Genomic DNA, 72,089 nt, shown 5'->3' with positions numbered 1-72,089 from the left:
AAGAAGTCTTCTGGCTTCACGGATTTCCTTCTCTTTTTTCTTGACATTATACAATATTATACATATTTTTAGGCATTTCCGAATTTCTAAACTTTTTCTGTGTTGTCTGCTGGCCTTTGCATGTTGTCTGAGGCTTCTGCAAAACTCCCTCAAAATTCCATTTAATTTCTTATGCTGACCAGTGATATATCAGATCCAAGATGGGGAAAGTCTTGATGTGGAAGGGATAACTGTGTTACTTAGTCTGGGCTGGAGGATGGAGTTCTTTGTAAGGAGACTGGTGGGGTCTGGGAGGAATCAACCTCTCTCTTTTTCTAGAAGGGAGGAAGGAATTCCTCTTCATCCAAATGCTGTGGGCATTCTGGTTATTCAGGTTACAAAGTTGGCATAGAGGAACTGGCCAAAGGATAAGCCATGCCCCTGGTGGTCTTTATAAAGCAGGCTATGTGGTTATCCCTTCCACATCAAGACTTTCTCCATCAAGATTTCAATATATCATGGGTCAGCATAAGAATTTAAATGGGAATTTGGGGGGAGTTTTGTGGAAGGCACAGGTGACACTGGAAGGTCAGACAGATGACACAGAGTCTATACCCAAATATCTAACCTAAATTCTACAATAAGATGCTATAAACACCCCACAAAAGAAAAAGAAAAAAAAATCAGACTTCTTTTCAGGGTGTATAGGTTCCCAAAGTGGGTGATACTGCCCCCTGGGGGTGTTAGAAAGATCCGGGGGGGGGTCAGTATTTTTTTTTTTTTTGAAATAACACATATTTAAAAAAACATTAAAGAGTTAAGGACAGTAAATTTGGGGAGGGGGGCACTGAGTAATTTTTTTTTAAATAGGGGGCATTAGGCCAAACAAGCTTAGGAACCTCTATCTGGAACAAAGGGAAGACCAAAAATTTCATGAGGATTTTCCAGATCTTGAAGGTACCATGTTCCTAATCCTCAAGATGTAGAAGGGATAATTATACTTTAAAGGATCAGTAAAGAGGGGAGTCACCCCTGGGAATTGAGAAGGCCAGCAACTGAATTCCTCACAAACAAAATTTTCAAATAGGAAATTTTAGATCAACCCTCTTTTGTCACATTTCTTTAGACTCTGGTTATGATAATTTTTGATATTTTTCAAGGTCATCATTAATTTTCTTTTCTTATTTCTCTTGAGGGAAAGGTAGGTGGGTGTCACATCTACCACACTACAACAGAATTAGACCTCTAGGAGATGTCAAAGTAGTTGAAGTCCTTCACTGATTTCCCAAGTCAGCTTTCTTGGCTAGATAGGCTACAAGGAACTGTTAAACACTATCAGCAGTAAACCAGTTTCCTTATACCTAAGATCTGCAGGGTTTTTCCAGATCTGCCACACTAGATGAGGCCTTCTCAGCATAGGGCAAGGGAAAGGCAGGGGTGTGCTACTAAATGTTTAACCACCTAGTTTTCTGGGTGGAAAAATAAAAGTCTGGGTTCTTAATCTGCATTATTAACACTTTCTTAAGTTTAGGCAATCCAAGCCATGAATCAGCCCCTGATTTGTAGCAATTGCCAATTCTGGGGTATAAATGCTCATGCTGAAAATTTAGCAACTGGCTAATTAGAACTTTCTCCAGTGCATTCCTGGGTAAAGGTAGAACCTCTTCTCTCTAATCGAGTCATTCAGGTAGCAAAGCTTTTTCCTTCAAGCACCTCTTCCAAGCAAAAGGCAGTACAAATTCTAGGGTATTTCTGGGACCCAACACAAGTAAGATAATAAGGTTCAAAGAATATGGACCAGTAGTAAAGTGAGTTCTCTAAAGATTAGCCAGGAAAGTCTATTCTAACTGCACCATTACATGCAAAGCACGGAAGCCCTTAAAATGAGGAAATCAAATTATACCTATGCCATGCCAGCAAACTGGAAGGAGAATTTTAGCAGCTGGTTCTAACTGAAATTGATTATATTTGTCTTAAGTATAACAAGAGCTGGTCCTGAGAGAGTATGGGGCCCCAGATTCCTCTGGCTACTCAAAGGTGTTAATATGGCTTTGAGAACCAATTAATATCTTGGAATTTGTAGTTAGCAGGAACAGACATTGCCCTTTCGGTCGTAAGAAGCCATTTTAGTACTATCGAGATCTTGGAGCCAGAAGGCAGAATTCAGGCACATCCCAGAGTTCTTAAAGAGACCTAGAGGCTTAGGAAAAGAGATTGAGAGGAAAAGACCTTTTAGCTTAGCAGCAGTATTGGCGATGGAGTTTACTTCCCCAGCCCTATGAAAGTCTTAAAGGCGAGCACTGGAAAGAATGGAACCATTGGGATGATAGGGAAAGGAGAAAGAAAAAGTCGGACTGAGACCAGGCAGAGAAAAGAGAGATCAAGCAGGGCCATTGGCCCTACATGCATCTTGAAGTTGAAGACTCCAACTTAAACCATCATATTTACCCTCAAATACGTTTATTCTTTTCCTAACTTCCTCTCCCAATGCCTGTTAATTAACAGACACTATAACATACTCTCTTAATTTCTTTATCCAAATCATTTCTGGTAACCTCAATTTTGCCTTAACTATAAAGAGGCTAGAGATGAACAGGGGGCAGCTAGGTAGTGCAGTAGATAGAGCACTGGGCCTGGAGTCAGGAAGACCCAAGTTCAAATATGACTTTAGACACTTACTAGCTGTGTGACCTTGGGCAAGTCACTTGAGACCCTGTTTGCCTCGGTTTCCTCGTCTGTTAAATGAGCCGGAGAAGGAAACAGCAAACTACTTCAGTATCTTTGCCAAGGAAATCCCCAAAAGGGTCACAAAGAGTTGAATAGGACTGAGATGACTGACCACAAATTTAAATTCAGGCATAGAGCCAAACCTTTGCTTAAGTGTTAGGAATTTTCTTAACTGGAGGTTTTACTTCCAGCTTTTCATTATATAAACTCCAATTGGTTATTGTGCTTCGTTCTTGAAGAGGACCAGAATGATATCACTGGGCTAGAGTCAAGTTACAGTGTGTCTGTGGCTGATCATTCCTGTATGAGCTCAGAATGCTCTACTATAAGTCAGACACAAATAGTCTATGTGAACATTTGGGGGAGATTCTCTAAATTTACATATATCATGTTTCTTTGGAGCTACTGCAATTTGCTTTGTTTAAAGAACATAGTGCCTTCTTTGATAAGCGCATGCCATGCTGGGCAGTCCTGTGCCAGAGAGTTCCATGTCATGCAATGAATGCCAAAGTTCCTCAGAGAGACCTTGAGAGTGTCCTTGTATCACTTCTCCTGACTTCCATGTGAGTATTTGCTTTACGTGAGTTCTCTGTAACAGGTATACTCTTCGTGTATGAAAATGGAGTTTCATGGCTTGTTGTGGGAGTTGTCTTCAATGAATTCACAAACTCAGATCACTTTCAATTCAAACAAAGGCATTTATTGATTTATTGCCCTTCCAGTGGTCCGAGTTTCAAGAGAAACCAGCAACTTTAGTAAGACAAGACAGGCAATTTTATGGTTTAATGATGCTGATTACATAACAGAAATTATGAATATTAAAAAGGCAAGAGGGGTTTGTCAAGGGATTAGGTAATAGGGGAAGGGTCTCAACCTCAGTGGAACTGTGCATGTGATTACCCGTAATGCATACAGAAAAACCCAAAAAGGGGACATTAAAATATGATAATGATGTTATAATAACCCTCTATGTCATAAGTTTACTCTAGGTCAGTTCTTTACTATTACTACGCAGCTGCCTACTTAGGGAAAGAACTTCTCTTGTTTTGAGGTCCACATTCTGCTTGGGCATCCTGGTGGCACTGCTTTCTGATTGGCTAGCTGTTGTGGTCCTGTCTGAGGTCAGATGGATGTGGTTGTGGTTGGGTCCATGGACACACCTGCTATTTCTGTAGGAAATATGAGGAATGGATCTGGGGACAGTGCCTCACAAGGTAGTGGATAGAATTCCATCCTAAGGACATACCTGCTGTCCTAGAGGGCATGAGTTTATGGACATGCCTGCTGTTTCAGTGAGAAATATGAGTTCATGGACATACCTGCTGTTCTAGTGAGGCCCATGAAGTTAGGATATTGGAGGTGGGGGCAGCTTTATCAGGATTCCCTCACTTGGATAGTATATCAGCAGCATGCTAGGAAACTGAATCGCTTCCATTTGAATTGTCTTAGGAAGATTCTGAAGATCACCTGGCAAGTTATGGTACTTGACACTGAGGTTCTTTCTCAAGCTGAACTGCCACGCATTCAAACTCTACTGAAAAGAGCACAACCCTGATGGGCTGGCCATATTATCGTTCAAATGCCCAATGTAAACTCCAGTATAAACTCCATTGTTGCTGGTGCTGCTTGCCCTTTGTTCTCAAAGAGGATTGTAGCATCAGGGAGGTGATGCCATGACATGCAAGTGAATTGGATTTAAGTGAGGTGGAGCTGTGCAAGGTCACAAACCTCACTTTCTCCTCCCCAGCCATCTGGGTTTAGTGGCAAGATATAGAATGACTGGAGATGGCCCAGGATGCAGTGAGAGACCTTGGCCTTTTTTAAGCTAAGGTCTTTTTACAGGTCTTATTTTGACTGAGGCAGTGCCCATTCAGTGATTAATTATGCTAGGTAAGCGTAAAACTCCATAAATCAGCATAAGAGAGAACCATGTGAACCTGAGGGGCCATTATACTGACTCTAGGCTGAAAAAGGAGCTAATTGTATAATAGGATTTAGTTGATTAACTCCCCAGAGATAATAGGGATAAGGAAGAAAGCATAGTGGTGCTTATGAACTATCAGTTATCAATGGTCACTCTCCCTTTCCTCAGCAACATCCACAGAGTAAACAATAGAGATTATAGGGAACCACCTGAGCTTATTGAGTTATATGATCATACCTGAACTTTAGAAAAACCTCTACATCAGATGTATAGAAGATGGATTGGAGTGAGAATAGGCATGAAGCATGGGAGACTAATTGGGATGCTGTCATGATATTCCAGGCCAGAGGTGATGAGTGACTTAGCTAGGATAAGGGAAAAGGAAGGAATGGGAGAGATAGAAAGGACTTGAATTTTGTTAAGGATGAAACTACAAGATTTGGCACCTGATTAGATATGTGGGTAAGAGAAAGTGAAGTCAGGGCTGATATCAAAATAACTAGAAAGATGTGGTAACTAGATGGATGGTGGTAACTTCAACAGCAATAGAGAAGTTCGGAAAAGGAGTGGGTTTAGTGAGAAAGAAAATGTTGAACTATGAGGTGTTTCTGGAATATCTAGCTTAAGGTGTCACATAACTAGTTGTTATTGTGGGATGACAACCGAAGTGAGAGACTATGCTGGATAATGGATCCGGGAGTTACCTGTATAAAGATAATAATTAAATCCATGTGATCTTAGATCAAGGGTGGAGAACCTGAAGCCTCAAAGCCAGATTTAATCTTCTAGGTCCTTGGGTACAGTCTTTTGACTGAAGTCAAGTTTTACAGAACAAATCCTTTAATTACGGGGATTTGTTCTGTGAAGTTTGAATTCAGTCAAAGGGCCACGCTTGAGGACCTAGAGGGCCACATGTGGCTTTGAAGTTGCAGGTTCCCCACCCCTGGCTTAGACAGTCACCAAGTGAGACCACGAAAAAAGAAAAAGAACAAGGCTAAGAATAGTCATTTCGTATACATAGAGGTAGGGAGATAGAGTGTGGATGATCAATCAGCAAAAAGCAAAGAGCAGTCAAACAGGTAGGAAAAACCTAGAGCATTATGAAAAATCCAGAGAATAAAGAATAACTCTGGAGGAGGAGGTGATTGACTGTGTCCAGTGCTGCAGAGAGAACACAAAGGTTGAAGACCAGAGAAAAGACTAGTTTGGCAATTAAGAAATCATTAATAACTTTGGACAGAGCAGTATTAATTGAGTGACGAGATTAACAGGCAAATTACAAAGGGTTGAGCTAGGTGGCATGGTAGAAAAGTGCTGGGCCTGGAGTCAGGAAGACATGGGCTCAAATTCAGCTTTGACACTTACCAGCTGTGTGACCTTAGGCAAGTCACTTAATCATGTTTGCCACAGTTTCCTCAACTTCAAAATGAGCTGGAGAAGGAAATGTCAAACTGCTCAAATATTTTTGCCAAGAAAATCCCAAATGGGATCACATAGAGTTGGACATGACTGAAAACTGAATGACAGCTACACCAAAGGGTTGAGAAATGAGCGAAAGGAAAGCAACAAGCTTTTTCTGGGAGTCTGACTGAGAGAAGGAGGAGTAAAGTTAAATACTGTTTTGTTTTTGTTTTAAGATGGGAGAAACTAGTAAGTTTTGTAGGCAGCAGAAAAGAAATTAGTAATCAATCAACACATACTTATTAAATGCCTGCTCCCTGCTAGGCACTGGGGATACAAAAAAAGGGGGGGCAAAAAAAGTCCCTGCCCTCAAGGAACTTACATGGGAGAGGAAATAAAGAAATAAATATATACAAACAAGTTATATACAGGAAAAATAGGAAATCATTATTGGGGAAAGATTTTCTACAGAAGATATGATTTTTGTAGGAAACCAGGAAAGCCAGTAAGCAGAGGTGAGGAGGTAAAGCAGTCCAGGCATGGGGAACAGCCAGAGAAAATGGAGCCCAGAGATGGGATGTCTTTATAGAACTGCAAGGAGGTCAGTGTGGCCAGATTGTAGTAGTAAAGTGAAAACTGGATAAAGATCATGGCTGTGGTCATGCTGCTAGAGAAGATAAGAAAGAGTGTCTTCAAGGCTATAGAGAGAGGGCTATCTTTAGTGACAAAAACCCTCTTCTTGATGCATAAGTAAAGGATGAGAGAATGGGTGATAGTATTAAGGGACTGTGAAATATAGAGAAAGGAAAAAAGAGTAAGCTCACAGCAAATAGCCCCAATTTTCTAAATAAAATGAAGGCCTTCAGTCATGAGGGTCAAGGGCACCATATTGTATGAGATTTGATGAGAATAGAAGTTTCCAGCCTTTCTGCATTTTATTCCCTTTCCATCATTCTGTGCTCCAACAAAACTGGTCTTCTATCTACTTCTCACACACAACACTCCATCTTACATGTCTATGCCTTTGAACTGGCTAGTCCCCATGCCCGCAATGCACTATCTCAACACCTCTGGGAAATGAGACAGAAAATTCAATTAGGGAAGTGTGAAGAGAGTGCCTTCCTGTCGTGAGGACCCAGCTAAGATTAGAAAGTATAAATTTGTAGTGAATCCAGTCAGTGCAGTTGTGTGATTCCTTCAGAGTAGCAACAAGTAGGAGTTGAAGAGGCAGATGGTGGGAATAGCCCACTAGTAGTAGTTCCGGTCTTATGAGGCATGAGAGGTAATAAAACATAGGAGTAAGGGATTCAAGATTAGGAAAAAGTACAGAGTTTAGCTGCTTAACTGCAAGGTTGGGACTGGCGAAAAACATCAAGTGAAGCCAAAGCAGCGACCATGGTGTAAAGACATACTGAGGAGCAGAGAGACCCTCAACAGATAAGATCTAACATTAAGCCAGTTTGTTATTTATGGAATGGGAAGTTGAGGTGAGGGTGAAGAATGGGTTAAGGAATACAGCTTAAGAAGAGATGAAATGCTCGGAGGTTATGATCAGACAAAGGCATTCTTTTACTTTTTTTTATTACTTTTACTCTTTGCATAGATCAAGTAAAAGGAACAAATGATACACAGTATGCAATCTACCATACAACTGGATTTAGGCTCTTCTAGAACCAGGCTGTTCTCAACTAGTCCAAACCTAGGAGTTCCAGAAAAAAAACACATTTCCTTTTTAAATTATTCAAATTTCACTCTTATTTGCACATTAATATTTGTTACAGTGACATAAGTTTTTCCAACTTATTTTGGGATTTTTTTTCTTTTTAGTTAACTTTTACTTCCGCTTTTGGAACAATTTATTCTAAAGGTATTCTTATTTATTTATTCTTTTGTTTTCAAAATTCACTTTTATAAGATGTTGAGTTCTGAATTTTTCCCCTCCCCCCTCTCCAAGGTAGCATATGATCTTATATAGGCTATACATGTACAATCATATTAAACATATTTTCACATTTAAAGGCATTCTTTTTTTTTGCTCTATAGTGTTTTTTTCATTTCCTCCCAAATTTATTAATTTATTTATTTTCAGTTTTCAACATTCACTTCTATAAGTTTTAAATATTCTCCCCCTTCCTCCCCAAGATGGCGTGCAATCTTGTATGGGCTGTACACATACATTCCTATTAAATACATTTTCACATTAGTCATGTTGCATAGAAGAATTACAGCAAGATTCTCATGGGAGAAACTATGAGAAAAATAAAAACAAAGGAGAAAATGGTCTGCTTCATTCTGTGTTCCAAATCCATAGTTCTTTCTCTGTATGTGGATAGCATTTTGCATCATGAAACCTTTGGAAATGTTTCAGGTCCTTTCATCGCTGAGAAGGACTAAGTCTATCAAAGTCAGTCATCACACACTGTGGCTGTTTCTGTGAACAATGTTCTCCTGGTTCTGCTCACTTCACTCAGCATCAGTTCATAGAAGTCTTTCCAGGTTTTTCTGAAGTCCACCTGTTCCTCATTTCTTATAGCACAGTAATATTCTATTACATTCATATACCACAATTTGTTCAGCCATTCACCAGCTGATGGGCATCCCCTTGATTTCCAGTTCTTGGCTACCACAAAAAGAGATGCTATATATTTTTTGTACATGTGGGACCTTTTTCGATTTTTATGATCGCTTTGAGATACAGCCCTAAAAGTGGTATTGCTGGGTCAAAAGGTATGCACATTTTTCCTTTTTTCCCTTTTCTTTTTTCCCAACAATTTATTAATTTATTTTCAGTTTTCAGCATTCACTTTCTTAAGTTTTAAATTTTCTCCCCCTCTATCCCTCCAGAGGCATTCTTGATGATGAAAGTGGAACACTTTTTTTTAGTGATAGCAAAATCAAGGGTTATAATATTAGCTAGCATTTATAGTACTTTACTTGTTATCTTGGATGATTTTCATGACAACCTTGTCAGAGGGGTACTTTATTCTCACCATTTTATAGATGAGGAAAGCGAATCTTAGAGACAGTATGTGACTTTCCGAGGATCACAGAGCTAAGTGTCTGAAACAGGGCTTGAACTTGGGTCTTCCTAACCCAAAGTCCAATATTCTATCCATTTTCTGAATATCTAGCTAGAGAACAGGGAAAAAGCAGTTCAGGAGAATTGAGGAGAATGTGAAATTGGAAAGTTAGTCTATTTAAGGAGATATGTGTTGTTCACATCCCTTTGTACTAAGGCAGAAGTTTGGATGAAGATGAAAGCTGGGTAATGTGCCAATTAATGAACCTACTAGGAAAGAGAATAACCTGGAATCTAGTATGTAACAGCCAATTGAATCTGGATTAGATGATTAATTAAAGAGTGAACCTCAAAAGAAGAGGGATTTCTGAGAGTGGTACAGGACGTGTTTGGATGTGGTAAATGGGGAAGTAATGTTTCTGACTATCCCTTTAGTAATAATGTGTTAGGGTGGGACGTATGAGAGAAGGAATAGTCAGTAAAATGAGGAAGATCAGAAATGCAATGTCATCTGAGGGAGTCAGATCTCTTTCAGGGTCAGAAGAGCAACAGATGACATCTAAAATTAAGGAAGCTTGTTATTTATGGAATGGGAATTCCAGGGGGCACAATGGAAAGGGTAAGAAGATATGGTACTCGTAGGTTGAGGTAGAGGGGGGTGGGGTATAAGAAAACAGGAAGTGGAGACTGGAGAGAGGGGGAGTTTATGCATAGGCAGCCACAGATTCATGTCATTGGAACTGGCTGATTTAAAGAAAATGGGAGTTTGCTAGCCAAAGGGTACAAGCATAGGCAGAGTATCAGTAGATGGCAACTGCTCCACTGAAGATGTCAGGTGAGTGGTATGTTCCCTGCCTCAGTTCTGCCTCAGTATGGTGATCTTAATGGCTCAGCCTCAACTTCCTGATTTACTTAGTTCCTAATATGTATACAATGCACACACACACACACACACACACACACACACACACACACACACACACACACACACCACTTGGGGAGATAAATGTCATTTTCAAGACTTTGAGAGGCACCTTGCAAGAATGAGTGAATTTCTTACCTTTTGAGAAAGAACCTGTGAAGATGGTATTCTGAAGAAAATTCTTGAGTGGAATTGAGAGATTTTAACTGCCACCCTAAAGTAAACTCAGACAACTGTTACTTTATGAACATAGATGAACAGTTAATTGGCATTTCTGAGGAGAATTTAGTAAATAGTGTTAGAGGAATTGGGTTAACTACATTTTTTTATTTCTTAAAAAATATTTTATTATGAACTAGCAAATCATCAACAAACATGAACCTTTCTATATTCAAAGAGTATCAGAAAAAAAGAGGATTGTATATGAAGCTGTCAATCTATTACTTAGAAAAGTAGAGCAGTAGCCTTGAACTCAGAAGCTCAAATCCAGCCTCAGATGCTTACTAGCTATATGATCCTGGCCATTTAACCCTAATTGCCTCCCAAAAAAGGACATGCATTAAATTTAACATATTACTACCAACTTGCTCTTATTTTTCTGCATCACCTTTTGAACTTCCTTATGTTCTATTTTGTGTACTTTAATTGTTTCAATGATACTCTTGTTTGCATTAATATATTTTACCCTCCAACTTCACCAAATCAAAGTCCTGCCTTGTTAAAACAAGAATGTATAGTCAAGCAAAATAGATTAGTATTGTACTGGTGACATCTGAAAATCTATATCTCACTTTGCTTTTCTAATCCTAAGCCATCAAGAGATAGAGTGACGGGCATGCTTTATTTATCATTTGTCCTCAAGACTCATGATCTAACATTGTATCAGTTGGTATTCTTAAGTCGTTAAAGCTTGTTTTCCTTTATAATGCTATGGTCATAACTCTTTGGGATCTGCTCATTTTGTTCTGCATCAGTACATATAAACCTTCCTAGGTGTCTCAGAATCTGTTACTTTAATCTTTTGTTTCAGTAAAATAATATCCCATTACATTCCCTAATCAACAGGCACCCATTTAGTTTCCAGGTTTTTGCTACCACAAAAAGTGCTGCTATACACGTACATATGTATGTATCCTTTCTTTGATCTCTTTAGAGTATGCACCTATGGTATCAATGTGTTCATATGTTAATGAAATGCAAAAATGTGTCTATTCCCTGCCACAAAAAGTGCTGCTATACACGTTTTTGTACATATGTATGTATCCTTTCTTTGATCTCTTTAGAGTATGCACCTATGGTATCAATGTGTTCATATGTTAATGAAATGCAAAAATGTGTCTATTCCCTGTCATCCCTTTATGAATTATTAAACAGTTCTCTCTGATGAAATTAGAAGGGCAGCTCTAGTCATTGACTGGCTGAAGATTGGTTATGCCCCAGAGGCCCTTAAAAATCAAGTTTTCCATTAGTAAAAGGAGGTTAAGGAAGGAAGCAGTTTTGTAGAGTGTTACCCTATGACCATTACCAGAGGGCATAAAGCAGGAAGATTTCCCTCTTTTTTTTTTTCTCTCCCTTCCCTCTCACCATTAACCACAACATCTTGCAGCAAATATTTTAGAGTCACTGAATCCAGTTCTGGAGTAGGAGAATAAAAGAGTCAAGAGAGACAGTCAGTGGAAATGACCCTTGGCAGAAGAGAAAAGAGCCATGAAAGAAGAGAATTGGTGTTGGTAGGAGGGAATTGAGTTGTGGAGAAAAGCAGACCCAGAGAACCCAACTGAGATACCTTCCCTTGGAAAGACAATGTGTTCCCAGGTTTAAGAAACAACGTTTTGTTACTGTTAATATCTAAATATATTTATTTTGAACTTACTGGGTCTTCTTGTCCATTAAAGGTAAAGGATAGTGAGTTACAGTTTTAGGAGTACAGGCCCAGAAGGTATTCAAGGTACTCACCCCAGTGGGGACTCAACTTGCAGTCTGCAAGTGCCAAGGAGGGCAACCCTAGACGAAGTGCTACACTTGCATACAATTCTTATTTATATATGTGATGTCTTCCTGATTGGTATTTCTTTGTATCTCTAGCACTTGGCACATAGTAATCACTTAATAAATTGTAATTAATTGGTGCCTAAATCACAAGTCAAACCACAGCACTCATCTGCTCAAAAAGTTGCAGTGGCTTCTTATGGACTCTAAGATAAAATACACATTCTTCTATTTGGCATTTAAAGAATTTCCCAACTTGATAGCATCCTATCTTTCTAAGCTGGTTACATTTTACTCTTTCTCACTCATTTTATACTCCAGACAAACTATCCCTCATATTGTTCTCTGTATCCGACATTTAATCTCCCATCTCTGTATCTTTATAAAAACTGTTCCTGGGGGCGGAGCCAAGATGGCGGAGTAGAAAGACGCACATACACATAGCTCTGAACCCACAACCCATAGAATGGCTACAGGGAAGTAACTCACGGCGAATTCCGCACCCAGAGGCCATGGAACATTGGAGTGAGGGAGATTTCTGTTCCAGAGAGACCTGCAAACCTCTCGCAGCGGGGGGTCCTTCGCGCTGCGGACTGGGCGCCGGGACTGGGAGCTGAGTGCAGCCCTGCCGCGGCCGCGCCACCGAGAGGAAAAGATCCGAGCAGGCTTCACAGACAGGATCGCCAGCGGCCACGCGGGTCCCTCCACCCACAGAGGGATCTGCAAACCTCTCGCAAAAGGTCCGTCGCGCTGCAGACGCAAAGCCCAGCCCAGACCTGCTGCGGCCACGGCTGCGGCACCGAGAGAAACAGATCCGAGCAGGCTTCAGGGACGGGATCTCCAGCGGCCACACAAGTCCCTCCACCCACAGGTGACAGGGGTGGGTGAGAGAGTCTCTTTGGCGGGTCGAGAGGGGAGTGGGGTGCCCCCATAATTCAGGCCCCCCCCTGGGAGGTAGAAGCTGAGAGGCAGCTGCAGACAGGGGCTCCCCAAGCGGGCGGGAGCCTGAATCCATTGCGGAAGGTCTGTGCATAAACCCCCTGAGGGAACCGAGCCTGAGAGGTGGCCCTGCCCCTACCTCAGCACCAGAACATAATCTCATACTGAATAGCAGCCCTGCCCCCGCCAAAAGCCCTGAGGCTGGAAGCAGCATTTGAATCTCAGACCACAAACACAGGCTGGGAGGATCAGGAGGTGAGGTGGGTGTGAGGAAAATATTCAGAGGTCAAGTCACTGGCTGGGAAAATGCCCAGAAAAGGGAAAAGAAATAAGACTATAGAAGGTTACTTTCTTGGCGAACAGGCATTTCCTCCCTTCCTTTCTGATGAGGAAGAACAATGCTTACCATCAGGCAAAGACACAGAAATCAAGGCTTCTGTGTCCCAGCCCACCCAATGGGCTCAGGCCATGGAAGAGCTCAAAAAGAATTTTGAAAATCAAGTTAGAGAGGTGGAGGAAAAGCTGGGAAGAGAAATGAGAGACATGAAGTCAAAGCATGAACAGCAGATCAGCTCCCTGCTAAGGGAGACCCAAAAAAATGTTGAAGAAATTAACACCTTGAAAACTAGCCTAACTCAATTGGCAAAAGAGGTTCAAAAAGACAATGAGGAGAAGAATGCTTTCAAAAGCAGAATTAGCCAAATGGAAAAGGAGATTCAAAAGCTCACTGAAGAAAATAGTTCTTTCAAAATTAGAATGGCACAGATGGAGGCTAATGACTTTATGCAAAACCAAGAAATCACAGAACAAAGAGAGAAGAATGGAAAAATGGAAGATAATGTGAAATATCTCATTGGAAAAACAACAGACCTGGAAAATAGATCCAGGAGAGACAATTTAAAAATTATGGGACTACCTGAAAGCCATGATCAAAAGAAGAGCCTAGACATCATCTTTCATGAAATTATCAAGGAAAACTGCCCTGAGATTCTAGAACCAGAGGGCAAAATAAATATTCAAGGAATCCACAGAACACCGCCTGAAAGAGATCCAAAAAGAGAAACTCCTAGGAACATTGTGGCCAAATTCCAGAGTTCCCAGGTCAAGGAGAAAATACTGCAGGCAGCTAGAAAGAAACAATTCAAGTATTGTGGAAATACAATCAGGATAACACAAGATCTAGCAGCCTCTACATTAAGGGATCGAAGGGCATGGAACAGTATATTCCAGAAGTCAAAGGAACTAGGACTAAAACCAAGAATCACCTACCCAGCAAAACTGACTATAATACTTCAGGGGAAAAAATGGTCTTTCAATGAAATAGAGGATTTTCAAGTATTCTTGATGAAAAGACCAGAGCTGAAAAGAAAATTTGACTTTCAAACACAAGAATGAAGAGAACCATAAAAAGGTGAACAGCAAAGTGAAGTCATAAGGGACTTACTAAAGCTGAACTGTTTACATTCCTACATGGAAAGACAATATTTGTAACTCTTGAAACATTTCAGTATCTGGGTACTGGGTGGGATTACACATGCACACACGCTCACATACATAGAGACAGAGTGCACAGAGTGAATTGAATAGGATGGGATCATATCTTTAAAACAAAATGAAATCAAGCAGTGAGAGAGAAATATATTGGGAAGAGAAAGGGAGAAATTGAATGGGGCAAATTATCTCTCATAAAAGAGGCAATCAAAAGACTCATTAGTGGAGGGATAAAGAGGGGAGGTGAGAGAAAAACATGAAGTCTACTCTCATCACATTCCACTAAAGAAAAGAATAAAGTGCACACTCATTTTGGTAGGAAAACCTATCTCACAATACAGGAAAGTGGGGGATAAGGGGACAAGCAGGGTGGGGGGGATGATAGAAGGGAGGGCATGAGGAGGAGAGTGCAATTCGAGGTCGACACTCATGGGGAGGGATAGGATCAAAAGAGAATAGAAGTAATGGGGGACAGGATAGGATGGAGGGAAATATAGCTAGTCCTATACAACACAACTATTATGGAAGTCATTTGCAAAACTACACAGATATGGCCTATATTGAATTGCTTGCCTTCCAAAGGGAAGGGGTGGGGAGGGAGGGAGGAAGAGAAGTTGGAACTCAAAGTGTTAGGATCAACTGTCGAGTAATGTTCTTGCCACTAGGAAATAAGAAAAACAGGTAAAGGGGTATAGAAAGCTATCTGCCCCTACAGGACAAAAGAGAAGATGGAGACAAGGGCAGAGAGGGATGATAGAAGAGAGAGTAGATTGGTCATAGGGGCAATTAGAATGCTTGGTGTTTGGGGGGGGAGGGGATAAAAGGGGAGAAAATTTGTAACCCAAAATTTTGTGAAAATGAATGTTAAAAGTTAAATAAATAAATTTAATAATAATAAAAAAAAAAACTGTTCCTGATGACTACTATGTTCTTCCATATCGCCTCTGCTTTTTGTAAACTTTTGCTAACCTCATAGATCAAATCAAGTTCATTTCCTTCAAGATACATTTCCTGATTCCCAGAATTAGTAGTGCCCCCTCTCACCAATTACTGTATCACTGTGTGTATGTATATATATATGTGTGTGTGTGTGTGTGTGTGTGTGCGTGTGTGTGTATGAGAATAAGAAAATATTTTCTTATTCATAAAAATACATTTTCCTAGTAGAATGTAAATTCCTTGAAAGCAAGAACTGTATTGTTTATCTTTGCATCCCCAGGTGTTAAGCTGACTCCCTGGTACACAGTAGGTTCTAAATAAATGCATGTTGATTGATTATCTTCCCCCACTCATTCATTTGCACAAGAGACCCACAGGACCTTGCTGATGTAGGGGCAGAGGACACTGAGAAAATTGTACTGAATCAGAACACAGAACTTTACAATTTATTGGGAGGCAAACCCCTAAATGATCTGAAGGGGAATATAGCTTGGAATTTATGAAAGGGTATTTTCTAACCTTAAGTAAGACAGAGGGTTTGAGATCCAGTCAGCAGTAGGGAAGAGTTCAAGTGTTTCAGATCTTTGGGGCACTAATTAGCCACTTTTCCTAGACTGGTATTGTTGTGTTTGTCCTTCATTCTCAAAGAGGACCATGACATCAGAGAAAGGATGACATGACTTGCAGTTGACTTTGATTTGAGTGAGGGAGGGCTGTGCAAGGTCACCAGCCTCACTTTCTCCTCCCCCTAGACTGGTAACCGAGTATTTGAAGGCCATAACTTACTTTCTTTTCTTTTTGGAGCAGTTCAGGCTAAGTGACTTGCCCTGGGTCCCACAGTTAGTAAATATCTGAGAAAAGATTTGAACTCAGATCCTTCTGACTCCAGGGCCAGTGTTCTAGTGGCTGAAGGCCATAACTTTCCAAAAAAAAGCTTTTGAGTTATAAGAGAAAACCCAGATGGCAGAACAGACTCTTCCAGTGGAGAAGTGGTTTCATTTCACCAAAGTCCATTAGAGAGCAGCAGAGATGCAAAACCCAGAGGGAAGCAGACCTAGCATAAAAAAACAGTGGCATCCCCAGGAGGCCCAGGCAACCTTACGACATCAAAAATATGAGTTACCTCTCCAAGCACATTCTCCAGCTACACATATTGGCAATATATGTACCTCCTATACATGATCACTATGCATATCCAGTCCTCCCACTGAAGGTTTAAGTGTGTTTGTGCCCTGGGACCATAGCAGCAAATGCTGCATTGCTACTTTTCTTATTATACTATGCTTTTCCTTTGAATTTGTTGTGTCCACAGTCTGACTAATAAAAGCAAATGCACTGATGGGAGCTCATGAGCTATTGAGTGGAAGCAGACCAACTTGAATCTGGGATAACTTTTCTGGAGGCCCATGTTTGAAGGGGAATGCCCCAGGTACTACATTCACATCAGGTCATCCCCTAATCAGCGAAAAATCAACCACATTTATTTATCTTTCCTTCCTCTAATATTAACTGGAGGCTCTCTTTTCTGATGTCATTCGTTATTCAGTGCTTTCTCCTCAAAGAGTCTAGCTCTCTCCTACGGTAAAATCTTTACATCTACTACTTAGTTCTAAGCATTCGGTGACTTATCTTTTATCCCTTTACTTCTCCAACATGTTCTTCAACTATTCAGCCCAGCATATGTCAAGACCCCCTGCTTCATCCTCATATCTTTCTATTCTTTGTCTTTACCTTGGACCACTTTTACCATATTGTTAAAGGACGTTTCATTCTCCCTGATAACCTTGAGAGCGGAGAGAAATTGCTCAAGTCCTTTTATCTTCTTGTGTAGGAAAAAACCCAACCAACCTCTGTTTTGAACATAGTTATCTAACCATTTTAGTAAGAAGGCGAACACCATGCAGTCTGTACAGGTAACTGCAAAATTCACCGTATCCTCTATATTTGTTGAAAGTCATTCTTATTGGTAGCTCTTGTGGCCAACTCCCATGGTAAATTTTCTGTTTGTCTCTATAGGTGCTCAATTATTAAGTTCAGTCCATGGTGGAAAAGACCCAGAGGTTTTAATTTAGCTAGAGTTCAATTAGAGCCAACAGTATAAGGTAGCAAGTGAAGAAAGCTAATTTGATCTTAGGCTACATTAAGAATAGTACAATGCTCCAAGTAAGAGAGGTGATAATTCTGCTAGACTTTGCCCTAAGGAGACCACTCAAGACCTCTCAGTTCTAAATGCTGTATTTTACGGACACCGATAAACTGAAGAGTTTTGTAAGAAGAGTTAAAGGAAACCAGGTTGGCAAAAGACTTCAAAAATAATTCTGTCATTTAAAAATCAGTTGAAAAAATTGGAGACAATTATTGTTTGGAGAAAAAAGAAGTAGGGGTGAGGGATATGACAGTTGTCTTCTAGAATATGATAAGCTGTCCTGTAGAAAGAAGACTGAGGTTCTTTTTCTACTTTTCTCCATAGAGCTGCACCATGTTACTCAGGGATGGATTTAGCTTCATTTTAGACAAAAAATTCCTCATGATTAGAACAATCATTTTAACAGTTTCAGTAGAGTGAACGAACCATCTTGGGAAGTAGTGAATTTCTTTCCGTTGGAGGCAATTGATGATATAGTGAATACAAGGTGGGCTTGAAGTCAGAAAGACCTGAGTTCAAATTGAGCCTTAGATATGTACTAGCTGTGTGACCCTGAGCAAGTCACTTAACCTCTGTCTGCCTCAGTTTACTCAACTGTGAAAATGGGGATAATAATGATACCTGTTAATATATTAATATACTTATATATACTATATACCACATATAATACATATAATACCAATTATAACAAAATAAATACAATTATAATATATTATATATTGTCATATATTATATGATACATTATATATTATTATAAATATGTAAAATATAAATTATATATTATGCATATGATATGTTGATCATAATTAACATATTAAACATATTAAAATATATTATCATCACATAATATGTTATTAAATATACTACAAATCATATTTATATTATTGTAGATATAATACATTATTAAGATAATATATTTGGTGATTACATTATGATTTTGCCATAATAATATGATATCATTATTAGTATGAATATTAATAATAGTACCTATAGAGAAGGAAATTACAAATTACACTCTAGTACCTTTGCCAAGAAAACCCCAAATGGGATCATAGAGTCAGATATGACTGAAAAGACTGAACCTATCTCACAAGGTTGTAGTGAGGATCACATGAGACACATATAACGTGCTTATTACAAGGCATGTGGTAAGTGCTTATTTCCTCCTCCTTGTAAAGGACTTGCCAACAGAGGCTGGGTAATCATTTACTGAGGGTATCGTGAGAAGAATTCTTTGAGAAGAACTATAACTGAATTTTTCTTGCTCGGCACAACCATCCTAAACCTTGCCCAAAGCAAGTAATGCTAAATCGATTCAGGGAGGAGGCCAGAATACTGCCTCCTTGAGTGGAGGACAGAAAACAGAGACTTTCAGACTTTAGTGCAAGATTGATGCTGGCAAGGTCACTAAGAAGCACTGGGGAGCAGGTAGTTTCCATTTAAACTAGTTCTTCTTACTAACTAGGTCCTAAATCTTCATTTCCATGTTTAATTTCATTTAATTTTGACTGATTTCTCTACTGCTGAAATATTCCAAGTGCAACCATTGATTTTAAAATCTGACACCCTTTAAATTTGATGCCTTGGAGCAGAGTCATGGTCACCCTACCTTAGTTAGAATTCTGCCTTTAAGGTTGAGATTCTGGGGATTCTGAAATTGTGTCCCAATTAACATTAACATTTTTCTTTTGGAGTTTGTATAAGCCTGAGAATATGTAAAATAAGAAGTGGCTGTCTGTATTAGGGAAGGCTGGTGTCATATAGATTTGCATGATAAGGGAAAGTAAGATTTAGAAAGTCATTCTTTGTGGGAGGACAAATGTAGGTGGGGTATAGGATGCCTAGATTCTATAATAAGGACAGGATCACTAGAGAGTAGTTGGTTAATAGAAGAAATAGGATGGTCTCTCAGAGAGGTCAGCTGGAGACATAAATTCTGTGGTCTATTAATCTCACTTCATTTTCGCAACATCCCAATGAAGAAATAATGATTCTTCATTATTACATAAATAGATGGGGCAACTAAGTGGAAGAGACTTGGGTCACACCTGTGAACACATAGATTAGAAACAAAATCCACAATTGTTGTTCTCCAACCTAGTGCATAAAAGAAACAGCTAACATATCTGCCCTTTGACCGCAGTAAGAGGATGTCTGATGGCAGACTAGAATGGGTGACTTCCAAAATTTTTTCTCCAGGGCTTGAAATTGAAACTTATACAACTGTCCACTACATTTCTGCTTATTCATAAATAAGAACAATCTAATTCCTATTAATTGTCTAATTGACTCAAATTATTAAATATAACAATCCCTAATTGACTAAGATTGGACTCCATAGACCAGGAAGATGGCAGATGAGTTATTTTCCAGGTCTTTATCAACACCACCCCCACAAGAAAAGAAGATAAGTACTAGAGAAAGAGTAACTAAAGTTGAATGTATAAAAAGACAAAAACATAGCATAAAGTAAAAAAAAAAAAACTAACTAAATAACATTAAAAAGTTCCTTTAGCACTTCCATTCAGAATTCTCATTCCCAGACACATTTTACACATCAGGAACAATGAGCATATGCAGCATCATAGGCTTGAGATTGAGGGTCCAGCTCTGGGAATCCCTGCCCAGGACTCCTGTGGAAATGATTCAATCTAAATCTTCCCTTACTCCAAAAGAAGTGGCAAATACCTGCTCCATCCAGCCACATGAAGGAAGCAGAAAACAACTTGAGAAAAGTGACAGAAGACATTGGCAGTGAAGAGCTCTGTACAGAGCCACTGAATAGAAAGGAATGACTCTCCAACCTGTAGGGAAAGGGATCGGGAATTTCAGTTGGGGATAATATTTACCTCCCACAGTTTGTCCTGGAAAGGGATGTGAGCTAGGTCTCCTAATTCCTAATATGAGGAGATTGAGGATATGTAGCCTGCCAACCTGAGGTATCTTGAAGTAGTGAAAAGGGGAGAAGTCAAAGAATGTGGAGGGAATACAAGGGAATACAAAGAATACAAGGGAAAGTCTGAAAGGCCAAAATTTCAAGAGAGAAATCCTGGAAAAAGAAATTTAGTTTACAAGTAAATAAAGCAACAGAGAATCATAAAGACAGAATAAAGAATGAATAAAACCCCAAAAAGACTCCAGAATATTACATTATGAAGGAAAATAAACCAAAATTATCTAAGGAAAAACAAAATGTTATAGACTCCCAGAGATCATAAAACGATAGCAAGAAACTGAAGATTCATTTAAAAGAAAAATAGAACTTTTAAACAAAGAAATCTGGGAGGAAATTAAGTTGGAAATCAGACCTTTCCAAGCAGATGTTGAAAAAATACCCAGATACATCATGGAGAATCTCTCCCAAGAAGCAAAGGTTCTGAGACAAAGAACAGGTTGAAATGCAGAAATGTTGACATAGAAAAACTTTGGCAAAAGAGTAACAAAAGACAACAACATCAGTAGAACACAAAAATACTATACAACCCCATATCACTAACCTTGAAGGCAGTATGTACTGAAGTAACATAAGGATTATCGATGCATGATAAATTTTAAAACCTGAATACAATACTGAAGGAAATAATGTAAGAAAAACTATCCAAAACTTTTAAGTAGAGACAACAAAGCTTCATTTGAGAGGGTTTATAGATCACTACCTTAAAACAAAACAAAAAACAACCAAGCATAAACAAACTCCAAGATATATAGAGATTAAATTCTACAAATTTAAAAAGCAAATTCTACCATCAGCAAGGTCAAAGACCTTGTATCAGGAAGGAATACCAATGAGAATAGCCCAATATTATTCCACAAAAGAGATTGGAGTATTAAGCTAAAAAAATCAGAAATGGCACCTCAAATTTACATATCCTGCAAAGCTGAGTCTAATCAATATTCTTGTGCACCATCACACACACACAAACACACACATACACACACACATACACACACACAAACACACATACACACACACACACACATACCCAATCACACACAGCCCTGAGGTTATTTGATTTTTAAACACCCAAAAACAGGAACACACAAAAGATTCATAAAAATAATTACAAAAAATTTCTTTTCTCTTCCTATCAGGACTTCATCCCTCTCTCCACCCAGGTGTGACATTGCGTAACCAAGGCAAACAGCTGGAGTTGACCATTAAGTTCTTTTAACTGTAGGGAAACTGAAACGCCTCAAAGTTGGTAGTCTGCCTAGTTTATGAAGGACAAAAGGCATAGCAGGAAGGGAAGAGATTAGCTAATAAATGGGGTCGAAAATCAGTTTCTCTCTGAAGAGACTGTGATAACGAACAGTGGTAAGTAAACCTTGGTTTGAAAGGTCAATTCTGTGAGACTCTCTTCTCATAGGTGGAGTATGATTACTCAATGCAGCATGAATAAGAGGGCATGAGAGAGGAGAGAGATTCAGGGCTCTTTGAATTTCCATATTTTCTGTGATTTCTGTTTTTCTATTGACTTGGATAAATGAGTTTCTTTGTTATTTGTAATGTATGTTCATTCTGGAGCTGGCATTTGGTAGGAAAAGCATCTAGCTTTGAATATATAAAGGGTGGAGCCCTCCTTTGTTGTTAAGAAACAGTAATCAGGAGTTTAGCTTGAACTTAAAGATTAAATCTCCTAGACAAATACTGTTTAAGGGAACAGACGGATAATTCTAGCCTGGCGCCTCCTCTATCTGAGGAGAGCAGAGTAGCCCCAGCCTTCCGTAAGGAATCAATCTCCCTTGGAGAAGGATGGGGGGTGGGAGATGTGTAGACAATAAAAACATTTATCCTTGTCTCCCTGCAAACTATTTTGGACCAACAGATTCTGCATGAACAACAACAAACAGCCACACACTCCATATCCTCCTTACGTAGTGTTGCTGATTAGGATAATATTCCTTACTGGCCCTAGGGCTTACAGGGCATCTCCTGCTTCTTGGTTCATGCCCAGTTAGCAGCTCAGGTTCAGACTCACTTTCATTGACTCATCTTGAGGAACTGATCCAATTATCTCCGCGGAATAGTTAGAGAATAATTACTGTCAATCATTAGACATTAGAAAATAATTAGTGTCAGTGATCAACAAAAGACTTTCATAAAAGAGATCTGTGTGGGTGGTGGCACTCAGGAAAGGCTTTAGGAAGGAGGTAAGATTTGAACTAGTCATGTAAAAATGGAATGTAGAGAGAAATGAAGAAGGCATTTCAGGTAGCGTAATGGTCTGAGTCAATGCGAGCCCCTTGAGCCATTGAAGAGTTTTAAGCAGATATTGTGTCAACTCAGTTCAGTTCAGCAACATTCATTCAATTAAATATTTATTAAATGACTACTAGATGTAAGGACCTGGAAGTAGGAATATATACATGTGTGTATTTATATTTATACACACATATATACATATACACATGTGTATGTCAATGTACATGTACATGCATATATACATATAGGTGCCTATGTACATACATATATCCTTGCTCTTGGGGAGCTTACAACCTCAGTGTTACCTCAGTGTCACCCCACCGCTGAGGGCCTCAGTTTCCTCATCTATAAAATGAAGAAGTTGGACTACATGGTTCCCTCTAGCTCTGACAGTCTATCATATGATTTCATAACCTAATGAAGGGAAAGATATGTCTACAAATAACTATAATACAGAAAAGAGTGAGATAAATGCAGAGGAGAGGCTAGGAGTAAGAGGCAATGAGTTATTTAAGGAGTAAAATTTGATCACTTTCACCTGCGGGTATCAGGCAGTGGAAAGTCCATTATAAGTATGGAGAATGGATGTAACCAGAAGCAGGGAATCTGCAGCCTCAAGGCCATATATGGCCCTTTAGGTCCTCAAATGTGGCCAACTTCACAAAACAAATCCCTTTAATAAAAGGACTTGTTCTATAAAACTTAGATTCAGTAAAAAGACCACATCCAAGGACCATGTGGCAGTGAGGTCCCCACCCCTGAATAAACAGAGGCATGGGAAAGCAAATGACAAAAATGGAAGCCAGAGTTGGAAAGTGGAGCCACTTTGGGGCTTCCTCTTGGAAGAGCTCAGCTGTGGACACACTGAGTTCAAGGTGAATGAAGAGATATCATGTGGTTAGGGGTTGAAAAAGAGCTGGAATTCTGAGGGACTTTGCCACATAGGAAGCCCTCCATAAAGTGATATGTAGATTTGGGAGTTATCCACACAGAGGCAACAATCAAAGCTTTGGGAGGTGGCTCAGTTTACTTGAAGTAGGACACAGAGTACAGTACAATGTTCGCCCTTTGTTGCCGAAGAAGACCATGCCATCAGAGAAATAATGACATGACTTGCACTTGACTTTGTTTCTGAGTGAGGGAGGGCTGTGCAGGTCTTCGGCCTTGCTCCTCCTCCAGAGCCATCTGAATCCAGTGACCAGATATTTATCAAGATGACTGGAGATGACCCAGGATGAGGCAATTGGGGTTAAGTGACTTGCCCAAGGACCAAGCATGCCTCCCTAGAGAACGAGTCCCTAGACATATTTAGGATCCCTGGTTCTTTGATTATAACTAATCCCTCCCTTAATTTATTCTTTCTCTTATTCCTCCCTCTCCCCTCTTCCTTTTTTTTCTCTCTTCTTTTTACACTCTTAAGAATTCTTTTTGCTCATGACTAAGGTAAAAATGTATATAGTAAGAATGTATGTGTATAACCCACGTAAGATTGCACACCCTCCTGGAGAGGGAGGGGGGAGGGAGAGAGGGAGGGAAAGGGAGAAAATCTAAGATTTATGGAAGTGATTGTAGAGAACTGAAAACAAATAAATTAATTTTTAAATATCAAAAATTAATTTAAAAGTTTTAAAAATTTTGAAAAATTAATTTTAAAAAATTTTTAAAAAGAATTCTTGTTGCTTTGAAATAATTATAGATTTAGAATTATCATAGAGTCAGGAATATACTAGCTGTGTGACACTTTTCACTACTTGCCTCATTTCCTCATTTGTAAAATGAACTGGCAAAGGAAATGACAAACCATGCCAGTATCTTTGCCAAGAAAACCCCAAGTGGAGTTATGAAGAGTTGGACATGACGGAAAAACAACTGAAAAGAGGTAGAGCAGGTATGGAGCTAGTGCCAGGACATTGTCTCCACAGAGAAGACAAAATATTTTTGCCTTTGAGTTACCCTGGGTCATGCAGCACTTACTTGCCCAAAAGATGAAGAGAAGAGAGGTACATGTGCTGAAAGGCACTTCCAACCCTGAAAGAGTTCTGATAAAGGGTGGGGTTCAAGAGCTGGAGAGGCAACACGGGAGACCTGTGAGAGGGTAAATGGGAGCTAGAGCAGGAAGGGAGGGTTGGGGGGATATTTCTACTTGTCTTTGTACAAGTAACCTCTTCCCTGCTCTTCCCCCCATTAGAATATAAACCTCTTGAGGGCAGGGACTATTTCATTTATGTTTTTGTATCACCTAGCACTGTGCCTGACCTGTAGTGTGTTCTATTGTCCTTGAATGAATGAATGACATGGAAATCATGGAAGTAGAGAAAATCAGTACACTGCGGGGCCCGTTAGGAAGGTCTTCAGCGTTAATATCAAAGTCATCAAGGAAGATGGCATACCTCAGACGACGGAGAGGGGTTCTGAGCTTTAGCCAATGGATTTGTTTTCAATTCCCCAACCTTTGGAGCTACAGAAAGGAGAGGAAAACCAGTGGGCAGGGCAGAGGGGTATGAGCAGTAGAGATAGAAGCAGGAAGAGACTGTTTCTTCCCTATCTAAGTGAGACCCCTTCAATTCAGCCCTACGCCAATCCATTCCTTTGTCAAATTCACTTCTCATCCCCTCTAGAAATTCAGACACTGGACGAGTCACACTTCGTCTTTTTTATTAGCCAGGAGTTTCAAACTTTAGAACTGCTCCCTCTCTCCTACATTATCCACCTAGACTTGCAGTAAGTGCTGAACCAAACGTTTGCTGACTGACTAACAAACTGTCCCCACCATCCGTCCCCTGCTCCTGATCTGGCCTCACTGCTCCCCGTCTGGCCCGAGCAGCAGCAGGGGCTGTGAATTCTTGCCCTTGTCGTGCCAGCAGACGTCGAAGAAAGGGTAGACGGGGCCCGGGAGGCGCTCGTGAAAGGAGTGGAGAGGGACCAGGTTATCTGGATCGCTGGAATCGAAGAAGCTGAAGATGCCGTCCTTGAAGCTGAGGTAGAGGCCGATCCTCGACGCTCGCCCGTCCACCTTGAGCACCTTGGGGTCCTTGCTCTCCACGTGGGCCTCGTACACCTTCCCTTCTCGCAGCCCCACCATCCAGAAGCCCTGCGAGGGGATGGGGTGCAGCTTCCCCCGACGGCTGACCTCCGCGGAGATCAGCCCCAGTCCCCAGCGGGGCTTGTCGCCCACCTCCACCTCCCAGTAATGCTCGCCCTCCGACAGCTGCTGCTTGGCCACCAGCGCCACAGCTTTGTCGAACTGCTGCGGGTCGTCCCCCGCCGGCGGCGCCTTCTGCTCCACGCACTCCACCCGCCGCCCGGACGGGGATACCAACAGGCTGGGGTGGGCAGTGGCTGGGTCAAAAGTGAGACTTCCCGGGGCTGCAACGGCAAGGGAAGAGAAGGTGGAGTGAGGAGGAAAGAAATCCCTGACCTTTGAACAACAGGGCATCTTCCCAGGCTCTCTGCCTCTCCCCAGCTATCCCTTTCCTCTCAGTGTCCAATTAATAAACTGAGAGTTTGGATTAGTGGATTCTTTCGAGATCTGTGTCCTATGATCTTTTATACAACTATAAATCTGGAATAGATCTTAAAGATCACTGAAGCCACCCACCTCTCCACCTTACCTGTAAGCAATGCCCTCCTTTGCTCCACCCTGCACTTTACCCAAGAAGGTAAACGCAGCCAGCATGGAAACCCAGGACAAGTATAAAAATCACCAGCGTATTCAGATCGAAGGACTTGTGGGGACAGCGACTGCACCAGAGAAAGATAGTTCCTTCTCCCCCTCCCCTCAATAAGTGTTTGTTTATTGATTCAGGAGCATCTGAATTTTAATTTTGCTTCAGAAACTTGCTATGTAATCCAGGGCAAATCATAGAAACTCTATAAGCCTTAGTTTCCTGTCTGTTAAATGGGATTAAAAATAGAACCTACTTCACTGGTTTATTGTGAGGGTCAAATGAAACAGAGATAGGGACCAAACTTATGGTTTCATTGATAGAAATATATTAATTATATTATATTATATTGTTATATCATATTATGTTACACTATATTCTCTTATATTAAAAGGGAACTCTGAGATGAGGAAACCTCTCCTTTACCACTTTATCTTCAACTAAATCTTAGAGAGCTGCGCAGATCACTGAGAGATTAAGTGACTTGTCTAGAGTCGTTCAGTTAGTGAATTTCAGAGGCAGGACTGGAACAGAGGTGTTCCTGGCTTTCAGATCTATTCTTTATGCCATGCGTAATGACATCTCTCCCAAGACGGGGACCATCCTCACTGATGGATCGAACACTGACTTGCCACTGGGGAGACCTTCACCTTCCTTTTGTGCTTCAAGAAAGGACACTCATGTTTCTACACTCTGTTTTGAAGAGTGATTGGGGAGTGGAGCGAGGGCAGAAAGGACAGACTCTGGAAATCAGAAGCATGTTAAGGAGCCAGCTTTCCCCTATACATCTGCCTTCAAAGTCTATTCTGTCTCCCCAGAATCTCCCTGAAAAATTCTGAAACGATTGGTGTCTTCTCTCAAAGCAGGAAGGAACAAAGCCTCTCCAGGAACAAGTCATCTTTCTCTCCACCACTGAGGTTGTTGCTTAGTCATTTTTTTAAGTCATGTGACCCCATCTGGAGTTTTCTTGACAAAGATACTAGAGTGGTTTGCCACTTCCTTCTCCAGCCAGATGAGGAAACAGAGGCAAACAAAGTCAAGTGACTTGCCCAGAGTCGCACAGCTAGTAAGTATCTGAGGCCAGATCTGAACTCAAACAGATGAGTCTTCCTGACTCCAGGCCTGGCACTCTATCTACTACATCACCTAGCCACCTTATACAAATAGGTCTTGGAACCTGGGCTACATAAAATTATTTGAAAAAAAGTTTTGTATAAATGTGAGCAATGATTGCTATCATCTAACAGCTTCAATTTTTGGAAAATTCTTCCATGTACTGAAATCTAGGAGGAGTATTTGAATTGGACATTAGAGGGGTGGGTAGGATTTTTTTCCAGTGGAAATAGCCTGGGCTTATTCTAGGTGAAGAACTTTGGTATTGGAGGGATAATAATTGTCCTTATCATCATCACCATCAACACCATCATTGCCAGCATTTATATAACACTAAGGTTTGCCTTGTGCTTTACATATCTTGTCTCATGTGAACCTCATAACAATCCTGTGAGTTAGATGCTATTTATTATCTACATTCTGCAGATGAGGAAACTGAGGCAGACAATGGTTAAATGTAGAATTCAAGGCATATCTAGCAAATCTCTGAAGGAGGATTTGAACTCAGGTCTTCCTAACTGCAGGTCCAGACTGCTAGATACCCTACTACCTAGCTGCCCATGAGATCTGTGATTTCATCAGTATGGCTACTCTCTCAAGGATGCTTATCTTTTTTCTTCCATGCCTTGTGGGGCTTATGTGATTCTTAACCTTATTCCCAATAAATTTCTTTAGGGCAGTGATTCTTAACCTTTTTTATTGTACTGAACCCTTGGCAGTCTGGGGAAGCACTGGTTGTCCCCCATGCCTGGAATTCTCTCTCTCCCAGTCAGCCTCCTTGACTTCCTTTAAGTCCCAGCTAAAATCTCACCTCCTACAAGAAGATTTACAGATCTGCTTAATGCAAGTGCCTTCCTTCTGTGATTACCTCCAATTTATCCTGTACATAGCTTGTGCATAATTGTTTATACATTGTACCTCTCCCCTTAGACTATAAGCTTCTTTAGAACAGGGGTTGTCTCTTGTCTTTTTAGCTAAAACACTTAACATAGTTCCTGGCATATACTAGATACTTAATAAGTGTTTGTTTGTTTGACCTGTGGACCTCTTAGGATAACACTTTTTAAATGAATAAACAAAATATATAAGATTACAAAGGAAACTTGTTATATTGAAATAACTGTAAATTAAAAATAAAAACGGTCCATAGAACTTCTTACCCTAGAGGTTTTACTCAATACACAGGAGGCTTTTTTTCTCTTTGTACCTCAGGGATGCCAATGTGGTATTTAGGCTGTTGTCTCCCATTCTCAATATATGACCATCCTACTTCCCTTCCAGTCATAGGTTTCTTAATAATTTCACTTCTGGCACTTGTCAGAATTAGTAATGTGCTACAGACACTGCTGACCAATTTGTGTCATTTCATTACCCTTGGGGTTATTTTTGGGAAATGACAGTACATTGTGATATGTAATGATATGTTGTTGTACAAAGGATAGGTTTTCATAGTTGGGGACAGTTTGGGACCAATTAAAAGCATTGCAAAACTTCCTCAATGTGATCCTGCAGTTCTGGTTGGGATGGACCTAATTCATTATCTATCCGAAGTGTCTAGAATATATGGCTTGATAGATTAATTTGACCTGCTGTCTGTCATTCATTTTGTTTTTCCATTGTATATGATTAGACTCATTTCTCTCACCTTGCTGTAGATTTCACTGAAAAGACTTCTGAGACTTAATAAAAAATAAATAGATAAAAAAAATTTAATGAATGTATTTCTTGGGTCTCTCTTCCTTCTAGACTGGCAGCACAAGGCATTGGGTACCTGTCAGTAGAGGGGCACCAAAAAGGGGTAAATGGCACAAAAGGAGGAGGGAGCCCCTTGGACATACTTTAAATAACTTCCTGGTTTTACTTGGAGTCCATCCAGCTAACTGTAGCCCTTGATTCTTGACCACTTTGTATTATTTTCTAGTTGCTTTAAGTGTAGTCCCTAGAGGGCAGTTACCCAGTGTTTATCTTCTCATCTTGTTTCTCCTGTGTGTCTAGTGTCTAGCACATGACTGGGCACAAGGCAAGGGACTCAGAAAAAATTTTAGTGACTTGAATTGGAATGGATTGAGCAGCTGCAGCTAAGAGATCGGTTTGAAGGTTACACTGGTACCCCTGAGACCAGCCAGTTGTCCATACCTGGCATCAGGGCCCGAAACATCTTTCTCCAGACCTGGAATTTGAAGTCATCAGAGATAATGGGCAGCTGGATGTCCAATCTAGCAGCTGGGGGTGACTCTGCTAGGATCTTCTGCAACCTGAGGAGATGCCAAGGGTAGAGGAAAATGGAATGCGCAGGATTGGAGTTTGCAAAGGCTAAGCTAAGGGCCTGAGCTTTCCAGGCATGGAAGGGGAAGACCAGGGACCAGAATATAAATGCCACTTTTTATTGACATTGGAAGAGAAGTCGCAGCAAACATGGGACTGGAGGCTCTGAATGCTCCAGAAGATCAAGTGAGTCAGGATGGGGAATCTAGACAATATGAACAAGTGCTGTCTAGCAAAGAAGATGCTGGATAGGGACACGGGTTTCAGAAGGAACTGTGTCAGGGTAAATTCGGCAGTTGTAAGCTTGTATATGTGTGTGTGGGAAAAGTAAGGAAAGTGAAGATCCTCCAAATGAAGGTGTCTATAGATATGTAAACGTTGAGGAGTTCCGATTATATATACTCTATATATATGAAGCAGGGGAGCCCCAAGTAAGGGTGATGGAAGGGACTAGGCTTTTCAGGGAGAACAGCCAGACCTTGCTTGCCCTGGGTAAGTCTTACCTGCTGACCACCAGGCAGTATTTCTAGAGAGAGAAAATGAGAGAAAAGACATGGAAAGTTGAATTAGAAACCACAAGACAGTAGGGAGGGAGCAGGTAAAGAAATATAGATAATGATAAAAGATAGGTAAATATTGCTTTTCTTGCTTCTACAGACCCTTATGCTCCTGAAAGTCAAAGCCTCAGGGCCCAGAAGAGAGATCCAAAGAGCTTAAGAAAATATGGGAGATCAAAAAGGGTTTTATAGGATGATTAGAAGAAATGAGGACAGTTCAGTTGTAGGGGTAACAGTGAGGGACTAGACGAAATCAGGAATCAGTCCAATTTCTCCAATTCAGTGTCTAGTATATAGTAAGCGCTTAATAAATGTCTTTTTTCATTCCTTTATTTGTGTATTCATTCACTATGTGACCATGGCCAAGGCACTTCTCCATTTTAGGTCTCAGTTTCCCTATTTGTAAAATGAGGAAATTGTATTAAATAATGTTTGTTTCCTTCCAACTCTAACATTATATAAATCTAGGATATTTTATGATTTTGAGGATCCAGAAGTCTGAGGAGTTGGCAAAGAGCTTATAATAAAGGAAGAAAGAGGGGAGGACCTGGGAAATCTAGGACAGCTCTCACCCTGAGGAATTCTGTTTGGGGCTGATCAGTCACTTCGTCCAACACCTTCTCCATCTGCTGCAGCTGATCAAGGTAGGAAGTGACAATTCTGCGTTCAGCCTTCAGGGCTGTCCCTGCCTCTTCAGTCACTTGCTCTGCCTCTTTGTTCAGTGAAGACTCCAATGCTATCAGGAAGGCCCGAATGACACCAAGCTGGTCCCCCACAGCCCGCTGGAACTGCCGTACTGTCTCCTGGGAAGTGAGGGTTGGCAGAGGAGACTTGAGAAGGAGGAGACCCCCAGACCTCAGCTCTCTCCCCCAAATCCCAGGTATCTAGTACCAGACTCTCCCTCCAGAACCCAAACCCTTCTCATGCTATGCATAGGCAGGCATCTATCGCCCAGCCATCAGCTCACCACCTACCTTCCTCTTCAGATGATTCTCTGGGAGCTCCATGTCTCCAAACTCTAAGCTCTACTCACCTCCACCTCAGCCAGTTGTCGATCCAACAGGGCTACAGTCTTCTCTTTGCGCATGCAGGCCTCCTGTAGCTGCAGCCTCTGTTGTGGAAGCTGCTTCTATGGAAGGGTAGAGAAATGGAGATGCTTAGGGGAAAGGGCAGTATCAAGAAAAGGAAGAATGTCAGGAGACAGAAGGCTAAGACCAAGGGGAATCATAGGTAATGGTGGAGCTACCACCATTCTCCTTGAAAGGAAGGAAACATATACCCTGTCTCCAATCTTTGTCCTGCGTTAGGCTGCTTTAATGCCTAGCTCAAATCCCACCTCCTCTATAAAGCCTTCCCGACCGGCAATGATTGTTTCCTTGTGCCTGTATGAATAGTATCTCTATGGTACATGAGGAAGACCGCAGCTTCAGAGGGATAAACTAACTTACACAGGGACATAAAGCACTTGGATAGACCCACATCTTCTCAGGCAAGTCCAGTGCTCTTGGCTCAGCACCAAGCTCAATAATGAAATATGGGGAAATTGCGCACTCTGACCACGAGAGGGCACCCGCTCTGTAGGGCTTGAGACCAGCTTGAGGATCTGGGAGGGGGACCTGAGAGAGGGGAATTTGCCATAACTCTATCCTCACACATGCATACTTAAATACTGCTTATATACTTTTATAAGCCCTTATATACTGCTTTCTGTCTATAACACCTGGCATTTACCCAACATCCTCCCTGGTATTGGGAGTTACCCTTGCATAAGTGTCATGGGATCAATTTATTGGAAAGTCATTCCAGGACAATAAATTTCTGAATTTCCTTATTAACTCAGTATAGATCAACCAATAGATACCACTTGCTTTCTTATCTTATGCCCACCTTCCCTTCCCCAAAGTGACTCTCATCCTGCCACTCATGCCCAGTCCTATTCCCCTCCCAACCTAACTTTGACAGTCGAAGTGGAAACTGGGAGAAAGTTGGGCAGAAAAGTATGTATGTGAGAGGAGAGAGGTGTGACAAAATCCTCTCTCTCAGGGCACCTCCCAGATCCTCAAGTTGATCCCAAACCCTATGGGGGAGGTGCCCTCTCTTGGTCAGGGTGCACGATTTCCCCATATTCTGTTACTGAGCTTGATGCTGAGCCAAGAGCACTGGACCACCCAAGTGCTTTATGTCCCTGGGCAAGTTAGTTCAGCCTGTTTCTTCCTCAAGTACCATAGAGATACAGGGCTTTTTCACAGAGCTGTTGGGAGTAAAGTGCTTCTGTCAGGTACATCATAAAAAGGTGAGTTAAAATTGGTACCATCTTTAAATAATATGTATTGAATGCTGGCCATGTACCAAGCCTGTTTCCCGTCTACGTTTTGAGAGACACTACAATGAAGACTCATCCTGTCCTTACCTCTTGAGAGTCAGGGTATAGAACTGGTCTGAGGAGATCAGCCAGTCTAGAAGCTCAGACTATGGGCAGGAAGCTGTGCTAAATGCTAAAACATTCCCCCTCCCCCCCCCCCAAAAAAAACACAAAGAAAGGCAAAAGATAGGGGGCTCCCAAAGAGCTCAGAGTCGAAAGGACTGCAGGAGGCTGAATTTAGAGCCAGATGACCTGCTGTCACTTATTCTGTATGACCTCAGGCAAGTCACTAAACTCCATTTCCTCATTTGCCAAATGAGAAAGCTGGATTAGACTCTGAGGTCCCTTCCATCTCTAAATGTTTGATCCTTAAGGCTCCCACTTACAAGTGGCTCCTGGACCTGACCTTGAGCAGAGGAGGAGAGCTAGATAGAGACGGGGAAAGGAAGGAGGTGGGAGAGTAGATAAACCCTCCCACTCTCCAAGGAGTATCCGGAAGCCCAGTCCTCCAGAACCCCATTCTAGAAATCTCGTAAACCCTTCCTCTCCTAGACCTCGGCATCCCGCGAAACTTCCTTCCTCACGCTGACGTTGTCTTCTTCTTCCTCCTCCCTCCTCTTCTTCCTCTTCATTTCCCGCTCTTGGGGACACAGCAGGCAAAACTGCAGACTGACCCTCTGACCACAGAGTCTGAGGAGCCATGCCCAGAGGCCGAGACCTCATCCTGAACGCTCTGGACAACTTGAATGAAGACGAGTTCAAGAGGTTCAAGACCAAGCTGCTGAGCGTGCCCCTGAAGCCAGGCTACTGCCACATCCCCAGGGGCATCTTGCAGGTAATAGACCGCGTGGACCTCACCGACAAGATCGTCAGTTACTACCTGGAAAACTACGGGATGGAGCTGACTGGGCAGGTGCTCCAGGACATCGGCATGCGGGAGGAGGCTGTCAGACTCCGGCAAGCAGCGGGGGCTGGTGAGGCTCGGGGCTGTTCCCTATGTCCCCTGCTCTTTTTGTGTTTGAGAACTGAGACCTTAACCTTGACCCATCCCGTGCCTTGCTCCTAACCGGAACCTGAGTCCTGACCCCAGCTTCCATACAGCTTCCTGCCCCCACAGTCACATACCATTTCTTTTCCTCAAACCCTCCCCTAACACACCCGCCCCAAGCAGTATAGCTAACTGTGAGAAGTCTTCTAAGACCCAAAGGGAGTTTCATCCTAGGGATGGGAGGATGATGAGACACCTCTTTCTCATTCCCTTCTCTCATTACAGTCTGAGGCTCAGCACTGACAGAGAGAAGCACTTCTGGGAGGCCCTCATCAGGTAAGTGATGTGAAAAGTGGTGTGAAAAGTGCCTACTGTGTACCCCAGGGCAGAGTGTGGCAGGTAGGAGAAGAGGAAAGCATAAGTCTGGCACTCTTCAGGGGTCATAGTAAGAGCCTAGACATCTAGTGTGAGAACGATACTAGGACACCATCTGGGCACTTATGTGCAGCCTGTCCTGGACCGTGAAGAGGGAGGGAAAACAGGAGGGAACAGATTGGCTGATTAGCCATCTCCAATGAGGGAAGGTTCCTCGGGAGCTTGGACTTGGGCTAGGGCTAAACTGGATGCGTACTGGGAGAATACCAGGAACATGGAACTTCCCTGCGCCTGATCTTACTAGAAGAGGGAGTTTCTTTGGGAGGAGTTGGATCTGCAACATACCTTAATAAGGAATGATAATAAATAACCACCAAATACATAGCACTTCAAGTCTACAAAACACCCCACTCACTACAATGCATGAGTTAGGGTGGTACAGCTGTTATCTCCATTTTATAAAGAACCTGAGGCTTAAGGTCACATGGCTAGTAAGCATCTAAGGCAAGATTCGAACAAAGGTTGTCCTACCTCCAAGTCTGATGCTCTATTTTACTGTCTCCTAGTGGGGGAGGGAGGGAGGAGTGGAGCAGAATTTTGAAGCTAGAAAACCCAGCTGAGACTTATGCAATAATTTAGGCAAAGAATGATGAGGATTGGAGCTAAGGCAGTGGCACTGAACATGGAGAGAAAGGGTCAGATGTAATACAGATATAGATTGGTGATAGACAAGATGGAAGGAAGGACCTTTCCTGGTCAAAGGCTTCACTTTTTGTATGACAGTCAGCATTCTATTCTGTTACTACCTCCCCAACTAGCTACCTTCTCACCTGGTCTCTCTTATCTCCACTTTGCCCCCAGGACTATATACATCATGGACCACGGCTGATTGATCTTCATCACTGGACCCATAGAAGTAGACCAACGAATCCTGATTGAAGACATCACCAACCCTAATTTGAGGTTCTTCAGTTTTTTTGAGGCATGGGGCTTCAACTACCAGGACCCAGGGCAGTCTTTTTATCACTGACACCAAAGGGCTTCTAACTGTTCCCTGACCTTTCTCTGGCTCTATCTCTCCCCACAAAGTCAATTTTTGTGCCAGACATCCTCACCCACTTGTACCTACATTTTTATACATTCAAATTCACCAAAATCTGACTGCCTCAGTGCTTATTTGTAGATAAATTCACATAGAGTTGACACTGCGAGTGTGTCTGTGTACACAGCATGTGGACTGCACAGGGACACATTCTTGCATGTATGTGTGTGTGTATGTGTGTGTGTGTGTGTGTGTGTGTGTGTGTGCTGTCCCCTCCACATCTGTGAGGGTAAATCATCTCCCCTGTGCCTGCCCCTATCATAGCATACAGGTTTAACTACTTCCTATGGTCCCAAGATTTGCTCCTTTGAAAATGTGCCAAGATTGACACCTAGAGCCTCACCCCTTTGCCCCTATCACCCACATCCAACCCCACCTTCTACCAGCCATGCCTCTGACATAAATTCTCCAGCCCCCAACACATTCTTCTCTCCATAGAAACTTTCTGTTTGTGTCTGTATGGAGGCAGAGAATTTAAATTTAGCACAAGCAAAGGCTGCTTGCTAAAGGTGACTTTTCCTAAACCCAACTTGAGGTTCAACTCGGACTGGAAGAAGAGAGAGGAGGCACTTTAGGATTTTCTGCATCAGAAGAGACTTCAGAGATTTTTAATGTTTCCTCTCTGCCATGGAAGACATGGGGGAAGAGGAAGTCACAATTCAGGCTCTTCCTGGCGTTCACAATGAGAGCTTGGATACAGAGAAATTCTTGTGCCAAGTTAAACTCTCAACATCCTAAAACTTTTTGCCCAGGATTTTTTACTTAACATTCTTCAATCTCTCCCTTCCTACTCCATCTAGAATAACTCACTCAATTTGTCCCCAACACTATGCTACTCATAGTAAGTTAAGGAATATTTAAATTCTATTGAACTAAGTAATTTGAGGCATTTGGTTCAGCTGCTTCAGTTGTGTCTGACTCTTCATGACTCCATTTGGGGGTTTTCTTGGCAAAGATACTAGAATGGTTTGCCATTTCCCTCTCCAGCTCATCTTACAGATGAGGAAACTGAGGCAATCTGGGTGAAGCGATTTGCCCAGGATCACAAGCTAGTAAATATCTAAGGCTGGATTTGAATTCAGGTCTTTCTGACTCCAGGTCCATAGTTCTATCCACTGTGACACCAGCTGCCCAAGTAATTTGAAGAATACATAAGCTCTCTTCCTCAAACTCAGATTCAAAACTACTTCTTCATAGTCTTACTATATTTCTTAATAGTCTAACACTTTTCATATGGAATTTACCCATATACCCAACTTCTTACAATTGCCACAATGTCGCTGACCTTGAGTCCCAGTGCTTCTGTTGTCAGACTCTTTTCTCTAACTTTGCCCATAGATCCACCCTCCAAACCCCTCTCTAATCAGAACCCTATTCCTGTTCAAGTCATTTCCTGATCTTCAACAAGGATAGGTCTTGTAATTGACTGGGGAGTAAGAAGGGAGGGAGAAAAGATAAAATACTTTACCCCAAATCCTGAAGGTTATTCAGATACTCAGACCCTGTACTCTACCATGCTCTCTGGCTTTGTCATTTTCCCAACACATTTTCTGTATTTCCCCCCCATCTCCAGGTTAGCTCTTAGGCAATACATCCAAGCTTAAACCCCAGCAGCCCTCCCAAAATGAAAACTGTCCCCTAGATTCCAGGAGTTCCTCTCTGTACTCAGGACCTACTGGCAAATATGCCCCATCCAACGCCCTGTGGGAATATTCCCTTTTGTACCCACTCCAAAGTCCCTAGGGTAAATACTTCCCTCAGTACCAACAAGAAGGCCATAGGAATAGGGCTGGGTTAGGGATGGGATCCTGGACCAGAGCCCTCACTGTTACCTTCATCCTCTGGTGGGCCTCAGCAGCAGTGACCACACTGTGACCTCGGTGCTTGCCCAGAGAGGCACACACTCCACATATCAGTGCCCGGTCCTGCTCACAGTAGACACTCAGGGGGTCCAGATGTTCCTCACAATGGCCCTGTGGCACTTGAGCCAGGCTCTCCACTAACCGTGCCAGCTGTTGGTTGGTACTGAGCCCATCGGGTTTTGTGGGTGCCTGGCAGGAAGGGCAGAGCACAGTTCCAGCCTGAGTATCCGGGACCAGACGAAGGAGGCAATTGCGGCAGAAGCTGTGGCCACACTCAGCTGTGATGGGTGCATCAAAGAGCTTGAGGCAGAGTGGGCAGGATAGATCCTGGTACATGCCCTGCATCAGGGCAGGAGCACCCGACATGATGGGACCTGGGGACAGGTAAAGAAGGAAGAGGTCAGAGGTGCTTCTGGAGATGCCCACTGGCATTTCTGAAGTACCCAGTTGAAGTCCAAGCATCCTTATCCCCCTGTTCACCAGCATCTCTCTCCCTCCCCCTTCTAATTAGCTAGGTGGAACAGTGGATAGGACACTGGGTCTAGATCCAGGAAAAACTGCATTCAAATCTGCAGACAGTGTGACCCTGAGCAAGTCACTTAACTTCTGCCTCAGTTTCTACAACCGTAAAATGGGGATAATAATAGCACCAGCCTCCCAGAGTTGTTGTGAGGATCAAATGAGATATTTGTAAACCATCTAGCACAGTGCTTGGCACATAGTAGTGCCTTAATAAATGCTCATTTCTTTCCTTCCTCTCTATATTCCCATCTCTCTAGCTCAGACCAGAGTATACTCATTCTCCCAACCTATGTATAGAGGTTTCATCACTCCAGCTAGGACCTAGGTGTTCCCAGGAAGTTCTGTCTTGCCAGCTCAGATTGAAGCAATCAAATCATATCAGCTTGGAACATCAGTGTTCCCCCTGCACAGATCTAGAAATCCCCATTCCCCATCAAAGAATGAGACCAGAAGCTGAGCCAAGTTCTATAAATAGACCTGACAGATGCATAAACCAGTGAGTGTCACCACCACCCAAGGAGGGAGAAAGCAAATGCCACAGGCCTCCACCCCAGAGGACTCAATTCAGAATCAGATACTCCTTCTTCCCAGTCTTCCTGCTTTCCTCTTTGTCTCACTGTCCACTACCCCAAGGCCCATGATTATAGACCTCCTGCTCCTGCTATCCACCCTTCCTCGAAAAACTCAGGGCCTCCAGTGAACTACACTTAGTTCTCTCAAGTCACTGCATATCCCAAGGTCATCCCTCATTTACAGACAATGAGTGACTCCTTCAATAGCCCAACCCCATAGATTCCAGAATTTTTGACCACCCCATCCTCAGCCCCTGCTTCTTCCAATGTTCAAAGCTCTTACTTCTTCCCTCTTTCCCTCTGTCACACCTTTCTCAAAACACAGACTTTCTACTCCCTGGGCCTTCCTTCTCCACTCTCTCCTGTTCCAAAGAGTAGAACTCTTCCTTCTCTATTCCAATTCCCTATATCTCTCCCCTTAACCCCACTGGGAACAGAATGAGAGAACGTCTTACCAAGATTTAGGGTTTCTGCCAGAGGTCAAAGTTGTGAAGTAGGGTTGGGAAAGGGGATTCAAAAGCGTGGAGTAGTGACCCAAAGTGAGTGTCCAGTCCAAGTCCTTTCTGACTTTGCTGGAACCCAGAGTGATATTTATATATCTTGGCATGCTACATCTCATCAGTTCAACTAGTTCTAAATTTGGGTCGTGATGGGGGCCTGGAGGAGGGGCATCACATGTCAGAGCCTCCTGTCAGGCCTAAAGAATTCTCCTGGAATTAGCCATCTCCCCTCTCTACCCCTCCCCCCAACTCTCAGGCTAACCCAGAAGCAGACACAGTCCAAAGTCTACTCCTGCCCAAAGCTCAGTCCATTACAGGGTCAAGCGTACCTCATCGTTCAACTAATTATCCAAGCCAAGTTCAGAGCCCAGCCCAGTCCAGAGTCCTTAGACTCCAGTCCTGACTACAACCTAGATCCCAGCTGTCTCACAGAATCACAGAATCTGAGTTGGAAGGGACCTCAGAGTCTATGCCGTACTTGAGCAAGGACTCCTTGTACAGCAGACATAACCAATCGTCATCTAGTCTCTTCTTGAAGACCTTCCACATGTCTTTTTAATTCAATTTTTATTTTTCAGTTCTAAATTCTCTCCCTTTGGCCTCTTCCTCTCCCACTTCCTCCCACGAGAGGCAGTTAAACAGTGAATAGAGTGATAGGCATGGCGTCAGTCCAACTCTGGCCTTAGACACTTGCTAGCTATGTGACCCTTAATGCTTCTTTGCATCAGTTACCTCAACTGTAAAATGGGGATTATAATAACACCTACCTTCTAGGGTTGTTAGGAGGACTAAACGAGATAATATTTGCAAAGTGCTTAGCATGGTGTTTGGCACATTTTGTTGTCATTCAGTCATTTTTCAGTCATGTCTGACTCTTTGAGACCCCACCTGGGGTTTTCTTGGCAACCATATTGGAATGGTTTGCCATTTCCTTCTCCAGATCATTTTACACACAAGGAAACCAAGGGAAACACAATGCTGTGACTTGCCTAGGGTTACATGGCTAGTTAAGTGTCTGAGGCTAGATATGAACTTAGCAAAATGAGTCTTCCTGAGTCCAAAACTTTATCCACTGCACACCTAATTGCCCAACCTACCACACAATAGGAGCTTAATAAATGCCTATTCTCTTCCCATGGAGAAAGCAAGAAAAACAAAACTTACTACAAATATTTGTGGTCAAGCAAAATAAATGGCCATATTAGCCATGTCAAATACATACATACACATATATAACGTAAATACGTATACTCACCTGTCTCTATGCCTCAGCTCTACTTTGAATCCATCTCTTTATATGGAAGTGAATAATCCTTCCATGAAATCTGTATGGACACAGTGGTTTGTGTGTCATTGCCCCCTTCTCCCCACCCCACACTGAGAGGAGGGACTGACTGTGTTTTCCACTTTCTTTGTCTCCCCTGTGCTTAGCCCAGCACATGTATGAAGCACTTGATAAACAACGTGGGGTTCTGCCACTGCCAAAGCAAACCATCCCACATCTGGATAGCTCTAATTGGCAGAAAGTTTTTCTTTACTACAACGCTAAATTCACCTCTTTGTCACTTCCTCCTTTTGTACTTAAGCTATGTTTCCACTTGGAGTCATTTCAGGACAAAAATAACTTTTACTACACACACACACACACACACACACACACACACAATCACACAAAGGTTAAAGAAAAGTAAACTAAACAGATGAACTCTTCAGGTCTTTGATTACAGATAGGGCATTCACTAATATTTCTCTTCATACCTATTCTACCTCATTCTGTCTTGTAACCCTTTCTCTCTCTGTCTCCTTTTAAGATTTTCCCTTAAACTATTTACCTAAAGAAGACCCATGAGGTCAACGGATTCCTTTAAATCAACAGAGGAACAAGTAGGTAACAGCTCCTGTCCTATTCCAGAATAAAAAACTACAGATTTATCAAGGCCTTCTCTCACAGGGAGAATTCAAGGTAAACCCTGAGAAGAGAGGAGTTGGGTTGACTGGAAGATTAATGGGAGTGGTATAGGGAGATGGCTTGTCTGATGGTTTTTGAATTGGAACCAGGTTACCCCTGCCCTGTTCTTTGCTCTTCCCTGACTGGGGTAGGGTGATCACCTATGGGTGGTATCCTCACTATTTTCTAAAGACCATCCACAGTTCCTCCTTTAGTAAGGAGATGGCAATCAAGCCACAAGTATTTATGTACCAGGCACTGTGCTGAGCACTAGATATACAAAGGAAAGCAGATATATGGTCTCTGCTCTCAAGTTCAAATACAAAAAAGGGGGGGAGGTGGCATAAAAGGTATATACAGTAGAAGTGAAAAATAATCTTAGAAGAAAGTCACTAGCATTGGTGGTGAGAAAAGGAGAAGGAGAGGCTGGGAAAGGTCTCTTGCAAACAGTAGAGTTTGAGCTGAATCTTAAAGGAAACCAGGGAAGGCAGAAGAGTGAAATAAGATGTAAAAGAAAAAGCTCTGAGATGGGAATTAGGAGACCTGGGTTCTAATTCCAATTTTAGCACTTACCTTAGGACAAATCATATTCCCTTTCTAAAAGAGTCAGGCCTTAGGCCTTGCTGAAATGAGTGAATGTCTTAGAAATTCGAGCTTCCTCTTAGATCTAAGAGGCCTAATCCTTTGGCCCTGGTCTTTCAGCTTTCACTACTTCATAGTATGGTGGAAAGACTACTCTATTTGTAGTCAGGGGTCTAGGGTTTATATCTTGATTCTGCGGTTTACTACCTGTGAAACCTTCAGATCTCAGTTCCTCGTCCATAAATTGAGGGGGTTGGATAAGATGACCCTGAAGGCCCCTTCTAGTTTCAAGTCTACAATCTATGACATTCTAAGCTTTCCCTAATTACTAAGCCTGAACTCAAGGCCATGGTCTCTCAACCGACTCCCTGAGTGCAAAGATATAATGCATTCCACCTGGTAGGTGCCAGATGACACAATAGATAGAGCATGGGGCTCATAGGAAGATCTAAGTTCAAATCCTGCCCTAGACACTAGGTGTATAAGCTAGGGCAAGTCATTTAACCTTCCTCATCCTCAGTGTCCTCATCTGTAAAATGAGGGGGTTAGCCTCTAAAATCTCTTGCAGTTCTAACTTTATGAACCTTCTACCAGTGCCTCTAAAACTGGATCCTATCTTGGCATCTGCTCTTTCTTTCCCTTCAACTCCTTGCTGCCACATACTCCAAATGACAAAAGTGAATTTTCTAGGGTTTCTTCACAAGGAAAAAACATACATACATACATAGATACACACATGTATGTATACATACATATATGTATATGTGCATATATGTGTGTACATGTATTCAGAAATCACATGTACCAGAGAAAAACTATTAGAAGAAGCACTATCCAGTTTCAGACAGTCTAAGTTACTCTGCTTAGCAACAGCTCCCCAGGCTTGACTTGGCCTGTCATTTTCTCAGTTTCACACCACAACCTAATACCTTCCTGGTCCTACAAGAACATAAATTCTTCTACCTCCAAAAATGCTGACTTGAAATTTCCCTGCCTGTGTGTTCCAAACCCAGCTCATTCCCGAGTTCAGCTATCCCTTTACAATTTAGGAAGTGATTTCATATGCAGTCATCCCTTTGATTCTTGTAACTCCTATGTAGTCCAAGCAGTTTTGATCCCAGAATCAACTCATATGCAACTGGGAAATCCCTTGGTTGCTTGACATGACATTTGCATTCCAATCTAACAACTGGCCTTTCCCTACTAAGGGAAAGAAGCAATAGTCATAGGCAATTCCCAAATTTCACACTAGATGATCTGTAAAATAACAATAAAATAGAACCTGTCCCGCCTACATGAGGGAGGATGAGGATCAAAGGGAACCACTGGTTGTGAAATTGCTTTCTAAACTATAAAGTATTAGATATGTGAAAGGAATTATTCTGATTATCAGTCTGGAAGGGAGGGAGTTCTCTAGAAGTCAGCAGGCAGCCTGAGGGCATGCCAGAGTAGAGGCCCAGAAGGAAAAAAAAAGGGAAAGCCTTCTAATAAACCAGTTTGGGAAGATTCTTTGGGAGGCTATATGTAGGACGGTGGGAGTCTGAGACATCAAGGGGCACGCATGGGGTGGGAAGTTTCAGGTAACCCTTGCTGTACAGAATTAAAATGACAGTCTCCATAAGGACAGGATCTATTTCTTCTCTCTCTTTCCTTAATGTCTCTGGCAGGGGGGCTTGGACATAGTTGGTGCCTAATAGTTGCTTGTCAAATTTTGTGAAGTACCTAGTGTGTAGTTGGTGCTTAATAAATATTAGTTGACTTAAAATTGAATTGATTTAAAATATAAAAATTACAAAATGTTAGAGCAAAAAGTACTGATTTGAGTTCATTTTGCTTTGTTCCTTTCTTTATGGTGGTGAGTAGATTTTAGCATACAACAGCAAAATTGGTGGTTAAGCAAGCTGGTGCCAGGTGAACCTTATTTTTCTATTAATCTACACTAGGAATTAAAGATATATTCTGATCATTAGAAATATAATCCCTGAGCCCAACAGCAATGGGTATAAGTTTCACAAAGATTTTTTTGAGCTCAACATAAACAAAACTTCCTAGCTATTAGAGCTATTCTAAAGTAGAATGCACTAACTGATAAGGAAGTGAATGCTCCATTACTGGATGTTTTCCAGGGCACACTGAATTTCCTTTTACAGAAGAGTTATAATTAGCAATTTTCAAACCTGGGTCTAGCAGCCTGAAACATGCCTTCCATTTATTTTGGGGAATAGAGTGCGTTGGTGGAGCCCAGATACTAAGAAGCTATTTCTGCCAGGCCATCATGGTGGAAAGATGGACAAACAAGGGGCTGGGAATTCACCAGTGGTACTACCAACAGGTAAGAGGAGTGGTAAAAGAAAGCAGTCTCTTACTATTTCCTTTTAAAATAATTATTCTTGCTGACTGTGTGCTAAGTTCACAGTTTTTTGTTCCTTTGTTTCTGGCAGCAAAAGAACTTCAATATTAGCATCTTCTAAATTTTGGCATCCTGGAACAAAATCTTAATTGCTCCAAACTAGTTATGAGTCTCCTTCTCTGAATTTTGTAGAGGACAGTCTTGTTTATATATGAATTAGATAGCTGACTTCTCAGGGATACAATACAAAATGCCCTGGATTTGGAACCAGGGGACCTGAGGCAGGTAACTTATTGTCTCTGGTTCTAAGTTTCCTCCTAAGTAAAATAAGGGGTTTCAGATAATTGGGAAAAGTCCTTGCAGAAAGTTTCTCCAATAAGAATCTCATTTCCAAGATTTATAAGAAGCTTAGTCTCACATATAAGAACTAGAGTCATTCCCCAATAGATACATATCAAAGGATATGAAGAGGCAGTTTTTCAAAAGAAGAAATACAAGCTATCAACAGTCAAATGGAAAAAAAAGATCCAAATAAGTAATAATTAGAAAAATGCATATTAAAATAACTCTGAGGTTCTACTTCTTACTCATCAGACTGTCAAAGATGACAAAAATATAAGGAAATTGACACATGTTGGAGGGGCAATGAGAGAACAGAGATATTGGTATACAATTGGCAGAATGTGAAGTGAGAGGATGAACCTTTGATTGAATCCAAACTTCACAGAACAAATTCCTTTAATAAAAGTTGTTCCATGAAGTTTGGATTCAGTCAAAGGGCCTCACTTGAGGAGGGCACATGTGGCTTCAAAGCTGCAGGTTCCCCACCCCAGACTCTAGCCATATTGGGACATAATCTGGAATCGTGCTCTAAAAGCCCTGAACCTGTCTATATCCTTTGACTTACCACTAGTAGGGTTATACCCCAATGCAATCAAAGAAAGAGAAAAATGGCTCATATCTACAAAAATATTTGTGTCAGCTTTTTGTAGTGGTAAAGAACTGGAAACTGAGGAAGAACCCATAAACTGGGGAATAGCTAAACAATTTATGGTACCTAAGTATACTGAAATATTATTGTTCTGTCAGAAAAAATGAAAGGAATAACCATCCCATCTCAGATATGTCTGAGATGACTTGTATGAACTAATGAGAGTAAAGTGAGCCAAACCAATGTAAAGAGAAACAACTCGGAAATAATGAAGAATTCTGATTAGTGTAATGAGCAACTACAAATCTGGAATAAAAATAATGACGCATGGTACCCATCTCTTATCATCTCTTGATAGATTCAAGATGAAGAATTAAACATACATATTTTTGGATATAACCAATGTGGAATGCATTTTGCTTTAATATGAATATTTGTTAAAAGGGTTTTGTTTTTCTTTTTTCAATAGGGAATTGGGAAATTGTCCAAGAGGTGAGAGGAAGAAGCAGGCTAAGGATAATATATATCTTATAAGCCTTCTAAATGAGGCCAGAAGAGATCAAAAACAAGCAGGAAAGCTTTCAAAGTGATATACTGAATTTATTATACATAAAAAGAAAACAAACTATATAACTTTGCAGTCTCACAGACAAGCCTACCTTGTTAGACCACACATGCGGAAAGCCTCATTTTATTTTGGTGCTTAGGTAAAATGAGGTATTGAAATGGATCATCTCTAAGGGCCTTCCCAGTTCCCTCTTTCCTGCTAAATCTACTCTGTCTTCATTGTGACTTGATGTGTCCAAGCCTCAGTACTATTCCAGGCCATCACCTCTACTGTGACTATGTTCTCATCCTTTCCCAATACCGACCCCTTGAAATAGCTTAACGCTCCTCTGTCCTCTACTTTTGAATGCCTGTTCCCTTTTGCTACACTAACTGCCCCTTCCCAAACCCCATACATATATTGCTGTCTCCATCCAATTGCTTCTATTGTAACAGAACTGAAAATAATCAGGAAACTGGGTTTAGTCCACTACAAATTTATGCCATCTAACATCAACATGGGGGCAGCTAGGTGGCTCAGTGGATAGAGTGCCACACCTGGAGTCAGGAAGACCTGAGTCCAAATCCAACCTCAGATACATGTTAGCTGTGCGACTCTGGACAAGTCACGACCCTGTTTGCCTCACTTTCCTCATTTGTAAAATGAGTTGGAGAAGGAAATGGCAAACTATTCCAGTATCTGATAAGAAACACCCCCCCATGGGGTCACAAAGAGTGGGACACAACTGAACAACAATTACGCCACGAGGTCCTCAGTGCAGCATGGCCATCCTACTTCTCCTTGCTGATTGATTTCCTGTCCCACTCATTACTACAGCTGTTCCAAATCTTCTTTTCTCCCCTCAAACCTCTCATGCCAAAGCCTCCCACAGCTCTCCTGAGAATTTCAAGTGATACCTGGCTGGGCTGTCTAACAACTTCTCCCCTTGGACCCAGTGACAATGTAAGGAGCAAATTTCCAGAAGTCTCTGTCCATAAAGACCAGGTGGAGTTGAGCCTGTAACAGGCACCAAGAGGGCACTAGAATAAGAAAGTTAGGCTTCTGAGGCTCCAACCAATAGGATATTCTAAAATTCTTTCTACTACTCTGGTGGTAGCCATTCACAGGCACTGGGTATCTTTTTCCCTCTTCTGGGATATGAGAGCTTAACAAAAATGCTGTGAATCCCTCAACCCCTAACCCAGTCTAAAAATATGGACTCCAAACTCCCTCAAAAGGATCCAATCCTTTTGAATTTAGCACGACCCTTTGGATAAAAAGGTCTTTACTTCTGATGCAAGAGTGCCATAGGACTTCTGTAAATAATTTTTGTATAAACTTGGTGTGCACTTAAAAAAATCCCAATTAATTATTGCTACTGCTCTCTGTATGGAGCCGTATTGGAATTAACATGAAATTTTAGGTGTCTTTATTTTGGAGGGAAACAATTCTTCTCTGGAAATGAGGCTGGTGCTCAGGCCGGTAGATTTAATTGCAAGGTTGCTGCTACAGAAATGAGACCAAAACATATGATTTGTCAATATGTAGTATGTCAGGATTAAAGACTGATGCTCAATCACACATGCATGTGTGCATATACACATGCACATGCATACTTACACAAGTAACCCACAAAGCTATCACTCACAGGAGAACTTGCTTTCCTGTTTACTGGGTCCTAGTTTCCACTGAACAGATGATGCATGGGTCATACAATTATCCTTTTTCCAGAGTTGCCTCTTAAGGATTAGGTGGTACAATGTGATCCCTCTTACAGGGTGAGTGGAGAACAAGAGGCTTCTATCATGAAATGGAAATGGCACATTCAAAATCATCTTTTTGTGGGGCCCTCTCATGTCAGTGCCCTTCCAAAAATAGATGGTGGGTAACTACATCAGAACCTGAAGCCCATAGTCCAAACCTGAAATCCTGCCTCCTCTGCTGTCCCAATGGGCCCCACCTACAAGGAGCTGACTCCTGAGGAATATCATTTTGTTTGACTGTCAATGTGTCTACATGCTATGAGAGAGGCACATGAAATCAGACTTTGATGGCCACTAAATTAGTAACTAGGAATACCTTAAAGAATGGAGGCCTTAGTTATTCCTTCTAGCTTCCAGGCTACATGGATGGCATGTGAATAAGTCTTAAAGGATGAGGTAGAAAATATCCTCTACACTAATTCCTAGGCAGTAGCCACAGGTCTGACCAAGTGGTCTGGGGCCTAGAGAGCACAGAATCAGACAATCAAATGGAGAAATTTTGCTAATGCCTCCCGCTGAATATAGTTGTTTGTGGGGGCTTATTAGCCCTCATCAAAGCCATCATATGATAAACAATCAGATTGGAACTGTTATAAAAACAGCAGAAGTTACAGTGCGGGTACAGTGCCAATACGGATATTTGATTGGTGATACCAAATTGTGCTGGGCATAGAACTATATAATTCCTCTAAATACACACCAGCTAGGGGGAAGCCAGGTGGCCCAGTACATAGAATGCTAAAACTGGAGTCAGGAAGATGTCATGTAAATATAAGGTTAATCAAAAGTGGACGGAAGAGTTGAAGATCTTCCCAGTCCATTAAAAGGCCTCAAGACCTTTTGTTAATTTCTACTGAGGCACTGGGTCAGAGGGTCCTGCCCTCTGGTTCTGAAAAGTGTATAAATTCTCTGAGGTGAGGTTTTACTTTGAGGTTTACCCATTGGGAGTGCTTGTTGGGCCACAAGAGACTCTGGGTAGCCACTAAGGAGCCCCCCAGCTTTGAAAACCCAGTTGTTGGTGCTTCTCTCTGGTAACTACGTATGTATGTAATGGTCAGACAGTTGGATCTGTCCGTTGATCCATGATGTATGTATTTGGTGCTTATGGTCAGGCAGTTGGAAGTCTTGTATGTTAGTCTTATTATCTCTGCTTGTATTTTCTCTGTTGGTATACGTGTTTGATTAAAGTGATCGTTGACCCCTCAAAAGTTGTTTTTCTTTTAGAAACGCAGATCTAAGAACCTGTACAGCAGGCCCTCCTGTGTATGCTGACGTCCTTGCTATTTCAAAAGACATGAGTTCAAATCTAGTCTCAGACACTTACTTGCTATGTGACCCTGAGCAAGTCACTTAACCTCTGTTTACATTAGCTTCCTCAACTATAAAAAGGGGATGATAATAACACCTAATCTTGTAGGGTTGTTGTGAGGATTAAATCAGACAATTTTTGTAAATCACTTACACTGCCTGGCAATTAGTATTATATAAATGCTAGCTAGTATGATTATCATTCCTGCCCAACTGAACTTGTGTTAATTTGGAGCACCCACCTAACTGCAAAGTACCCCAAACTCTCTGTCAAAATGTCAGTCTCCCATTTCAGGATAAAAAGTTTGGTCCTTCTAATCAACAGCTGTATTATCATGCACTTGACTTCCTGGATCAAGTATACAACCTCCCAGAAAGTATAACTGTGACAATAGATCACCGATATCCTGGGAAGGAGAAGGGCTCTCTGGTCCACTAGTTTCTGGCATCCAGTCTCCAGGAAGATTTACTTGATGAGAACGGACTGTTGGGGAACATAATTCTGGATGACCCTCTCTAACCCCTGCCTATTTCTTCCCCAGTACCCTGGCCATAAGATCCTTGCTTCATCAGAAGGCTACATACATCCTGGAGAAGTTGTTCAGCTTCCCCTCAATTAGTAGGCTTTCCTTTGGGAATAATTCGGACGTCTCTTTCCCAGAAAGGGTTTTTTTTGCGGGGGGGGGGGGGACTAAGGAGGTATTATTGTTGTGGGATACCTTACTTTTAATAGCATGGGGGAGATGAAACTGTCACTATATAACTATGGTGGATATGTATTTACTTAAAAGGAAAGAAATCCCCTAGCTGATTTGGTGGTATTCTGAGTCTTTGTACAGGGGTGAGGGAAAAGTGCTGATTTAGTCCCTGTGAAAGGGGGCAAACCCTCCACATAGACTTCTAAAACAGTAAAGATTTCCTCTAATTCCCCTGATGTGGCTTTCAGGGAGGGGGAGATATTGGGTGAGCCAGGAAATACAAAGTGAGGAGTGCTGTTGAGAGAACCTCCTTGTCACCTTGGAGCCCAGGACAGATTGCATTCAAGAGGCCTGTGATCTTTTAGTCACTTTACTACATACGATGAATTGGTGACCATGTGGGAAATGTTGTCATCTGTGCTATGGGTCCGGTCCTCCTGGCTCATCATCCCCACCTTCCATCAAGAGAAGAATCGGAGACTGTTCCAAAGGTATCATTGCCTCCGTTATGTCCCTGATGTTCTTTGTGCATCTCTGGCTCATTGGCTCTTCGGCACCATGATGTATGAGGAGCCACTGGGGACAACTCACCATATGGTCAGATCTAAGATCTGAGACTCAGACCTGCCAAAACAGAGAGAAAAAGCAAAGATTTCTGGCTTTTGTGCCACACATTTTTTTTGGTTCTTTTTATTTTTGGCGACTCTTGGTGAGGAAGCTGTAGGAATTGTTGTTGATGATGATGATGTTTTGCTTTGTTTTGTTTCCTTCTCTTTCTTTTTCCCCTTAATACTTACTGTCTATGTCGGAAGGATTGTCCAATAAAAGTCATGAAATCACATAAAATGGTGGCTGGGCCTCTAGAAGAGGGGAAGGAGAAGTAGGTGACCAGCCTAGGGACTTGGTGAAGAAGACAGTCAGAGAAGTCCCAAAGTAGTGTGAGAAATGAGATGTCTGGGCTGAGCTCCCCCTCTGCTCCCCTCACTATTTATTGTTTATTCTCAGATTCTGAGACGTTGTCTATTCAATATGGAGGGGGGGAAGCAGAAAGCTCAATACAAAACAAAAACCGAAGAAGTGAGAGGGGAGAGCCAAAGAGAGAAATTGTAAAAGTGGAAAGGATGAGCGAAAATGAAGGAAAGATCTGGTGATGGTAGGAGAAGGGTCGTCCTGTTATCCCTGCTCCCTTCTCTTGGAGGGAATTGATTTTGGCGGTAGTGGGGGAGAATTGAATTCCTTCACAAATGAGGAATTTCTTTGGAAATTTGGAAGCTGAAGCAATTCTCTCTCCTCATTTCTCAGACTGGGGAAGGGTGGGTGGGTCCCAAGATGAGGTGAGGCAAAGAGCAGAGGTGGAAGCCCATCCAGTAGATGAGGTACAGACCCCTCCAAAGAAAAATGAATACTCAGGAGAGGAACTGAAACCAAGGGGAGTTAATACTGTCAACACTTCCCCCAGAGCAGGGGAGTAGAGAGAAGGGAAAGGAGCACCTGGAGGCAGGAATAGAACAAGTTGGGGAGTATTTGGTAGTTAGAAAAGAAAACTTGGTTCCCCTAATAGATTTTTATGGAATGGAATACCCCATTTTCTCCCTTCTCCCCAGAGATCCACTAAGTGAAGTTTCTCAACTAGGAATATGACATCTTAGTCCCCTCCTCCAACAAGGAAAGCCAAAGAGTTCTGGACTTTTCTTCTTGGTCACCATTTTAGATTAGGGTACCTAGGGCACAAAGGTCCCTAAACTGAACCTATGGGTTGGAGACATCCTGCTTCTTGGAGAGAAATTTGAGAGTGTGGAATCACAGGGTATATTACTGAAGCAACAGGTTGTAAAGGAAGAAGAGAGGGCAGAGAGCTCAGTACCCACAGAGAAGAAAAAGAGGACAGAAGCAGAAAATGCAAATTACAGAGAGAAAAGGGGATGGGGAAAGAATATTGGAAGAGTTGGGAAGACTGAGGGAGCCTCCTCCTCTGCCTCCTCACTGAAATGCTCCTCCTTTTTAGCAGTGGCATCCTGGTACTGCTGGTACTCAGAAATGAGATCATTCATGTTGCTCTCAGCCTCGGTGAATCCAACTCATCCATTCCCTCCCCTGTGTACCAGCAAAGGAAGACTTTCCAGCAGAAGAAGGCAGTGAATTGTTCTGAGATGTGTTTGAAGAGTTCCTGGATGACAGTGCTGGTGCCAGTGAAGGTGACAGCTATCTTGAGCCCATCGGGTGAGATATGACAGACAATGGGCTTGACATTGTTGGGAATCTGCTCAATGTAGTAGCTACCATTTTTGTTTTGCACATTGAGCGTTTGTTCATCCATGTCCTTCATGGACATCTGCCGTAGAAAAACAGCAGTAACCATGAGGTATCACCTATGATGAAGGTCACAATGCTACCATCATGTTCTTGACATCAAAGACCTTCTGGGGGAGCTCAGGTGAGGTTAGGGCATGATATTACAAGCTCCATCATCTAGTAAAGGGGACAAAGCCAGGTATGAAGAAGTGGAGTCAAGGGGAAAAGACTGTTTATAGTCATTTTATGAGGTCAGCATTAAGTTGACCAAGAAAGCAAAGTTGACACCACTCATAGTAGCAGAAACTAGATGGCTGAGGTCACCATAGGTTGGCATAGTCAACTTGAGGGATTAGAAGCAGATATCATAGAGTTCTTCATTTTCTTTTTTTTCCTTTTTTTAATTTATTTTTTATTTAACTTTTAACATTCATTTTCACAAAATTTTGGGTTCCAAATTTTCTCCCCTTTTGTCCCCTCTCCCCTCCTCCCACCCCAAAACACCGAGCATTCTAATTGCCCCTATCACCAATCTTCCCTCTCTTCTATCATCTCTCTCTGCCCTTGTCTCCATCTTCTCTTTTGTCCTGTAGGGCCAAATAACTTTCTATACCCCTTTACCTGTATTTCTTGTTTCCTAGCAGCAAGAACAGTACTCGACAGTTGTTCCTAAAACTTTGAGTTCCAACTTCTCTTCCTCCCTCCCTCCCCACCCCTTCCCTTTGGAAGGCAAACGATTCAATATAGGCCATATCTGTGTAGTTTTGCAAATGACTTCCATAATAGTCGTGTTGTATAAGACTAACTATATTTCCCTCCATCCTATCCTGTCCCCCATTGCTTCTGTTCTCTCTTTGAATTCTTCATTTCCAATGCAGTAGATTTCATCTCTGTTTTCTACTAATTAATGGACAAAGAACGTGACATTGTAGGGTTTAATCACAGTGTCTGAGGGCTCCGGTGATGGAACCACACTAAAGGCATTCATAATATGGTCAGGGAACTCCTTTTGAATATTGCTAATGAGCAGGGCACCCATCCCTGAGCCTGTGTTTCTACTAAGTGAGTGGTCCAGCTGGAAGTCTTGCAGGCAATCATAGTTCTTTGCCTCTTTGCACACCACATCCAAGGCTGAATCCAACTGCTCTGCTCCCTCCAGATAGTGGCCTTTGGTCCAATTATTGCCAACTCTAGACTGACCAAAGACAAAGCTGTGTGACTTGAATATCTGAACAAAAGGTCCAGAGCAGAGTCCATGGTCTCAAAGCTCAAGATCAGCCAAGGGAAAATATTTGCTACCAGTGGCCCCATTGTATTAGAAAGAGATCTGATTGTAAAAACAAGCACCCTGACTCATCCACTGCTATCACAGGTTCTTAGATCTGCTTTTCTAAAAGGAAAGAAACTTTTGAGGGGTCAACAATCACTTTAATCAAGCACATATATCATTCACTTAGTTCAGGAGAAAAAGTCAGCATTCTGTACTTCAGAGAAAATACAGTGAAATAAAGATCAACAGACAGGGCTTTCAGCTGCCTGACCATAAGTAATACATACATCACACATCAACAGACAGATCTGTGACCATACATACATAGTGACCAGAGAAAAAAGCAACATCTAGGTTTTCAAAGCTGAAGACTTCTTAGTGGCTGCCCAGAGTCTCATCTGGCCAAACAAACACTTCCAATGAGTAAACCCCAAAGTAAAACCTCATCTCAGAGTATTTGCACACTTTTCAGAACCAGAGGGTATCACATCCCTTGAGAACCAGTGCCTCATTAACAAAAGGTATGGGCCTTCCTACAAATCTTCCCTAATCAAACTCCCCTTAATGGGCAGGCCCATTAATGGATGGGGAAGATCTTTAATCTCATTAACATTACATCACCCAACTTCAGGTCTCTGTCCCCATGGCAGGTGCTAGTGGAATGGATGCCATGCTCATCACTGATCACCTCCCAGAACTTTACTCTGATCTGACTGCCACACTGTCCAGTTTGGTTAGGTATAATTTCCCCCATTAGAATTTACTTTTGTTGGTATCAAGTTATGTGCAAGGAGAAGAGAATGATATCTTGTTTTCCCTCTCCACTGAACCTACTCTTTATCACTAAAAGGTTCTCCCAGAGGTTGGATCTGCTAGTTCAAAACACAGCTGCACAAATGTTCCAAGAGGAAGAAAGAAGGAAGAAAGGGAAAGTGAGAGAGGTGAACCAGGGTAGGGACTGAATTCTCTTGTTAAATGGAGGTTTGGAGTATATAACCCTATCTTCCAACCAGAGAGGTTGAGGGTAGTGATGAAGTAGAGCATCAAGGTTGATGACATCTTATAGGATGATGAAGCTATCCTAATAATAAGATTATTTCCATTACTCCTGTCATCATAACCATCATTATCATCTTATCCCAGTAGCTCCATTTATGTGGAGTTAGGACCCCTCCAACTTGGTGGATTTCTGAAGACCACATAAGACCATATACCCTGTTTTGCTGATCAGGTAAGTTTGCATATGGAGACAGAAGGGGTAATATCCAGAGAAATTCATGCCGCTGTGTCCTTGTTGCACATCTTTTCTATGGTTGGGCAAAGTAAACCTTTTGTTTGCTATTCGATGACTTGCAAATGCTTCATTTCATCTCATTGTGGAACCTGAACTAAAAAGAGTGCTGGACTTAGCCTTACTTCTATGAATGTCCTATAAGCACTTCAAATTCAACTTGTCCCCAAAGTTCGCTATCTTTTCCCTCAACCCCCTACTACTACTCCTTTCTAAATTTCCCTATTGCTGTCAAGGGCACCGTCATACATCCAGTTACTCATATATCAACCTTAACTCCCTTCTCTCACTCACCCCACGTATTTAATCAGTTGTCAAATCTTATAATATCTTTCTCTAAAGAAGTCTCTCATATTCTTTTTTGTCATCATATAGCCACCACCATGATATAGGCCCTTATCATTTCTCTCCTGGACTATTGCCATATTCTCTGAATTGTACTTCCAAGTATCTTCCCACCCTCCTATGTACAGCTGTTCATATGATTTTGCTAGATCATGTCTGTCCGTTTCATCCACCTTCTCCCCTCTCCACATCCCCCACCACCAGACAACAAATTCCAGTTGTTTATCATTACCTCCAAGAGCCAATCTAAATCTTCTGTTTCTTTGGAACCAGGCCTTTCCCTGTCTTTCTAGGCCTTTAACACCTACTTCCCCTCTATGCATTTTACAGTACCACCATCCCAGCATATTTTCTCACACGTGGTACTCCATCTCATGTGTCCCTCTCTGTCTTTGCATTGGCCCCTGGCCTCTGCCTGGAGGGCTCTCCTAAGATTCCACTCAAGCACCATCCCTCCACAAGACAACTCCCAGAGCCCATGTTTGCTAGTGCTTTCTTCTCCAAGATCACCTTTCACCTACTCTGTACATCCCTTCTATGCGTAATCAGGGAAAGGCAGACTGATCCATATACAAACATCATCCATTTGCTAAAGTGGCATCATCCATGTGAAAGACACTAGGAAACTGCTTCCACAAGGCTGTAGGACTAGAATGAAGGAATGAAGGAAATAAGAATTTATATAGCACCTACATCATCAATTACCCAATGGAATTTCCAGTTGGATATTCCATAGACATCTCAAATTCAACACATCCAAAGAAGAACTCATTATTTTCCCCAGACTCATGATGTCTCCTCCCTTCTGAATTTCCCTGTTATTGTCAATATCATTCCAGTGATTCACATTCTCCACCTCGTTGTCCTCACTGACTCTCTCTCTTTTTGTCTCTCTCTCTCTTGCCACATGTGCTATGAACTGTTGAAATCTTTTTCTTTGAAATCTCCCACGTACATTCTCTTCTTCCCACTCACATGTCTGCCCTCATATTTCTGGCTTTCATCACCACTCTCTGGACTGTGGCTACAATTTTCTCATGAGTCTCCCTGCCTCATTCCAGTCTATCCTCCACATAGTTGTCAAAGTGATTTTCCTAGCACAGGCCATGTCATACACACTCAGGCTCTACTTTCCTCAGTAAACTCCACTGGCTTGATACACATAGCTCCGAACCCACAACCCACAGAATGGCTACAGGGGAGCAACTCACGGTGAATTCTGCACCCAGAGTCCACAGAGTGTTGGAGCGTGGGAGATTTCTGTTCCAGAGAGACCTGCAAACCTCTTGCGGGGGGTCCTTCGCGCTGCGGACTGGGCGCCGGGACTGGGAGTAGAGGGCAGCCCTGCAGCAGCCGTGGCACTGAGAGGAAGAGATCCGAGCTGGCTTCGGGGACGGGATCTCCAGAGGCCACGCGGGTCCCTCCACCCACAGAGGGACCTGCAAACCTCTCGCAAAAGGTCCGTCGTGCTGCAGACGCGGAGCCCAGCCCAGCCCAGACCTGCTGCGGCCACAGCACCAAGAGAAACAGACCCGAGCAGGCTTCAGGGACGGGATCTCCAGCGGCTGCACAAGTCCCTCCACCCACAGGTGACGGGGGTCGGTGAGAGAGTCTCTTTGGCGGGTCGAGAGGGGAGTGGGGTGCCCCCATAACTCAGGCCCCCCCGAGAGGCAGAAGCTGAGAGGCAGCTGCAGACAGGGGCTCCCCAAGTGGGCGGGAGCCTGGATCCATTGTGGAAGGTCTGTGCATAAACCCCCTGAGGGAACTGAGCCTGAGAGGCGGCCCTGCCCCAACCTCAGCACCTGAACTTAATTCTCACACTGAATAGCAGCCCTGCCCCTGCCAAAAGCCCTAAGGCGGGAAGCAGCATTTGAATCTCAGTCCCCAAACGCTGGCTGGGAGGACCAGGAAGCGAGGTGGGTGTGAGGAGAATATTCAGAGGTCAAGTCACTGGCTGGGGAGAATGCCCAGAAAAGGGAAAAGAAATAAGACTATTGAAGGCTACTTTCTTGGAGAACAGACATTTCCTCCCTTCCTTTCTGATAAGGAAGAACAATGCTTACCATCAGGCAAAGACACAGAAATCAAGGATTCTGTGTCCCAGCCCACCCAATGGGCTCAGGCCATGGAAGAGCTCAAAAAGAATTTTGAAAATCAAGTTAGAGAGGTGGAGGAAAAACTGGGAAGAGAAATGAGAGGGATGAAAGAGAAGCATGAAAAGCAGATCAGCTCCCTGCTAAAGAAGAACCAAAAAAATGTTGAAGAAATTAACACCTTGAAAACTAGCCTAACTCAATTGGCAAAAGAGGTTCAAAAAGCCAATGAGGAGAAGAATGCTTTCAAAAGCAGAATTAGCCAAATGGAAAAGGAGATTCAAAAGCTCACTGAAGAAAATAGTTCTTTCAAAACTAGAATGGCACAGATGGACGCTAAGGACTTTGTGAGAAAGCATGATATCACAGAACATAGCAAGAAGATTGGAAAAATGGAAGATAATGTGAAATATCTCAATGGAAAAACAACTGACCTGGAAAATAGATACAGGAGAGACAATGTAAAAATTCTGGGACTACCTGAAAACCATGATCAAAAGAAGAGCCTAGACATCATCTTCCATGAAATTATCAAGGAAAACTGCCCTGAGATTCTAGAACCAGAGGGCAAAATAAATATTCAAGGAATCCACAGAACACCACATGAAAGAGATCCAAAAAGAGAAACTCCTAGGAACATTGTGGCCAAATTCCAGAATTCCCAGGTGAAGGAGAAAATATTGCAAGCAGCTAGAAAGAAACAATTCAAGTATTGTGGAAATACAATCAGGATAACACAAGATCTAGCAGCCTCTACATTAAGGGATCGAAGGCCATGGAATAGGATATTCCAGAAGTCAAAGGAACTAGGACTAAAACCAAGAATCACCTACCCAGAAAAACTGAGTATAATACTTCAGGGGAAAAATTGGTCTTTCAATGAAATAGAGGATTTTCAAATTTTCTTGATGAAAAGACCAGAGCTGAAAAGAAAATTTGACTTTCAAACACAAGAATGAAGAGAACCATGAAAAGGTGAACAGCAAAGAGAAGTCATAAGGGACTTACTAAAGTTGAACTGTTTACATTCCTACATGGAAAGACAATACTTGTAACTCTTGAAACATTTCAGTATCTGGGTACTGGGTGGGAGCACACACACACACATGCACACATGCACACATACATAGAGACAGAGTGCACAGAGTGAATTGAAGAGGATGGGATCATATCTTAAATAAAAATGAAATCAAGCAGTGAGAGAGAAATATTGGGAGGAGAAAGGGAGAAATTGAATGGGGTAAATTATCTCTCATAAAAGAGGCAAGCAAAAGACTCATTAGTGGAGGGACAAAGAGGGGAGGCGAGAGAAAAACATGAGGTCTACTCTCATCACATTCCACTAAAGGAAAGAATAAAATGAACACTCATTTTGATAGGAAAACCTATCTCACAATACAGGAGAGTGGGGGACAAGGGCACAAGCAGTGTGGGGGGATGATAGAGGGGAGGGCATGGGGAGGAGAATGCAATCCGAGGTCAACACTCATGGGGAGGGAAAGGATCATAAGAGAATAGAAGTAATGGGGGACAGGATAGGATGGAGGGAAATATAGTTAGTCCTATACAACACAACTATTATGGAAATCATTTGTAAAACTACACAGATTTGGCCTATATTGAATTGCTTGCTTTCCAAAGGGAAGGGGTGGAGAGGGAGGGAGCTAAAGAAGTTGGAACTCAAAGTGTTAGGATCAACTGTAATGTTCTTACCACTAGGAAATAAGAAATACAGGTTAAGGGGTAAAGAAAGCTATCTGGCCCTACAGGACAAAAGAGAAGACGGAGACAAGGGCAGAGAGGGATGATAGAAGAGAGAGCAGATTGGTCACAGTGGCAATTAGAATGCTTGGGTTTGGGGGGGGAGGGGATAAAAGGGGAGAAAATTTGTAACCCAAAATGTTGTGAAAATAAATGTTAAAAATTAAATTAAAAAAAAAAACTCCACTGGCTCCTTATTAATCCCCAGAATCACATATAAAGTCTTGTGTTTGAGATTCAAGTCCTTCACGACCTGACTCTTTCCTACCTTTCCAGTCTTCTTGCACTCTATTTCCCTCCAAAGTTAAACTAACCCACTTACCATTCCTTCTACAAGATGTTCCATCTTCAGTCTCCAGTCTCCATGTCTTTGCCTTGGTTGCTCCCTATACCTGAAATGTTTTCCCTCCCAACCTCCGATTCTTAGAATGCAGGGCTTCCTTTAAAACTCCGCTCAAGGGCCATCTCCTTAAGGAGGCCTCTCCTTAACCCCTCTAGCTGCTAATGCCACCCTCTTTAAGGTTATCTTCCATCTGTTCTATTTATTTTTATTGTTCAGTTGTTTTCAGTCACGTTCAACTCTTCATAACCCATTTGGGGTTTTCTTGGCAAAGATAGCAGAGTGATTTGCCACTTCTTTCTCAAGCTCATTTTACAGTTGAGGAAACTGAGGCAAATATTGTTAAGTGACTTGGTTCAAGGTCATACAGTTAACGTGTCTGAGGCTGAGTCTGAACTCAGGAAGATGAGTTCCATCCACTATGCCACCTAGCTGCCCCTCTATTTATATGTCTTCATATATAAATAAATATATCAATGTAATATCCATACACATGTGATATATGGAATATATAAAATTATATATTATGAAATATATTATTTCATTGCATTAGATGTGTGTGTGTCCCTTTCATTAGAATATAAGCTCCCTAAGATCAGAAACTGTTTTTTCCTTTTCATTATATTTCCAGCAGTAAGCCCAGACCATAGAACGTAGAAAGTGCTTAATAGATTCTTATTGATTAGTGCTAAAATGTCCATATCCTTTGACCCAAAGATCCTACTGCTGTACTTATATGCCAATAAGGTCAGTGATAAAAAGAAAGTTTCTCTCTCTCATATGTGTGTGTGTGCATGGGCATATGTGCATATATGTATATGTGTATATATATATAGTGTGTATATACTTATACATATGTACATAGTTTACACACATGGTATATGTATGTATGTTTGTATTTACACACACCCCAAAACATTTATCATACTACTTTATGGATTCCCTTCTATCAAGAATAAAAATTTCGTATGTTTGAATTCCTCTAGCAGAATTGAATTGAATAAGGATATAGTTAATACAGAAGGATGGTTTAAAAACTCTAATTATTAACAATCTCTACCCTTTTATCCTCTTTCAATCACTGATCACTGCCGAAGCAAAAGGGTCTGCCCAGAATTGAGGATCATTTTGTCATTCTTTTTTTCAAGGGTTACTATGGTTAGAAAATCTATCACCAAATGGCCAATCCACTGGTTATGAGCTTTTATATACTTAGCTAAATTGATCCTTGAAAGCAGAAATAGTCAGTTTCTGAAATCTGTACAGTTCCAATGTGGCATAATAATATTATTCCCTATTGCTGGCAGTGTTCAAGCAGAGTATAAAAAAGATGATATCTAGGAGGGTCTTGCTCCAACATAGAGTTTGTACTGGACCACCCCTAAGGTCCTTTCTATGTGTAAGGTTCTATGATCTTTTTTCTTCATCCCATGATCCTATGTTTTCTGGATCTATGCTTTATAAGTTATGATTCTACCTATGTTCTTCATTGTATGATTCTATAAATGGGGAGGGGGTTTCAGTGGGGATGTCATCTCTGCTGTCTTCTGTCTCCAAATGTTGTTGTGTTTCTAAAGCCCAAGAGGAGGCTGGGATCTCTATCCAATAGTCAAACAGAATGCACTTATCATAGGTCAGAGGACCTACCAGTTCCCCTTGGTTCAACCAAAACCATCTCCCATTCTTCTACCTGCACCATTGCTATTCTAAATGTGAGACCCTTAATCAGTTGCCTTTGGAGGCACATATTGCCAGAGGAATTAAATCAAATCAATTTACATTTTTGAAAGAAATGAAACCAGAGATTGGGGGTACTGCATCCTTGGTTTGCATCATTTGTCCCTTCTCTTAGTTATCTCATCTCCTTCTCTTCCCACTCTATGGGAGGAGTTTGGGCCAGGGTGGAGAGTAGAATGTCCCCACCCTTGAACCAACTGGATATATTCTCTTCTACTGATCCAATCTTTCTGTTCAGGATGCAGATGCCCCTACTATCAGCCAACTACTGTTGCTCTTAGGAAAAACTGTTAGGAAGGCAGAGATCAGGTAGATTATTGAGTTCTAGTAGCTATGGGGCACACCCAGGACCTCAAGTTGAAGTCCCTGGAGAATCTGACCATCAATGAGCTAAGGAAGTTCGAGCTCAAGCTTTTCCCCCCTTCACCATGGAATGATTTCAACTGTATGCCCAGAGGGGATTCAGCTTCCCCTGAATGCCTTGGACTTCACCAATAAAACAGTCAGTTTCTACCTGGAGGACTATGGGTTGGAGGTGGCAGAGATGCTCAGGGAGCAGGGTGTGCTGGAGGCAACTGTCAGTGTCCAGGAGGGTGTGAAGTCTGGTAAGGTCCTTAGACCCAAGCACCCATCTTTCACTCTCTTCTTCCTCCTATTCCCTTCTTTTTTTCCTGTTTTTTCATTCTGTGTCTAACCTCTTTGCCCAAGTCTTCAGTCCTGATCTCTTCAATAGATTTAAGATCTCTCCTAGAATCCGAGACCCTGCTTTCCATCTCAAGCTATCTCTTGAGCCTAATCTTCTTCACTCTCTATCCTATTCCTTATTGCCTTCCTTATTTTCATTTCTCTGTCTCCTAGCTTTTACTTTCAATTTTTCTACTCCTAAAGATCTAGTTTGGTGGGCTAGAACCAAGGAATAAATGAGACAGGACATCCTGGGAAGCATTTGACCACACGCACACACATACACACACACACACACACACACACACACACACACACACACACACACACACACACCCTAACTTGCATTTTCAAGTGCACAAATCAGAACACTCATAAGTTAACTCAGAAATCAACAAACACAAATGCTCACACATACATATATTCACACAGAACTAGAGTGCAACAGATTCATATTTACACATATCCACAATCCCTCACTTACTTCAGCCTCTCCATAGAGCCTAAACTTCATGCCGAATGTCATCATTGAGAGTACCATCACTCTCCTCCAAAAGAGTCTCTCATTTACTGTCTCTATGCTGAGTCAAACTGGAGGGAGATCAGTCTTTATGGAGAGTTCAGGCACATGCTGACATATATTCTCGAAGAATTACAGACATGTATAAATGAGTTCTGTGTAAATGTACATAAATGAAGTGCTCTCTTCTAGCTCTCTCCCCCAATTTGTACTCCCACTGACAAGTTGAGTACACAAGAGGCTGAATACTACTGCCTTCAGAATTCTAGGGGTAACCCTGAGGGTTTATGCTTCTACTACTATGGTTCCTGAGCCCCCACTGATGTGCCCTCTATTAACAATTAGATAGCCAGACAACTAGTTTTTAGGAAATGTATTTATTAAAAAGGTATAGTAAGAACACCAGTTACAAAACATTCCCCTAAAATATCTGTATTGCACAAATATAGTTTCCATTGGGAGAATGGGCACAAATATAAAGTTCAGCAGTGATGAAGAATATGTGAAAAGGACCTTGGTATGAAGGGGTGACTCATAGCTTCTGGTACTGGAAGCTCTTTCTTCAACGGTAGTTTTCACATGGCCCCACCTCCAATTCTCAAGAGTAGATCTTTTTAGAATCTGCGGCTAGAACTTCTCTCTGCTACAAAGGACTTCATAGTCCCTGAAGTCACCTTGTCTCAAGTGACTTTTTCACTTTGCTAAATATGCTGTCTCCTGTTGATCTCTATTCCAGAAATAGAAACTTCCTCTGACATCAGCTAGTGCCACACCCAGGAGATTCTGCCACCACCATCACAGCTCTGGCCATCAATGGAACCTCTGGATCATTCGAAATCACAAGGTCACTGCCTGGACAATTTCATTTTTGGCTACTCATTCACCTAGGATTAGAGAGGAAGAAAAACCTTTGCCCTATCCAGGCAGCTCAAAAACCTGTCTCATTTCTTCATTTTGGAACCCCCTACATTCCAGATCAGGTGATAATTAGAAGACATTTCATCACTGCATAGTACATTCATTTCCATAATGCATGGCCAGAAATTGGCTCCTCCAAAGGTTATACATAGTCAGACTGGAAAATGGCAAAGGAAATTTATGTATGCTTTAAGGACTGGATTCTACAGTCAGCCCATGCTACATCACTCATGCTAACACATATTTACATAAAAGGAGGCATGCATATAGAGTACACCTATCTGTTCCAAGCTGTATACTCTTCCCCTCACCACACCTGTCCTGTGATATCTAAAATGAGAGAAATCTGATTTCTGTCATGGAGGGTTGAGCTGGTGGGTGGAATGAGGAAGGTGGGGAAGAAAAAGACAGAACACTCTACCCAGAGGGGACACCCCAGGAAGGAGAGCCTCAGGTCTGGGAGAATTTGAGACAATGTCAACTCAGTACTCTATTTACAGCCTCAGGATGTGGTTCAGATGGAAACACAGCCCAATCCACTCCAATTCCAGTCCCAACATCTGCTCCATCAGGTAAAAATATAGTCTTCCTCATTCAAGGGACTCTATTTGCCCCTAAGTTGGAGCCACTTGACCCTCATAGCCTGAAAAGCTGGAATTAAACATGAAAGGGTCAAAATCCAGGATCAGGGAGCACGTTTCACAGTGTGGGAACTAGGGAGGTCTTTCAGTCAATTTGTCATTCAGTTACTTGATCCATCAGGAAAACTTCTTTTACTGAGTATTGAGTGCCCCCTAGGCACCGAGGAAGAAAAAAAGTAATTCCAGAGGGAATCAAACAAGCAAACCAACAAGCATTTATAAACCTACTTTGTGCCAGGCACAAAGAGCCCACCCTCAAGGAATTTACATTCAAATAGGGGTAGATGACATGTACATATATATATATTTGTAAGACATATACAAATAAGGTATAAGACAGACTTAAAGAAGGTACTTGTATCTACAAGGACCAGAAAATACTTCCTGAAAAAAGTTGTACTTGAACTGAGTTTTGAAGAAATTTTTGAGATTCTAAGAGGGAGAAGTAAGAAGGGAGAACATTCCAAACATTCCAGGCATGGAGAATAAGTAGCACAAAATCATGGAGATGGGAGATTTTACGTCTCATGTGAGGAACAGCAAGGATACCAGTACGGATAGGCCATAGAAACAAGACAAGTTGTTAAGAGCTTCGTATGCCAAACAAGAGAGTTTGCACTGTAATACATAATGATCAGAATTAATTGAATAGTATGTGGCATGATCAGAACTGGGCTTTAGGAAAAGTACTTTAGTGGCAACGAGGATGGATTGGAGACTTGAGCCAGGGAGACAAAATAAGATGCTTTGCAACAGTTCAGATGAGAGATGACTAGGACCTGAACTAGCATGATGAACATGTATGTAGGATGATGTGACAAATTCCAGAGATGTGGCAACTAATTGGATACGTGGGATGAATGGAAGTGAGGTGAGGATGACACAAAGATTGTAAACTTGAGTGACAGCAAAATGTAGAAGAGTGGTAGGTTGAGAGGAAAGATAATGAGCTCAGTTTTAGGCAATCAGTTGGAAATGCCACTGAATAGTTTGTGATGTGAGACTGGAGAAAGGAGAGAGAGAGACAGAGAGACAGAGAGACAGAGACAGAGACAGAGAGACAGAGACAGACAGAGACAGAGACAGAGACAGAGAGAGAGACAGAGACAGAGAGAGAGACAGAGACAGAGAGTCAAAGATTGGATATACAGATCTATGAATCATCTTTATAGAGATAATGATTGAACTCATGGGAACTGATGAGGTCACACAGTGAGAAAATATAGAGAGCAAAGAGGACCCAGAACAGAGTCTTGGAAAATAACCACATTGAGTGGACATGACATGGACATTGATCCAGCAAGGGAGAATGATAGATGGTAGTCACACAGATAGAAGGAGAACCAAAGGAGTAAGTAGGAGAGGAAAGAATATCCAAGAGAAGACAGTGATCAACAGTGTCTTAGATTACAGAGGAATCAATAAAAATAAGGGCTGACGTGCTTTACAAATGCTTATAGACTAGACTTGGTGAGACTAGAAGTCACTGTGAGAATGAAGAATAGGTTTAAGTGGAATAAGAAACAGAGAAAGACCAAATGGTAGGAGGTTATGATTAGATATTCAGAGTTTGGGATCATGGAGGCAGAACTCTTGTGAATGAGGACAAAATCGAAGATGTGACCATCACTATGACAACTTAAGGTCACAAGAGCTAAGTAGATTGAAGAACTTGGGAGTTAATGTACCTGAAGAAACATCAGGATGTATTTTGAAGGCCTCTAATAGAAAGTCAAGTGTTGGGAGAGTTGGAGAGACATACAGTAATCCAGACACTGAAATTCTGAGAAAAGAGGGAGGATGTCTTGGGGGATGGTAAATAACAGCCACCAGGATTTGGATAGAGTGAACCTCAAAGGATAAAGGGCATGTGATGACAGTAGAGTCAATCTATAAGAAGCAATAGGGAGAAAGACAAGTCTTCAGACTCCCTCCTGCCCCAATCAATGAGTATTGTATTTGAAAAAAAAGGTGAAATTAGTATGAACAGAATGATCCTAATGAAGTAGGAGGAGCAGGGCTGAAGGGAAATGGGAAGTCAAGTCTGAGTAAATGCTAGAAGTGGGAGAAACTTGAAAGAGAGATCCAAAACCAAATAGGAACTGTGCCCAGAGAATGTTTTACATGTTTCTTTCCAAAATATAAGCAAGTTATAAAATATACAGATAGTCTCACTGGGCCCTTACAGAGGACATGCTCCTGAAAAAAACTGTAGGTAAATAGAATCTCAATTCAATGCTCTGAGAGTGATGACTCTTTAAAGGAGCCATGCCAGGTGACCTTGTTGTAACAAAAGTTCCTCTTCATGTATCTTTGGGATTTTCATTGACCAAGTTTGTTCTAACTGAAGTTCATCTGTACTCAGAAACCCTGGAAGCAAAGCTTTCCTAGTCCAGAATGTCAGACACTGGGGCACTGGAGTGAAAGAGGGTAACGGATGAAAAAGGGAAGTGTGTAAGCACAATGGAATTAATCAGGGAAGACTTCTCATAGGAGGCCTGCCTTTAGAGGAGGTGTGAGGGAGCGAAAGGAGATAGATTAGCCTAGAGGAATGGAAAATGGTCCCACCCAAGGATCAGAAATTATAATCATAGGTTGCGGTTAATTATTTTTGACAGGTGGGAGTAGGGTAGGAAGAGTGAATACAGCCTTGATGTAAAAAAAATACAAATACTTAGAAGCGCTTTCCTCACCCAGAACCAATAAAGGATGAAGCCTAGGGGGTGGAATATACTTGTGGGGCTCCTCCCATCACCCCACCCCCCATTATATATCATTCTCCTTCCCAGGAGCCATCCACTCACTGCTTTCATTTTAACTGCTGCCTCCTCCCCTTTAAACCATCATCTCATCCCTTCTTTATATTTTCTTCTGATCTATACTCCCCAGGGATACATTTTGTGGACAACATTTGACAGATTTCATCAACTATGTCATCCAACTGAATCCTGTCCTAGACAAACTGTATGGAAAAGTCCTCAGTGAGAAGCAATGCCAAGAAGTCAGGACCAAGAACACTAATCTGGACAAAATGAGAAAGCTCTGCAGTTTCATGGCTGACTGGGACCTCAACCAAAAAGACCTGTTCCTTAAAGTCCTGAGGGAGATCTAACCTTTCAGGGCAGGGGGAGATCTGGAGTGAGATGGAAGGTTGCCTTTTCATGTCTACCCAACAAACCTGTTAGGAGAGGAGAGGAAAGGAGATGAGAGGAGAGGAGAGGAGAGGAGAGGGGAGGAGAGGGGAAGAGAGGGGAGGAGAAGAGATGAAACGAAACAAAAAAAGAGAAGAAAAGAAAAGGAAATAAGGATTTAATATCTAAATGAAAGTAAACCAAGGCAGCAGTCAAATGAAAGTGAAGAGAAAGTTGTAGAGAAGGGATTTCCCTATAGCTACTATTACAAAACTTAAGAACTGAGCTTCTGTGCTGGGATGCAAGTGTGTGGTCTTCCAGTACACAAAAAACTGCTTTTACTTTAAAAATTCAAATAAAACTTTAAGAATTATGCTTCCTCCATGTATCGGAGTAATTTTCTCTTCCCATGCCAGTTTCCTAGCACTGTCTTTCCCACATTTCCATTCTCCAACTCAGCCTGATCCCCTGAATTCCTGAGAAATGCTTCATCACTCCCTTTCCAGCTTGAGAACCTTTACCCCTACTTACCTTCCCACCTGTTTTCTTAATCCCCATTCTTCTCTCAACCTTGGGCCTCTAATCCTACTCTCCTTCTCACTGGGAACCCTGGTTCCTATTCCCTTGCTCATCTATAGGCCCCAGGTCTCCACTTCTTTCCAACCCTCATTTCCTTTTCATCTTGGATTCCCTCACTCCCCACTGACCTTCCATCCCGAGGTTCTGACCCTCATTATTCTCTGTGATAGAAGCACCAATTCCTCACTTCCCTAATTCTGAAACCCATTTTTAAAAATCATCTGGCCCTGAGCCCCAGTTACCCTTCCAACTTGGAGTTCCTACTAACCTGTTTTCTCATCTGGGGATTCTTACCCATGCTCACATCTCAGCCTAAGTTTCTGGTATTCATTCTACTACCACCTTGTGACCCTGAAAATCACTTCCTTCCTACCCTAGGGGCCTTGACTCTCAATTCCCTTTTCTGACTGGGCTCTCTCAACAGTCAGACCTCTTTGAGGCTCTGACCACCTACTATCCTCACAGTCTGGTAACCTAACCACATCTGAGCTTGGAAATCTTAACCCCAGAGCTGTTAACATCACAGAGCATGAGGTTTTCTCTAACTTGTTGGATACTTTTTTACTCTAATGATGAATCCGGCCCCACTGGAATCCATAACCAGCATTTCTGAACCTTAACTGAGACTATTTCTGGCCTATTAGCTATTGCATATCCTCCTTTTCAACCACCCTGTTAAGGTTGCCCTTGCATGAAGTCTTTGCCCAACCCATTTGGATTCAGGTTCCTCTTTTCTTTATTCCCTACCACTACTACCTGCTGGGCCCTTAACTTACTGCTCATGCTCAGGGATCAGCCAAGCTCTAAGTACAGATGAGCATCAGCTAAAAGAGTCAGTCTATGAGAATCCAGATTTACTCCAAAGACACATGAAAGAAGAATTTGCAGCAGCAAATCACACTTCAGGGACCTTTTATAGAACTGATCCCTTTTCCCTCACATAGTGTTGAAATGGAATTTAATATCCACCATAAGGGTTTGTAAAGCAATGCCCACCTTCATGAGTTTTTATGATTTTTTTCCACGTTGTGGAAAGATACATATGAAATATTCCCATGAGCCTAGTTCCTTTGTCTCTGGAGCTTCCCTTTTTTCCCCTCAGGACCCACTGTCACATTCTGCACCCAGTAAACAATCAATACAAGAAGTTTCTCTGATACACTGACTGACCAACAGACTGAAGGATTTACCTTCGAGATTCCACAAGTGGGAGCTGGCTCCCTGATCCTGGATTCTATCCCTTCCAGACTTGGCTCAAGTGAAGTAGGAGATGTCAACCTAAGAGCAAATAGTTTTCCCTGGGAAAGGATATGTTTTTCATAGATAAAACATTCCATCTGCTACCTCAGTCCTTTTGTACAGTATGGCCACCACGTCTGCAATGCAGTCCTCTCCTAGGCTTTGTTCCTGAAAATTCCTATCCTCCTTTAAGAGACAACTCAGGTGCCATTCCCTACAGAAAACCACTCCTAACCCTTGATTGTTTGTGTTTTCCGTCACTTAAAATAATTTTGTTTTTAAATGTAATTTTTCCACCCTTAAGCATTTATTTTCTCTTCCACTAGCCCCAATTAAAAAGAAAAACAGAAACCTTGCAGAGTCAAGCAAAACAAATTCCTACATTGTCCACATCAAAAAAATGTTTGTGTCATTCAGCACCCAGAACCCATCATTTCTCCATCAGGAAGATCTCTGGAATCAATGCATTGATCAGAGTTCTCAGATCTTTCAAAGTTGTTTGTCTTTGCAGTAATGTTGTTGTATAAACTGTTCTTCTGGCTCTCACTTCCCTCTGCATCAGTTCATACAAGTCTTTCCAGGTATCTTGAAACCTCTTTGCTTTGCAGATACTTTAGCTGACAATTATTTATCTGTGTCAGGTTGGATCCTCTTCCACTACTCCAAAACATTTAGCCCCTTGAGAATAGAAAATATTATCCTTTCTGTCCCTGTAATCCCAGTGTCTAGAAGAGTGAATTACACAGGGTAAGTTTGAACTATATATTTCTTTATAAGTATCTGTATTTATAAACATATAACATATTAATAAATCTATATGAACATAGGACCTTATACAAAGGAATATTTACTTCAAAAGGTATAATCATGAATATACAAATTTATTCCCCCAACACGTGGGAGGCATAATCCTTCTTATACACACATGCATGTACACACATATACATACATATGCACACATTATATGCATATTATATACATATATGTATAGACATTTAGATTGGTATGTTTAATTAAATTGAATTGAACAGAGCCTACTAGCTAAGTTTCATTTCCAGCTGTTCTGTATCCTGAGATCCAGAGAGAAAAAAGTGTGAGGGTAATTCAGTCTCAAGTTTCTTCAGATATATACCTCTCCTTCCAGGACCAGCATGCTCTGTGGAAATATCTGATATTTTTCCTTCTCTCCTATCTCATACTGCCAACATGGTCCAACCAAGGTTTGAGAGTTGAGAGGACACAGGGCAGGGTTCCCTGGAATGGTGAGAGGGAGGGACAGTAAGGTAATAATGACAATAATAGCTAACGCTTAGATAATGCCTACAATATGGCAAGCATTGTGTGTGCTAAGTACTTTACAAATATTGTCTCATTTTCTCTAGACTTGCCTATGTGTATGAGTGCATGTCAACATATGTGTATACTTATGTAGGTGTTTATAAGTGAATAGATTCTTGTTTCAGCATATATAAATAGAGAAGCATGCATATTCCTGTGTGATTAGGTGTGTCAGCATATACCTGGTATTCCCTAAAGCCTAACCTCCCCTTAACTTGGCTCCACATAGAGCCTGGGAAAGATAGAATCCCCTGGTAGAGAATAATAGAGCCTTGTTAGTGATGATAAGGATTGAACACAGCCAGCTGTTGAGCCATTTCCCAAGCTCAAGCTCTATAGGGAAGCTGAGAGAAGGAAGGGTTTGAGAGTATGACTGTGGGATTGCTTCTGTTTATGCAAACATGTGTGTTTCCATGGTCACATGTGTGTTCATGCATGCATAATTTAAAATGTATTAGTGTGCTGGTATATGTGAGTATTTGAATAAGTATTGGGGTGTGGGGGTTGTTTGTATGTGTATGATTAAACCTGGCCCAGTGTGTAACCTTGCTCCAAAACCATTCAAGCTGGGCCCTTAGAAGGTCAATTAATATGAAACTAAAAGCTAGGAGCCAAGAGGATGAGAAAGCCAAGAAGTTTCTAGGATTTAGGAAGAAGATAGGGCTAGGCGTAAACCCATATAACGATGGATTAGAAGCACTGGAAGCTAGATATAAGACAGGCAAAAATAGAGTGGAAGGAATACAAAGGGAGCAACTACAGGGACAGGAACTGCATGGTTTTCACCCACCTGACATCTGCATTGAAGCCAGGGAGCAGTTTTTTAGGAGTTTCACATCCCCAGGCTGAGTTCTGTTCTAGAGGACCTGGGAATTAGGCAAGAAGGGAAAGCCATAAGACAGGGCTGAAAATGAAGGGAAACCTGAGATAACCTTGGTTGGACCCATCAATCAAGAAGCCTTTATTAAGCACCTATTACCCAGCAGAGGTGCCAGGATATAAAAAGAAAAATGAAACTATTCTTGCCCTCAAGGTACATTCTATAGAGAGAGAATAGATTTAGCCATATTTGCAAATGCAAAATAAGCATACATAAAATATACAGAAAATGAATATAAGGTAAATTTTGGACCTGCACCAGCACTTGAGTTTTGAAGGAGGTTAGGGAGCCCTGAAAGGTAGAGGTGAAGAGCGCGTAAGGAGACAGACAGGAAATGGAACGTCACATGTGCGAAATACATAGCACGAAAGCCAGTTTGGCTGGATCATAGAGTTCACAAGGGGGAATAATGCATAAGGAGTCTGAAGGGCAGGTTGGAGCTTAGTTGTGAAAGACTAAATAACAAAGAAAGGTTTTGTTTTATCCTAGAAGCAATAAGTAGCCACTGCTCACGGAGCAAAAGAGTAACATGGTCAGACCTATGCTTTTTTATTTTTATTTTTAATTTGTGGGATAAAAACAGTATTTCCATGGTATAGCACAACTAAAGAATGACTGTGTATGAAACTGCAAATCTACTATTTGCTATTCTTTTCAAATATACAACAAAATTATCATGTAAATTTCTGTTTTCTTTTTTTCTTCCCTCCTCCCTGCCCTAGGGATGGCTACCATTAGACACAAATAGGTACACACACACACACACACACACACACACACACACACACCCTCAATATGTAAAATATATGTAAAATTATTGTATACATACTTCTACGTATCAGTTCTTTCTCTCGATGATTGTGCACTCAATGCAGCTTCTGAAGCTGAGATAACAAAGCATGGATCAATCTCTGCACTTGTACTAATTTTGGCCTAGCAATTAACACCAAGAAAATACAGGTGTTCCATCTGCCAGCACCACACTGTCCATTCATGAAACCATTGGTTACAGCAAATGGAAAAGTTTTGAATACTGTGGATACGTTCAGTATACTTTCTAGGGATGTACACATTGACAATGAGGTTTGTGCATGCATTGCTAGAGCTAGCTCAGTGTTTAGGAGTCTCCAAAGGAAAGTGTGGGAGAGAAGGGGTATTAGAGTGACTACCAAACTGAACATCCACAGAACGGTTATGCTGACCTCATTGTTGTATGCCTGTGAAATCTGGACAGTCCACCAACGTCATGCCAGGAAACTGAATCACTTCCATTTGAATTGACTTAGGAAGATTCTGAAGATCACCTGGCAGGATAAGAGTTCTTTCTCAAGCTCAGCTGTCAAGAATTCAGATTCTACTACAGAAAGCACAATTCTGATGGATTGACCATGTTGTTTGAATGCCAAACATACACTTGCCAAAAAGACTATTTTATGGAGAACTCACACAGGGCAAGTACTCACATGGTGGTAAGAAGAAATGATACAAGGACATTCTCAAGGTCTTCTTAAAGAACTTTGGATTTGATTGTGCGACATGGAGACACTAGCACAGCATGACCCAGCATGACATTCCCTCATCAGAGGAGGTTTCATGCTCTATAAGTAAAGCAAAATTGAAGTAGCTCAAAAGAAATGGGAGATGCATAAATTTAGAGAATCTGCCCCAAGTGTTCATACGAACTATTTGTGCCAGACCTGTAGTAGAACATTCCAAACTCGTGTTGGTCCGATCAGCCATAGTTGGACATACTATAACTTGACTCTAACGTTGTGATGTCAATTTGGTCCTCATTGAGAATGAAGGACAACAACCAACCAACCAATCTTCCTCTGGATGCAGATAGCACTTTTTTCATATGTCCTTTATCGTTAATTTGGGTTTTAGTGATAGATAAAATAATTTATTCTCTCAAAGTCATTCTTAAAACAATATTGCTGTTACTATATACAGCATTGTCTTGATTCTGCTCATTTTACCCTTCATTATTTCTTGCATTATTTCTTTCCATATTTTACTAAAATCATTGAGCTCATCATTATAGCACAGTAATATTCCATCACAATCATATACCACAACTTGTTCAACTATTCCCCAGTTGATAGGCATCACTACAATTTCCAGTTCTTTGACAACACAAAGTGAATTTCTGTTAACATTTTAGATCATATAGGTTCTCTTATAGTTTATTACATAAAGGTCTCATATCTAAAATATATAAACAACTTTGTCAAACATATACAAATATGAGTCATTCCCCAATTGATGAATGGCCAAATGATACAAACTGGAAGAAGAAATAACAATCTATAGTCATATAAAAATGCTCTAAATCATTATT

At 41.7% G+C, this 72,089-nt stretch overlaps 2 protein-coding genes and 2 pseudogenes across 2 annotated transcripts; 2 read left to right on the top strand and 2 right to left on the bottom strand.

Moving 5' to 3' along the window:
* Positions 1 to 25,317: 25,317 nt before the first annotated feature.
* On the bottom strand, positions 25,318 to 38,635 carry TRIM72 (tripartite motif containing 72). The gene is made up of 7 exons (XM_072596812.1): positions 38,518 to 38,635; positions 36,939 to 37,342; positions 31,313 to 31,408; positions 30,852 to 31,082; positions 30,226 to 30,248; positions 29,594 to 29,712; positions 25,318 to 26,045 (listed from the first exon to the last, which is right to left on the bottom strand). The coding sequence occupies exons 2-7, from the start codon at positions 37,332 to 37,334 to the stop codon at positions 25,477 to 25,479; spliced, it is 1,434 nt and encodes a 477-aa protein (XP_072452913.1). The 5' UTR covers positions 37,335 to 37,342; positions 38,518 to 38,635; the 3' UTR covers positions 25,318 to 25,476.
* PYDC1 (pyrin domain containing 1) lies at positions 33,017 to 35,160 on the top strand. Its single transcript, XM_072596813.1, has 3 exons — positions 33,017 to 33,615; positions 33,915 to 33,965; positions 34,866 to 35,160. Exons 1-2 carry the CDS (start codon positions 33,342 to 33,344, stop codon positions 33,917 to 33,919), a joined length of 279 nt encoding a protein of 92 aa, XP_072452914.1. The 5' UTR covers positions 33,017 to 33,341; the 3' UTR covers positions 33,920 to 33,965; positions 34,866 to 35,160.
* Positions 38,636 to 50,593: 11,958 nt separating the features above from the next.
* On the bottom strand, positions 50,594 to 53,005 carry LOC140532128 (tubulin beta chain pseudogene; annotated as a pseudogene).
* A 7,146-nt stretch (positions 53,006 to 60,151) lies between these two features.
* LOC140496707 (apoptosis-associated speck-like protein containing a CARD) lies at positions 60,152 to 65,790 on the top strand (annotated as a pseudogene).
* Positions 65,791 to 72,089: the final 6,299 nt, after the last annotated feature.

This window comes from Notamacropus eugenii, chromosome 3, assembly GCF_028372415.1.
Source record: "Notamacropus eugenii isolate mMacEug1 chromosome 3, mMacEug1.pri_v2, whole genome shotgun sequence".
Taxonomy (NCBI): domain Eukaryota; kingdom Metazoa; phylum Chordata; class Mammalia; order Diprotodontia; family Macropodidae; genus Notamacropus; species Notamacropus eugenii.
Note: the sequence above shows the minus strand (reverse complement) of the source record. Positions and strands in the feature narration are given on the sequence as shown.

What these genes read in the sequence shown, in the direction of transcription:
- PYDC1 (XM_072596813.1), top strand. Translation starts at nt 33,342, where the DNA reads ATGCCCAGAGGCCGAGACCTCATCCTGAACGCTCTGGACAACTTGAAT.
- TRIM72 (XM_072596812.1), bottom strand. Translation starts at nt 37,334, where the DNA reads ATGTCGGGTGCTCCTGCCCTGATGCAGGGCATGTACCAGGATCTATCC. An exon ending in CCCAAACAGAATTCCTCAGG is followed by an intron (nt 30,249 to 30,851) that starts GTGAGAGCTGTC and finishes TTCTCTCTCTAG; the next exon opens with AAATACTGCCTGGTGGTCAG. An exon ending in TACTGCCTGGTGGTCAGCAG is followed by an intron (nt 29,713 to 30,225) that starts GTAAGACTTACC and finishes GCATCTCCTCAG; the next exon opens with GTTGCAGAAGATCCTAGCAG.